The 72,089-nt window shown below is 45.4% G+C and overlaps 1 protein-coding gene across 1 annotated transcript; it reads left to right on the top strand.

Annotated features, from left to right (window-relative positions):
• The first annotated feature begins 30,408 nt into the window (after positions 1-30,408).
• Positions 30,409-69,769, top strand: LOC149449345 (aldo-keto reductase family 1 member C1-like). Its single transcript, XM_089693378.1, has 9 exons — positions 30,409-30,563; positions 38,199-38,366; positions 40,724-40,840; positions 49,089-49,166; positions 51,037-51,159; positions 55,074-55,183; positions 56,146-56,311; positions 67,452-67,534; positions 68,905-69,769. The coding sequence occupies exons 1-9, from the start codon at positions 30,477-30,479 to the stop codon at positions 68,945-68,947; spliced, it is 975 nt and encodes a 324-aa protein (XP_089549504.1). The 5' UTR covers positions 30,409-30,476; the 3' UTR covers positions 68,948-69,769.
• Positions 69,770-72,089: the final 2,320 nt, after the last annotated feature.

The raw sequence follows: 72,089 nt of genomic DNA, 5'->3' as shown, positions 1-72,089 counted from the left end.
GAGTGTGGCGATGGAGACAGCAGCAATGGGAGTGTCAGGGCTCCCAGGTATGACCAGAGGTGTGTGACTGATGCAGGGAAACGCAGACTTCAGATATGTGATAAACAATACAATTTATTAACACTAACCATACAAACATAAACGCAGTGCAATACTAAACATAATACAGTGCAAACAAACCAAACCACCCACAGATAACAGTACATACAAGCAAGCGTCGTCAGGCAGGCCGGGTCAATATCAATAGGGCAGGTAGGTACAGGGGGAGCAAGCAGAGAATGGTCGGGGTCACAGGCCAGGTTCAGCAGGTAGCAAGCAGCGTAGTACAGAGGGTCAAGCAGAGGGATGGTCAGGGTCACAAGCCAGGGATCAGGACAGGTAGCAGAGAATCAGACAGGAACAGAGAGCAGGAACAGGATACAGGGCCCAAGAGAAACACAACACCAAGGCAGAGTCTGTGGGTCTGGCCATCCCTTAAATACCCCAGCATCATCAGTTCCAGGTGTTAGCTGGTTGAAAGGTTGAGTCTCTGATTGCTGGGAGCACCCGCTGGCCAGCCCTGGTACTGCAGATCAAAAGGCAGGTGAGTCCCACCATTGCTGGCCAGTCCATTCCTAACAGTACCCCCCCCCCAAGAAGCGGCCTCAGGACGCTCCAAACAGTCCTAGCTGGGCAAAATGTTCCACCGCCCGGGTCTGGTAACTGGCGGGATATCAAAGACTGGCACACCGGGCAGGACTCCGGGCAGCGGCACACCGGGCTGGACTCCGGGCAGAGGCACACCGGGCTGGACTCCGGGCAGAGGCACATCGAGCAGAGGCACACCGGGCAGAGGCACATCGAGCAGAGGCACACCGGGCAGAGGCACATGGGGCAGAGGCACATCGGGCAGAGGCACATCGGGCAGGACTCCGGGCAGAGGCACATCGGGCAGAGGCACACCGGGCAGAGGCACATCGAGCAGAGGCACACCAGGCAGAGGCACATCAGGCAGAGGCACATCAGGCAGGACTCCGGGCAGAGGCACATCGGGCAGGACTCCGGGCAGAGGCACATCGGTTTACCAGGCGAAGCAGCAGGCAGCGGGCCACCAGGCGGAGCAGCAGGCACCGGGCCCCCGGGCGGAGCAGCGGGCACCGGGCCCCCAGGAGGGGCGACAGGCATCGGGCCCCCAGGCGGGGCGACAGGCATCGGGGCGACAGGCATCGGGGCGACAGGCGGGGCGACAGGCATCGTGCCCCCAGGCGGGGCGACAGGCATCGGGGCGACAGGCATCGTGCCCCCAGGCGGGGCGACAGGCATCGTGCCCCCAGGCGGGGCGACAGGCATCGTGCCCCCAGGCGGGGCGGCGGGCGCCGGACACCCAGGAGGAGCGACAGGTCTCGGGCCCTCAGGCGGAGCGGCGGGCGCCGGACCCCCAGATGGAGCGACAGGTCTCGGGCCCTCAGGCGGAGCGGCGGGCGCCGGACCCCCAGGCGGAGCGACAGGTCTCGGGCCCTCAGGCGGAGCGGCGGGCGCCGGACCCCCAGGAGGAGCGACAGGTCTCGGGCCCTCAGGCGGAGCGGCGGGCGCCGGACCCCCAGGAGGAGCGACAGGTCTCGGGCCCTCAGGCGGAGCGGCGGGCGCCGGACCCCCAGGAGGAGCGACAGGTCTCGGGCCCTCAGGCGGAGCGGCGGGCGCCGGACCCCCAGGCGGAGCGACAGGTCTCGGGCCCTCAGGCGGAGCGGCGGGCGCCGGACCCCCAGGCGGAGCGACAGGTCTCGGGCCCTCAGGCGGAGCGGCGGGCGCCGGACCCCCAGGCGGAGCGACAGGTCTCGGGCCCTCAGGCGGAGCGGCGGGCGCCGGACCCCCAGGCGGAGCGACAGGTCTCGGGCCCTCAGGCGGAGCGGCGGGCGCCGGACCCCCAGGAGGAGCGACAGGTCTCGGGCCCTCAAGCGGAGCGGCGGGCGCCGGACCCCCAGGCGGAGCGACAGGTCTCGGACCCTCAGGCGGAGTGGCGGGTGCCGGACCCCCAGGCGGAACGACAGGTCTCAGGCCCCCAGGCGGGGCGGCGGGCACCGAGTCACCAGGCACAACCGTGGGCTCCGAGTCAACTGGGATGACCGCTGGCACTGGGTCAGACATTGGATCGTCTGGCTGGACAGCGGGCATCGGGTCACCAGGCATCAGGTCATTTGGCTCGACAGCGGGCACCGCGTCATCTGGCAAGGCAGTGGGCTCCGAGTCAACTGGTATGACCGCGGGCACTGGGTCAGACATTGGATCGTCTGGCTGGACAGCGGGCACTGGGTCACCAGGCATCAGGTCATTTGGCTTGACAGCGGGCACCGCGTCATCTGGCAAGGCAGTGGGCTCCGAGTCAACAGGCACGACAGTGAGCACCGGGTCATCAGGTACCGGATTGTCTGGCTCGACAGCGGGCATCGGGTCACCAGGTATGACAGCGGGCACTGGGTCACCAGGCATCAGGTCATTTGGCTCGACAGCGGGCATCGAGTCAACTGGCCTAATAGGATCGTCAGGCTGGATCAGTTCATCATGCTGGGTAGAGGCATCAGGCCGAGTAGAGGCTTCAGGCCGAGTAGAGGCTTCAGGCCGAGTAGAGGCATCAGGCCGAGTAGAGGCATCAGGCCGAGTAGAGGCATCAGGCCGAGTAGAGGCTTCAGGCCGAGTAGAGGCATCAGGCCGAGTAGAGGCTTCAGGCCGAGTAGAGGCATCAGGCCGAGTAGAGGCTTCAGGCCGAGTAGAGGCATCAGGCCGAGTAGAGGCTTCAGGCCGAGTAGAGGCTTCAGGCCGAGTAGAGGCATCAGGCCGAGTAGAGGCATCAGGCCGAGTAGAGGCTTCAGGCCGAGTAGAGGCATCAGGCCGAGTAGAGGCTTCAGGCCGAGTAGAGGCTTCAGGCCGAGTAGAGGCATCAGGCCGAGTAGAGGCTTCAGGCCGAGTAGAGGCTTCAGGCCGAGTAGAGGCATCAGGCCGAGTAGAGGCTTCAGGCCGAGTAGAGGCATCAGGCCGAGTAGAGGCTTCAGGCTGAACCACGGAAGGCAGGCTCACCGGTTTGGATACTGGCAGGATGGTATTGGTTGGAAAGAATTTTCGCTTTTTTCTGGTTTTAACTACTGGAGCACTGCAAGTAAACGCAGGTCTGCAAACGAATGGAGCAGCTGGAGACAGAGAAGAACTGGAGGATGGAACAGGAGAGGGAGCGGTTGCTACAGAGGGCTCTTTTACAGGGTTAAAGGCAGGATAGGTGCAGCGAGTGGGAACAGGGTACTGACATGCGGTAGATAGCAGGGCAGGAGGAGCTGTTGGGAATGCAGGAATAGAGTTTTGAGGAAATAGATTAGAAGCAGGACTGGGTCTTTGTAAGCTGACTGAGGCTGGGTGCAACAAGTCTGTCCATGTCTGCAGTATGGGTTGAACAAAGCTGAGCTTACACAAAGCCTGTCTGGTCAATGACTGTACTGCGTTTATACAATCTCTTAGTGTCTGTGGTGAACATGTGGAATAACGCTCCAGAAAGTAACCCACATCATCCTCTAATAACCACACCAGGGACTCTACCTGGTCTGCACTAAATGGTGGCAAAAATTCATCCCTGCATTCGGGGGAACCAGATGAAACCAACTCAGCACAAACTTCAATCAAAGGCTGCACCTCAGAGAACTCTGTGCCCTGATCTACTAGAACATGAACGAGCCGTATACATTCTAGCAGTTCATCCCGGGTATACTCCTTCAGAGTTTGATAAGCATACTCCCTGTCATCAAACACTAGCAGATATAAATATTCAACCTCATCCAGATCCATCCTTCCCATCAACAAGCCAAGATGGCTTCCCTGTGCAGCCACTTCTGGTCAGGATTGGCCTTGGTGTAATGTCAGGGCTCCCAGGTATGACCAGAGGTGTGTGACTGATGCAGGGAAACGCAGACTTCAGATATGTGATAAACAATACAATTTATTAACACTAACCATACAAACATAAACGCAGTGCAATACTAAACATAATACAGTGCAAACAAACCAAACCAAACCACCCACAGATAACAGTACATACAAGCAAGCGTCGTCAGGCAGGCCGGGTCAATATCAATAGGGCAGGTAGGTACAGGGGGAGCAAGCAGAGAATGGTCGGGGTCACAGGCCAGGTTCAGCAGGTAGCAAGCAGCGTAGTACAGAGGGTCAAGCAGAGGGATGGTCAGGGTCACAAGCCAGGGATCAGGACAGGTAGCAGAGAATCAGACAGGAACAGAGAGCAGGAACAGGATACAGGGCCCAAGAGAAACACAACACCAAGGCAGAGTCTGTGGGTCTGGCCATCCCTTAAATACCCCAGCATCATCAGTTCCAGGTGTTAGCTGGCTGAAAGGTTGAGTCTCTGATTGCTGGGAGCACCCGCTGGCCAGCCCTGGTACTGCAGATCAAAAGGCAGGTGAGTCCCACCATTGCTGGCCAGTCCATTCCTAACAGGGAGGCCGTACAGGGACCCATGAGAGACTCTGGACCTGGCAGCAGCATGAGGAGGCGGTATATAGGGGCCTATGGCAGATTAGGGGCCTGGCAGCAGCTATAGGAGGCCCGTAATCTGCCAGCACCCTATGTCAAAAAATTCTACACACCAGCAGTGTGAGGAGACCTGAAAGTGGAACATGGCAGAGTGTGGCGATGGAGACAGCAGCAATGGGAGGCCGTACAGGGACCCATGAGAGACTCTGGACCTGGCAGCAGCATGAGGAGGCGGTATATAGGGGCCTATGGCAGATTAGGGGCCTGGCAGCAGCTATAGGAGGCCCATAATCTGCCAGCACCCTATGTCAAAAAATTCAACACACCAGCAGTGTGAGGAGACCTGAAAGTGGCACATGGCATGAGACACTGTGGACCTGGCAGCAGCATGAGGAGGCGGTATATAGGGGCCCATGGCAGATTAGGGGCCTGGCAGCAGCTATGGGAGGCCCGTAATCTGCCAGCACCCTATGTCAAAAAATTCAACACACCAGCAGTGTGTGAGGAGACCTGAAAGTGGCACATGGCAGAGTGTGGCGATTGAGACAGCAGCAATGGGAGGCCGTACAGGGACCCATGAGAGACTCTGGACCTGGCAGCAGCATGAGGAGGCGGTATATAGGGGCCTATGGCAGATTAGGGGCCTGGCAGCAGCTATGGGAGGCCCGTAATCTGCCAGCACCCTATGTCAAAAAATTCAACACACCAGCAGTGTGTGAGGAGACCTGAAAGTGGCACATGGCAGAGTGTGGCGATGGAGACAGCAGCAATGGGAGGCCGTACAGGGACCCATGAGAGACTCTGGACCTGGCAGCAGCATGAGGAGGCGGTATATAGGGGCCTATGGCAGATTAGGGGCCTGGCAGCAGCTATGGGAGGCCCGTAATCTGCCAGCACCCTATGTCAAAAAATTCTACACACCAGCAGTGTGAGGAGACCTGAAAGTGGCACATGGCATGAGAGACTGTGGACCTGGCAGCAGCATGAAGAGGCGGTATAGGGGCCCATGGCAGATTAGGGGCCTGGCAGCAGCTATGGGAGGCCCGTAATCTGCCAGCACCCTATGTCAAAAAATTCAACACACCAGCAGTGTGTGAGGAGACCTGAAAGTGGCACATGGCAGAGTGTGGCGATTGAGACAGCAGCAATGGGAGGCCGTACAGGGACCCATGAGAGACTCTGGACCTGGCAGCAGCATGAGGAGGCGGTATATAGGGGCCTATGGCAGATTAGGGGCCTGGCAGCAGCTATGGGAGGCCCGTAATCTGCCAGCACCCTATGTCAAAAAATTCAACACACCAGCAGTGTGTGAGGAGACCTGAAAGTGGCACATGGCAGAGTGTGGCGATGGAGACAGCAGCAATGGGAGGCCGTACAGGGACCCATGAGAGACTCTGGACCTGGCAGCAGCATGAGGAGGCGGTATATAGGGGCCTATGGCAGATTAGGGGCCTGGCAGCAGCTATGGGAGGCCCGTAATCTGCCAGCACCCTATGTCAAAAAATTCTACACACCAGCAGTGTGAGGAGACCTGAAAGTGGCACATGGCATGAGAGACTGTGGACCTGGCAGCAGCATGAAGAGGCGGTATAGGGGCCCATGGCAGATTAGGGGCCTGGCAGCAGCTATGGGAGGCCCGTAATCTGCCAGCACCCTATGTCAAAAAATTGAACACACCAGCAGTGTGAGGAGACCTGAAAGTGGCACATGGCAGAGTGTGGCGATGGAGACAGCAGCAATGGGAGGCCGTACAGGGACCCATGAGAGACTCTGGACCTGGCAGCAGCATGAGGAGGCGGTATATAGGGGCCTATGGCAGATTAGGGGCCTGGCAGCAGCTATAGGAGGCCCGTAATCTGCCAGCACCCTATGTCAAAAAATTCTACACACCAGCAGTGTGAGGAGACCTGAAAGTGGCACATGGCAGAGTGTGGCGATGGAGACAGCAGCAATGGGAGGCCGTACAGGGACCCATGACAGACTCTGGACCTGGCAGCAGCATGAGGAGGCGGTATATAGGGGCCTATGGCAGATTAGGGGCCTGGCAGCAGCTATAGGAGGCCCGTAATCTGCCAGCACCCTATGTCAAAAAATTCTACACACCAGCAGTGTGAGGAGACCTGAAAGTGGCACATGGCAGAGTGTGGCGATGGAGACAGCAGCAATGGGAGGCCGTACAGGGACCCATGACAGACTCTGGACCTGGCAGCAGCATGAGGAGGCGGTATATAGGGGCCTATGGCAGATTAGGGGCCTGGCAGCAGCAATGGGAGGCCCGTAATCTGCCAGCACCCTATGTCAAAAAATTCAACACACCAGCAGTGTGTGAGGAGACCTGAAAGTGGCACATGGCAGAGTGTGGTGATGGAGACAGCAGCAATGGGAGGCCGTACAGGGACCCATGAGAGACTCTGGACCTGGCAGCAGCATGAGGAGGCGGTATATAGGGGCCTATGGCAGATTAGGGGCCTGGCAGCAGCAATGGGAGGCCCGTAATCTGCCAGCACCCTATGTCAAAAAATTCAACACACCAGCAGTGTGTGAGGAGACCTGAAAGTGGCACATGGCAGAGTGTGGCGATGGAGACAGCAGCAATGGGAGGCCGTACAGGGACCCATGACAGACTCTGGACCTGGCAGCAGCATGAGGAGGCGGTATATAGGGGCCTATGGCAGATTAGGGGCCTGGCAGCAGCTATGGGAGGCCCGTAATCTGCCAGCACCCTATGTCAAAAAATTCTACACACCAGCAGTGTGAGGAGACCTGAAAGTGGCACATGGCAGAGTGTGGCGATGGAGACAGCAGCAATGGGAGGCCGTACAGGGACCCATGAGAGACTCTGGACCTGGCAGCAGCATGAGGAGGCGGTATATAGGGGCCTATGGCAGATTAGGGGCCTGGCAGCAGCTATGGGAGGCCCGTAATCTGCCAGCACCCTATGTCAAAAAATTCAACACACCAGCAGTGTGAGGAGACCTGAAAGTGGCACATGGCATGAGAGACTGTGGACCTGGCAGCAGCATGAAGAGGCGGTATAGGGGCCCATGGCAGATTAGGGGCCTGGCAGCAGCTATGGGAGGCCCGTAATCTGCCAGCACCCTATGTCAAAAAATTGAACACACCAGCAGTGTGAGGAGACCTGAAAGTGGCACATGGCAGAGTGTGGCGATGGAGACAGCAGCAATGGGAGGCCGTACAGGGACCCATGAGAGACTCTGGACCTGGCAGCAGCATGAGGAGGCGGTATATAGGGGCCTATGGCAGATTAGGGGCCTGGCAGCAGCTATAGGAGGCCCGTAATCTGCCATCACCCTATGTCAAAAAATTCTACACACCAGCAGTGTGAGGAGACCTGAAAGTGGCACATGGCAGAGTGTGGCGATGGAGACAGCAGCAATGGGAGGCCGTACAGGGACCCATGAGAGACTCTGGACCTGGCAGCAGCATGAGGAGGCGGTATATAGGGGCCTATGGCAGATTAGGGGCCTGGCAGCAGCTATGGGAGGCCCGTAATCTGCCAGCACCCTATGTCAAAAAATTCTACACACCAGCAGTGTGTGAGGAGACCTGAAAGTGGCACATGGCAGAGTGTGGCGATGGAGACAGCAGCAATGGGAGGCCGTACAGGGACCCATGAGAGACTCTGGACCTGTCAGCAGCATGAGGAGGCGGTATATAGGGGCCTATGGCAGATTAGGGGCCTGGCAGCAGCTATAGGAGGCCCGTAATCTGCCAGCACCCTATGTCAAAAAATTCTACACACCAGCAGTGTGAGGAGACCTGAAAGTGGCACATGGCAGAGTGTGGCGATGGAGACAGCAGCAATGGGAGGCCGTACAGGGACCCATGACAGACTCTGGACCTGGCAGCAGCATGAGGAGGCGGTATATAGGGGCCTATGGCAGATTAGGGGCCTGGCAGCAGCTATAGGAGGCCCGTAATCTGCCAGCACCCTATGTCAAAAAATTCTACACACCAGCAGTGTGAGGAGACCTGAAAGTGGCACATGGCAGAGTGTGGCGATGGAGACAGCAGCAATGGGAGGCCGTACAGGGACCCATGAGAGACTCTGGACCTGGCAGCAGCATGAGGAGGCGGTATATAGGGGCCTATGGCAGATTAGGGGCCTGGCAGCAGCTATGGGAGGCCCGTAATCTGCCAGCACCCTATGTCAAAAAATTCTACACACCAGCAGTGTGAGGAGACCTGAAAGTGGCACATGGCAGAGTGTGGCGATGGAGACAGCAGCAATGGGAGGCCGTACAGGGACCCATGAGAGACTCTGGACCTGGCAGCAGCATGAGGAGGCGGTATATAGGGGCCTATGGCAGATTAGGGGCCTGGCAGCAGCTATGGGAGGCCCGTAATCTGCCAGCACCCTATGTCAAAAAATTCAACACACCAGCAGTGTGAGGAGACCTGAAAGTGGCACATGGCATGAGAGACTGTGGACCTGGCAGCAGCATGAAGAGGCGGTATAGGGGCCCATGGCAGATTAGGGGCCTGGCAGCAGCTATGGGAGGCCCGTAATCTGCCAGCACCCTATGTCAAAAAATTGAACACACCAGCAGTGTGAGGAGACCTGAAAGTGGCACATGGCAGAGTGTGGCGATGGAGACAGCAGCAATGGGAGGCCGTACAGGGACCCATGAGAGACTCTGGACCTGGCAGCAGCATGAGGAGGCGGTATATAGGGGCCTATGGCAGATTAGGGGCCTGGCAGCAGCTATAGGAGGCCCGTAATCTGCCAGCACCCTATGTCAAAAAATTCTACACACCAGCAGTGTGAGGAGACCTGAAAGTGGCACATGGCAGAGTGTGGCGATGGAGACAGCAGCAATGGGAGGCCGTACAGGGACCCATGACAGACTCTGGACCTGGCAGCAGCATGAGGAGGCGGTATATAGGGGCCTATGGCAGATTAGGGGCCTGGCAGCAGCTATGGGAGGCCCGTAATCTGCCAGCACCCTATGTGAAAAAATTCTACACACCAGCAGTGTGTGAGGAGACCTGAAAGTGGCACATGGCAGAGTGTGGCGATGGAGACAGCAGCAATGGGAGGCCGTACAGGGACCCATGACAGACTCTGGACCTGGCAGCAGCATGAGGAGGCGGTATATAGGGGCCTATGGCAGATTAGGGGCCTGGCAGCAGCTATAGGAGGCCCGTAATCTGCCAGCACCCTATGTCAAAAAATTCTACACACCAGCAGTGTGAGGAGACCTGAAAGTGGCACATGGCAGAGTGTGGCGATGGAGACAGCAGCAATGGGAGGCCGTACAGGGACCCATGACAGACTCTGGACCTGGCAGCAGCATGAGGAGGCGGTATATAGGGGCCTATGGCAGATTAGGGGCCTGGCAGCAGCAATGGGAGGCCCGTAATCTGCCAGCACCCTATGTCAAAAAATTCAACACACCAGCAGTGTGTGAGGAGACCTGAAAGTGGCACATGGCAGAGTGTGGCGATGGAGACAGCAGCAATGGGAGGCCGTACAGGGACCCATGAGAGACTCTGGACCTGGCAGCAGCATGAGGAGGCGGTATATAGGGGCCTATGGCAGATTAGGGGCCTGGCAGCAGCTATGGGAGGCCCGTAATCTGCCAGCACCCTATGTCAAAAAATTCTACACACCAGCAGTGTGAGGAGACCTGAAAGTGGCACATGGCAGAGTGTGGCGATGGAGACAGCAGCAATGGGAGGCCGTACAGGGACCCATGACAGACTCTGGACCTGGCAGCAGCATGAGGAGGCGGTATATAGGGGCCTATGGCAGATTAGGGGCCTGGCAGCAGCAATGGGAGGCCCGTAATCTGCCAGCACCCTATGTCAAAAAATTCAACACACCAGCAGTGTGTGAGGAGACCTGAAAGTGGCACATGGCAGAGTGTGGCGATGGAGACAGCAGCAATGGGAGGCCGTACAGGGACCCATGAGAGACTCTGGACCTGGCAGCAGCATGAGGAGGCGGTATATAGGGGCCTATGGCAGATTAGGGGCCTGGCAGCAGCTATGGGAGGCCCGTAATCTGCCAGCACCCTATGTCAAAAAATTCTACACACCAGCAGTGTGTGAGGAGACCTGAAAGTGGCACATGTTTGAGGCATGATTCATGGCGGATTTAGTCAGTTGTGTCAGGAACTGGTGGTTTGAAATCCAGAGTAATCCACGCCTGATTCATTTTCACAAACGTGAGTCTCTCCACACTTTGGGTGGACAGTCGTGTCCTCCGCGGAGTTACAATACCTCCTGCCGCACTAAACACGCGCTCCGATGCCACGCTACTGGCCGGGCATGACAGCCTTTCAAGGGCAAATTCAGCTAGTTGGGGCCAAAGGTCAAGTTTCGTTGACCAGTAGTCAAGGGGATTGTCTACCTCGGTTGGCAGGGTGCTGTCCAAGTAGGCCCAAGCCTGTTGTTTGAGGTCCTGCTCCAGGTCCACCTGATGCTGCTGCTGCTGCTGCTGCGGCTGGTTAGTAGTTTCCTCACTGCGCTGGTGAAGAAAGCTACTCATCATCGACTGCAGACTGAGGCAACCGCTGCTGGTGGAGCTGCCACTGCTCCTACCACCCCACCCCTCCCCTGCTGCCATGGCAGCGGAACGCGAGCGCACAGGGCCCACAGTGTCTGAGGATGGACGTTGGCGCACAAAGGCAGAGACCAACTGACTACATAGGTGGTTTTTATAGTACGTTATTTTGGCCTCCCTCTCAGCAGGTGTGAAAAAGGCCACCATTTTGGAACGGTAGCGAGGGTCCAACAAGGTGGACAGCCAAAAGTCATCCCTCTGTCTGATGGTTATTATTCGGCTGTCGCAACGCAAGCAACCGAGCATGCTATGGGCCATTTGTGCCAAGGAATGCGAGGGACTCCCTGCCTCCATCTTCACAGCATACTGCCACGGTGCGTCTGGGTCCTCTGTCTCCTCCTCCTCCTCCTCTACCAGATGCTCCTGCTCCTCCACTCCTGTCCGCTGAGTGGAAAAACCACCCATTTCACTCAATAATTCCTGAGCACAAATGTCCTCCTCTACCTCCTCCTCTTCTTCCTGTCCTGCCCCCACAGGGGTCATGTGGCGTTGAGATCTGTGCGCCACGTCTACCGCACCCTGACCAGCCATTGTTAACAGCATTTGTTCAAGGACGTGCAACAGAGGAATGACGTCGTTCATCCCATAGTCCTGCCGACTCACGAATAGCGTGGCCTCCTCAAAGGGCCTGAGCAAGCGGCAGGTGTCACGCATGAGCTGCCAATGGCTGACATCGAAGTTACACAGGGGAGTACCTTTATCCGCTTGTAACATCAGGAAATCGGTGATGGCCTTTCGCTGCTCGTAAAGGCGGTCTAACATGTGTAGGGTTGAATTCCACCTTGTTGCAACGTCGCAGATCAGGCGATGATGTGGAATTCCGTTCTGCCGCTGCAGCTCAAGGAGGGTGTGCTTTGCGGTGTAGGATTGGCTGAAATGCATGCAAAGTTTACGTGACATTTTAAGGATGTCTTGCAGTGGGATGGTGGATTTTAGGAACCGCTTGACAACCAGATTGAACACGTGAGCCATGCATGGCGCATGGCACAACCTTCCTTGACGCAGAGCAGACACCATGTTCTTTCCGTTGTCGGTCAACATGGTTCCGATGTTCAGTTTGCGCGGAGACAGCCATCTGTCGATTTCTCTGTTCATTACACTCAGAAGTTCCTCCCCTGTGTGACTACGTTCGCCAAGGCATACCAGGTGCAGAACAGCGTGACACCGTTGCGCCCTGCACATGTGATATGCCGGTCGGGTAATGGGACTTGGCACGGGGGTGGCGGCTGAGGACACGGCGGAAGAAGAGGTGGTAGAGGCGGACATCTTTGCCGGACCAAGGACGTGCAAACGTGGAGGCAAAAGCGGCGTGACCTGTCCAAGTTGCTGGTGCGGCTGTGACGGCACCACGTTCACCCAGTGGGCCGTAAATGACATGTACTGTCCCTGACCGTAGTTACAGCTCCACACGTCGGCGCTGCCGTGCACTTTGGCAGAGACCGACATGCTCAAAGACTGGCCCACCATCTCTTCTACATGTGAATGCAGGGCTGGCACTGCCTTTTTGGCGAAGAAATGACGGCTTGGCACTCTCCACCGCGGCGCGGCACAAGCCATCATTTCTCTGAAAGGTGCTGAGTCCACCACTTGGAAAGGGAGGGACTGCAGCACCAGCAACTTGGACAGGAGGACGTTCAGCTTTTGCACCGTCGGGTGCGTGCTCGCAAACTGTTGTCTCTTGGAAACGGATTCCAAGAAAGACTGCTGACGGAATCCGTGAAGAGGAGTAGCAGGAGAAGGAGCATCTGAACGAGCGGAAGATGCCAACGAGTGACAACTCCCCTCAGCAGAGGTGTTGGAGCCTTGACTGGCTGATGGAGGGCGATTGACGTCGGGTGACGGAGCAAGTAACAGAGCGGGTGATGGAGCGGGGGCTGGGGCGGGCAGAACCGCCGTATCTTTATCACGGTTTTCCCAGGCCACCAAATGGCGACGCTGCATATGCTGCCGCAACGCTGTAGTCCCAACATGGGCCCCCTGGCCACGCTTGACTTTCTGGCCACATAGTCGACATACGGCTACGTTTACTTCCTCGGGCGGCTTGACGAAAAATTGCCACACCGCCGAGTAGGAAACTTTGCCCCCGATACTCCTCACTGGCTGACTGCTGCTTCCTCCGTGCACACCGGCACCACTACTGGCCGTGGTGGTAGGCTGCAGTGGAGCTGGTGCTCTACTCCGTGGCCGTTTGGCTCCACTGACACTGCTTCCACTGACACTGCTGCGACCCTGCTGCTGTCTCCTGGGCAACCCACCGACTGTTTCGCTCACTGCCAAGCTGCTACCCTCTTCTCCTGATGATGCGGAAGAAATTGCCTGATGACGACGAGGCTGCCAAGTGCGATCAACCTCCTCATCATCAAGTAGGGTCTCCGCCTCACTACTAGCCCCCTCGGCTGCGTCTGGGTCAGGAGACAGACCTGTCTCTAGACCGGCTACCGGGCCACTCTCCTCGCCACTACTTCTTCGCCTAGCTGCTGAAAAGGCGGATGTCTCCCCCCGTTCCTGACCGCCCTCTGTTAGCTCTTCCTCACTGTACAGTGGGGCTGAGCCCACAGCATGCGAAAAAACGCTTGGTGAGGGAACACCAAAGGACAGGGGCAGGTAGAGGACACGTGATTTCAGTGGGCTTGGTCCCGGGCCATGCCAACTAACGGTTGTGTCTGACGTACCCACCGACCGTTGGCTGTAGGTGTCAGAGGTGACCTGGGAAGAGGAAGACGACCGAGCCAACCAATCGATGACGGCAGGGTTGTCGGTGGAGACACGACCGCTGGATGACACCGGGAGCACTGGCCTCTGGCTGCGAATAGTGCTGCCTCGACCCCTTCCTCTGCTGCCACGTCTGCTCGCTCCTAAAACATTGCCTCCTCTGCCACTCCTCTGCATGTTGTCTGACATAATCTTTAATTAAACGATTATGTGTCCCTGAGTAACAATTCTGTGTCCCTGAGTAACAATTCTGTGTCTGTGCGAGTAACAATTCTGTGGCCCTAAGTAACAGTTCTGTGGCCCTCAGTAACAATTCTGTGTCCCTGATTAACATTTCTGTGGCCCCAAGTAACAGTTCTGTGGCCCTCAGTAACAATTCTGTGTCTGTGCGAGTAACAATTCTGTGTCTGTGCGAGAAACAATTCTGTGGCCCTAAGTAACAGTTCTGTGGCCCTCAGTAACAGTTCTGTTTCCCTGAGTAACAATTCTGTGTCTGTGCGAGTAAGAATTCTGTGTCTGTGCGAGTAACAATTCTGTGGCCCTAAGTAACAGTTCTGTGGCCCTCAGTAACAGTTCTGTGTCCCTGAGTAACAATTCTGTGTCTGTGCGAGTAACAATTCTGTGTCTGTGCGAGTAACAATTCTGTCTGTGCGAGTAACAATTCTGTGGCCCTAAGTAACGGTTCTGTGGCCCTCAGTAACAGTTCTGTGTCCCTGTGTAACAATTCTGTGTCTGTGCGAGTAACAATTCTGTGGCCCTAAGTAACAGTTCTGTGGCCCTCAGTAACAATTCTGTGTCCCTGATTAACATTTCTGTGGCCCCAAGTAACAGTTCTGTGGCCCTCAGTAACAATTCTGTGTCTGTGCGAGTAACAATTCTGTGTCTGTGCGAGTAACAATTCTGTGTCTGTGCGAGTAACAATTCTGTGGCCCTAAGTAACGGTTCTGTGGCCCTCAGTAACAGTTCTGTGTCCCTGTGTAACAATTCTGTGTCTGTGCGAGTAACAATTCTGTGGCCCTAAGTAACAGTTCTGTGGTCCTCAGTAACAATTCTGTGTCTGTGCGAGTAACAATTCTGTGTCTGTGCGAGTAACAATTCTGTGGCCCTAAGTAACAGTTCTGTGGCCCTCAGTAACAATTCTGTGTCTGTCCCTGAGTAACAATTCTGTGGCCCTAACTAAAGTTTCTGTGGCCCTAAGTAACAATTCTCTGGCACTCAGTAACAATTCTGTCTGTCCCTGAGTAACAATTCTGTGGCCCTAATAACGTTTCTGTGGCCCTAAGTAACAATTATCTGGCACTCAGTAACAATTCTGTCTGTCCCTGAGTAACAATTCTCTGGCACTCAGTAACAATTCTGTCTGTCCCTGAGTAAAAATTCTGTGGCCCTAAGTAAAGTTTCTGTGGCCGTGAGTAACAATTCTCTGGCACTCCGTAACAATTCTGTCTGTCCCTGAGTAACAATTCTCTGGCACTCAGTAACAATTCTGTCTGTCCCTGAGTAAAAATTCTGTGGCCCTAAGTAAAGTTTCTGTGGCCCTGAGTAACAATTCTCTGGCACTCCGTAACAATTCTGTCTGTCCCTGAGTAACAATTCTCTGGCACTCAGTAACAATTCTGTCTGTCCCTGAGTAACAATTCTGTGGCCCTAATAACGTTTCTGTGGCCCTAAGTAACAATTATCTGGCACTCAGTAACAATTCTGTCTGTCCCTGAGTAACAATTCTCTGGCACTCAGTAACAATTCTGTCTGTCCCTGAGTAAAAATTCTGTGGCCCTAAGTAAAGTTTCTGTGGCCGTGAGTAACAATTCTCTGGCACTCCGTAACAATTCTGTCTGTCCCTGAGTAACAATTCTCTGGCACTCAGTAACAATTCTGTCTGTCCCTGAGTAAAAATTCTGTGGCCCTAAGTAAAGTTTCTGTGGCCCTGAGTAACAATTCTCTGGCACTCCGTAACAATTCTGTCTGTCCCTGAGTAAAAATTCTCTGGCACTCAGTAACAATTCTGTCTGTCCCTGAGTAACAATTCTGTGGCCCTAATAACGTTTCTGTGGCCCTAAGTAACAATTATCTGGCACTCAGTAACAATTCTGTCTGTCCCTGAGTAACAATTCTCTGGCACTCAGTAACAATTCTGTCTGTCCCTGAGTAAAAATTCTGTGGCCCTAAGTAAAGTTTCTGTGGCCGTGAGTAACAATTCTCTGGCACTCCGTAACAATTCTGTCTGTCCCTGAGTAACAATTCTCTGGCACTCAGTAACAATTCTGTCTGTCCCTGAGTAAAAATTCTGTGGCCCTAAGTAAAGTTTCTGTGGCCCTGAGTAACAATTCTCTGGCACTCCGTAACAATTCTGTCTGTCCCTGAGTAACAATTCTCTGGCACTCAGTAACAATTCTGTCTGTCCCTGAGTAAAAATTCTGTGGCCCTAATTAAAGTTTCTGTGGCCCTAAGTAACAATTCTCTGGCACTCAGTAACAATTCTGTCTGTCCCTGAGTAACAATTCTCTGGCACTCCGTAACAATTCTGTCTGTCCCTGAGTAACAATTCTCTGGCACTCAGTAACAATTCTGTCTGTCCCTGAGTAAAAATTCTGTGGCCCTAAGTAAAGTTTCTGTGGCCCTGAGTAACAATTCTCTGGCACTCAGTAACAATTCTGTCTGTCCCTGAGTAACAATTCTCTGGCACTCAGTAACAATTCTGTCTGTCCCTGAGTAAAAATTCTGTGGCCCTAAGTTTCTGTGGCCCTGAGTAACAATTCTCTGGCACTCCGTAACAATTCTGTCTGTCCCTGAGTATGAATTCTGTGGCCCTAACTAGCGTTTCTTTGTCCCTAAGTAACAGTTCTGTGGCCCTGAGTAACAATTCTGTGTCTGTGCGAGTAACAATTCTGTGGCCCTAAGTAACAGTTCTGTGGCCCTCAGTAACAGTTCTGTGTCTGTGCGAGTAACAATTCTGTGTCTGTGCGAGTAACAATTCTGTGGCCCTAAGTAAAGTTTCTGTGGCCCTCAGTAACAGTTCTGTGTCTGTGCGAGTAACAATTCTGTGTCTGTGCGAGTAACAATTCTGTGGCCCTAAGTAAAGTTTCTGTGGCCCTAAGTAACAATTCTCTGGCACTCAGTAACAATTCTGTCTGTCCCTGAGTAACAATTCTCTGGCACTCAGTAACAATTCTGTCTGTCCCTGAGTAAAAATTCTGTGGCCCTAAGTAAAGTTTCTGTGGCCCTGAGTAACAATTCTCTGGCACTCCGTAACAATTCTGTCTGTCCCTGAGTAACAATTCTCTGGCACTCAGTAACAATTCTGTCTGTCCCTGAGTAAAAATTCTGTGGCCCTAAGTAAAGTTTCTGTGGCCCTGAGTAACAATTCTCTGGCACTCCGTAACAATTCTGTCTGTCCCTGAGTATGAATTCTGTGGCCCTAACTAGCGTTTCTTTGTCCCTAAGTAACAGTTCTGTGGCCCTGAGTAACAATTCTGTGTCTGTGCGAGTAACAATTCTGTGGCCCTAAGTAACAGTTCTGTGGCCCTCAGTAACAGTTCTGTGTCTGTGCAAGTAACAATTCTGTGTCTGTGCGAGTAACAATTCTGTGGCCCTAAGTAACAGTTCTGTGGCCTTCAGTAACAATTCTGTGTCTGTGCGAGTAACAATTCTGTGTCTGTGCGAGTAACAATTCTGTGGCCCTAAGTAAAGTTTCTGTGGCCCTAAGTAACAATTCTCTGGCACTCAGTAACAATTCTGTCTGTCCCTGAGTAACAATTCTCTGGCACTCAGTAACAATTCTGTCTGTCCCTGAGTAAAAATTCTGTGGCCCTAATTAAAGTTTCTGTGGCCCTAAGTAACAATTCTCTGGCACTCAGTAACAATTCTGTCTGTCCCTGAGTAACAATTCTCTGGCACTCCGTAACAATTCTGTCTGTCCCTGAGTAACAATTCTCTGGCACTCAGTAACAATTCTGTCTGTCCCTGAGTAAAAATTCTGTGGCCCTAAGTAAAGTTTCTGTGGCCCTGAGTAACAATTCTCTGGCACTCAGTAACAATTCTGTCTGTCCCTGAGTAACAATTCTCTGGCACTCAGTAACAATTCTGTCTGTCCCTGAGTAAAAATTCTGTGGCCCTAAGTTTCTGTGGCCCTGAGTAACAATTCTCTGGCACTCCGTAACAATTCTGTCTGTCCCTGAGTATGAATTCTGTGGCCCTAACTAGCGTTTCTTTGTCCCTAAGTAACAGTTCTGTGGCCCTGAGTAACAATTCTGTGTCTGTGCCGCCAAATATTTTTTAGACGCCTATAGCACTTTATCTCCCTCACATATTGAATATATTTTAACATTACTGCAGTTCGCAATGCAGAATAATTATTTCTGGTTTGATCGCAAATATTTCTTGCAAACCAAGGGCGTGGCGATGGGGGCGAAGTTTGCCCCCAGCCTAGCAAACCTTTTTATGGCGTATTGGGAGGAGTTTTTAATTTATGCAAGAGAGTGGCCAGAGTTAATATTTTATAAAAGATTTATAGATGACGTGTTCTTATTGTGGAATGGGGAGGAAGAATCTTTACACAATTTTTTCAAAACACTTAATGATAACACACTTAATATTGAGTTTAGTTATACATATAGCAATACAGACATCCATTTCCTGGATCTAACATTATTTAATGATAATGGTATGGTCATTACGGAATCCTTCTTCAAAAAAACCGACAGGAATAGTTTCATCCCGTTAGAAAGTTGTCACCACCCTGCATGGCTTGCAAACATTCCGAAAGGTCAGTTCACAAGAATACGCAGGAATTGTACTAAATTGGATACATACTACATGCAAGCTGACACTTTAAAAATGAAATTCCTGGAAAAAGGATATCCTCAGCAAAAAATCGATGACACCATTCAACAAGTGGCTAATATGGACAGAAGTGTATTACTGGAGGATAAAAGAATGACCAGTAAGACACTGTCTTGCCCTTTTTTGACCACATATTCTATACAGCATAGAGCCATTAAGCACATTATTAATAAAAATTGGAATGTCTTATTGGCGGATCCCATCCTTTCCAAAATTCTGCCGGCTAAACCGGAAGTCATATATAAAAAAGCTACAGCATTAAGACACCGGTTAGCACCTAACGTTATCAACCCCCCAGAGAAGATCTCGTTTGCACCAAACATAACAGGTTTCTTTCCTTGTAACAAGTGCGTTATTTGTACGACGAATAACGTAAGGAAACAGAAACTATTTTCTTTTTCTTCAAATACCACAGGTAGAACGTATAAATTAGATAAATGCATAACCTGCTACAGTAAAAATGTGGTATATCTTCTTGAATGTTCTTGTAAACTCCAGTATGTGGGACGTACTACCAGACGCCTACGTGATAGACTGAGAGAACATATTAACAACATTAAAAAGGGGTATAAAGATCACTCATTGTCTTATCACTTTAAATGTAAACACAAAAATGACCCATCATCTTTACAGTTTGTTGGGATAGACATGGTACAACCCCATTGGAGAGGGGTAAATAAACTGCGTGGAGTCTCACAGCTCGAAACACGCTGGATATATGAGCTGCAGACTTTACACCCTAAAGGCCACAATATAGACATAGATCTAAATTGTTTTATCAATAACAGCTAAACTCTATGGACCCTCTCTTTTTATTGTTTTTTATGTATGGTTTATCGTCATGTCGAGAGAATAGGATATGATGATATTATCATTTTATTGTACTGTTCCTTGGTTCAGTTTTAGGTTTATAGTTCTAGTGTCACTGATTGGCACTGATAACAATTAAAAGGATATAGCTACTTGCATTATGTACAATTTTATGTATATTTTTAGTATGGACTTATGTATGCCCATTGTCTTGTTGCCTATTAGCAGATTTTCTGTTTTATGAATATTACATGCACATGGATTTTTTATGAAGTGGTTTATATGCTAGCGCTACACGTATTGTATTGATTCGTCTTGCCCTTTAATTTGGTCAATTGGAAGGCACTTACCTAACATATATGAAATTGGCAGTTTGATCTAACACCAAAGTGAGACCATTAAGGGGGTGTAATGCTGTTATTAATAATGACAGCTGGCCGGCTTTACGTGCTGCTATTGTAACGGTATGTATAAGCAATGGAACTAATGAAAAATGGCGCCCATATCGATATCCGGGTGTCCTCAGGTCGCACTTCTAGAATATGGCGCCCTTTCTACTGCGCATGCGCTTAGCATATAAATGTACGACGCACGGCTCGATGTTCATTGGCAAATCCCCCCAGACGACGTGCGTGTGCACGAAACGCGTAGGAGGAGCCAGGAACGCCGTGACGTCACGCCGCCGGAGCATCGTGGAGCTCCGGCGGCCATCTTTCTGTGTCTGTGCGAGTAACAATTCTGTGTCTGTGCGAGTAACAATTCTGTGGCCCTAAGTAACAGTTCTGTGGCCTTCAGTAACAATTCTGTGTCTGTGCGAGTAACAATTCTGTGTCTGTGCGAGTAACAATTCTGTGGCCCTAAGTAAAGTTTCTGTGGCCCTAAGTAACAATTCTCTGGCACTCAGTAACAATTCTGTCTGTCCCTGAGTAACAATTCTCTGGCACTCAGTAACAATTCTGTCTGTCCCTGAGTAAAAATTCTGTGGCCCTAAGTAAAGTTTCTGGGGCCCTGAGTAACAATTCTCTGGCACTCAGTAACAATTCTGTCTGTCCCTGAGTAACAATTCTCTGGCACTCAGTAACAATTCTGTCTGTCCCTGAGTAAAAATTCTGTGGCCCTAAGTAAAGTTTCTGTGGCCCTAAGTAACAATTCTCTGGCACTCAGTAACAATTCTGTCTGTCCCTGAGTAACAATTCTCTGGCACTCAGTAACAATTCTGTCTGTCCCTGAGTAAAAATTCTGTGGCCCTAATTAAAGTTTCTGTGGCCCTAAGTAACAATTCTCTGGCACTCAGTAACAATTCTGTCTGTCCCTGAGTAACAATTCTCTGGCACTCAGTAACAATTCTGTCTGTCCCTGAGTAAAAATTCTGTTGCCCTAATAACGTTTCTGTGGCCCTAAGTAACAATTCTCTGGCACTGAGTAACAATTCTGTCTGTCCCTGAGTATGAATTCTGTGGCCCTAACTAGCGTTTCTTTGTCCCTAAATAACGATTCTGTGGCCCTCATTAACAAGTCTGTGTCCCTGAGTAATGGTTCTCTGTCCCTAAGTAACTTTTCTCTGTCCCCAATTATCGTTTCTGTGGCCCTAACTCTGTCCCTGTCCCTAGTACAGAGCGGTCTGCCTCTGTTCAATAACTGCAGGCAAATGAAGAATTCCAAAATGGCCGCTATTTATAGCTCGACCATTACACAGTGCTGGCTGGCTGGCTGGCTGGCTGCTGATTGGCTGATGCGATCACATGTAGTTGAGGAATGCATTATGGGTCAGCGCGCCTTGTCTGCGCGCCTTCCCAGACATCCCCGCTCCGTCGCAGCACATGTCAGCCGCCATTTTCTGAAAAATTTCGATTCGCGCGTCCGAATTAGGCTATTTTTCGGATTCGGCACGAATCGAAATTTTTCCGATATTCGACTCAAATTCCACTTCGGATACTTCGATTCGCTCATCTCTAATCAACAGGGTCTCTTTCATCTATAAGAATCTTTGCAACTATTTGCGTATATCACAGATAGATGGGCCCCAACCACATGTGCCTTTACAAGGTTGTACTGCATGAATCCTTAATTATATTACTGGGGTTTATATCCCCCTTTTTTTCATTAAATTTTTTACCCATATTGCCTTGTATAGGCTTAGGGTTATGCTTCTCTCTGTGGTAACTGTGGTAACTGTTACTCTGTGGTAACTGTATTTGCTTATATGCATAGCATGTGATAATATATACAGTGGAGCAAAAAAGTATTTAGTCAGCCACCAATTGTGCAAGTTCTCCCACTTAAAAAGATGAGAGAGGCCTGTAATTGGCATCATAGGTAGACCTCAACTATGAGAGACAAAATTAGAAAAAAACCAGACAGTCACATTGGCTGATTTGGAAAGAATTTATTTGCAAATTATGGTGTAAAATAAGTATTTGGTCAATATCAAAAGTTCATCTCAATACTTTGTTATATATCCTTTGTTGGCAATGACAGAGGTCAAACGTTTCCTGTAAGTCTTCACAAGGTTGGCACACACTGTTGCTGGTATGTTGGCCCATTCCTCCATGCAGATCTCCTCTAGAGCAGTGATGTTTTGGGGCTGTCGCTGGGCAACACGGACTTTCAACTCCCTCCAAAGGTTTTCTATGGGGTTGAGATCTGGAGACTGGTTAGGCCACTCCAGGACCTTGAAATGCTTCTTACGAAGCCATTCCTTCGTTGCCCGGGCGGTATGTTTGGGATCATTGTCATGTTGGAAGACCCAGCCACGTTTCATCTTCAGTGCCCTTGCTGATGGAAGGAGGTTTGCACTCAAAATCTCATGATACATGGCCCCATTCATTCTGTCCTGTACATGGATCAGTCGTCCTGGTCCCTTTGCAGAGAAACAGCCTCAAAGCATGATGTTGCCACCCCCATGCTTCACAGTAGGTATGGTGTTCTTTGGATGCAACTCAGCATTCTCTCTCCTCCAAACACGACGAGTTGTGTTTCTACCAAACAGTTCTATTTTGGTTTCATCTGACCATATGACATTCTCCCAATCCTCTTCTGGATCATCCAAATGCTCTCTAGCAAACTTCAGACGGGCCCGGACATGTACTGGCTTAAGCAGGGGGACACATCTGGCACTGCAGGATGTGAGCCCCTGGTGGCGTAGTGTGTTACTGATGGTAGCCTTTGTTACGTTGGTCCCAGCTCTCTGCAGGTCATTCACTAGGTCCCTCCGTGTGGTCCTGGGATTTTTGCTCACCGTTCTTGTGATCATTTTGACCCCAGGGGGTGAGATCTTGCGTGGAGCCCCAGATCGAGGGAGATGATCAGTGGTCTTGTATGTCTTCCATTTTCTAATTATTGCTCCCACAGTTGATTTGTTCACACCAAGCTGCTTGCCTATTGCAGATTCAGTCTTCCCAGCCTGGAGCAGGTCTACAATTTTGTTTCTGGTGTCCTTCGACAGCTCTTTGGTCTTCACCATAGTGGAGTTTGGAGTGTGACTGTTTGAGGTTGTGGACAGGTGTCTTTTATACTGATAACAAGTTCAAACAGGTGCCATTGATACAGGTAATGAGTGCAGGACAGAGGAGCCTCTTAAAGAAGAAGGTACAGGTCTGTAAGAGCCAGAAATCTTGCTTGTTTGTAGGTGACCAAATACTTATTTTTCACCATAATTTGCAAATAAATTCTTTCCAAATCAGCCAATGTGATTGTCTGGATTTTTTTTCTCATTTTGCCTTTCATAGTTGAGGTCTACCTATGATGCCAATTACAGGCCTCTCTCATCTTTTTAAGTGGGAGAACTTGCACAATTGGTGGCTGACTAAATACTTTTTTGCCCCACTGTACCTATGGTACAATTTTTGAAAATACTTCCTATAGGGAGTGTAACCAATGTGGTAACTGTATTTGCTTATACAGTATGCATAGCATGTGATATTATATACCTATGGTACAATTTTTGAAAACACCTCCTATAGGGAGTGTAACCAATGTGCGGTGCTGCAAATGCTTTAGACTATGGTTGTCATAGCCTTTGCGGCACATATATATCCAGACCGGTCTTGGTGTGATTTTAATGGTTTTAGGTCTGTGTGTATTGTCTCATACTGAGGTGATGGTAAACCAGGGCGATTGCCCAATTGTCAATTAATAATGTGTAATAAAGCATACTTTTTGGAAATTTTTCTGAGTATTGCATTCTGTCCGTAATGTAATCTCTTTTCACAAATCTCTTTTTTGGTCTGCATATTTTTTGGCTACTGGATGGAAGCCATATATTGGGTGATACAGTAATTTATATTTGAACCTCTAAACTTATCTTTTACTAACGTTATCTACACCCGGCTTACCTGCTTAGGAAAGAGTCCATTGCTGACATCATCTGGGAGGACTGCGAGTCCCAGAAATCCCCCGATATGTGGAAGGCTCCAGCAGTTGGAAACAAGAACAGAAGCACTCTCCCCCATCTTGTCTGTGTCTTCCCTCTCCATGCTCCAGACTGTGTGTTGTGAGACTACATGTTTCAGGAGCCCCAGTCATGTTGGCAGGATCCTCACAACAGGCACCTTCAGCGAGCAGAGAAGGTAGCAAAAGTCCAGCTGAGCCCCTCCAGGCAGATGGTGAGCTAGAGCAGGGTCCTCAAACTACAGCCCGTGAGCCAGATACGGCCTGCCAATGTCATTTATCCGGCCCGCCCATCAGCCGAAACGAGGAGGGGCAGGCACATGACCTGGGTGCCAGCGGACCTGGTGAGGAGGCTGCACGCTGCTGGAGGGTGCGGGGATGGCCGGCTGCTTCTTTTGCAGGTTAGTGCTCTGAAAATGGTGTTAATACGTTGGCGACGGGGGTGGGGGGGGATGCCAAGTGATCGGGTGTGTTGATGGTGGTGGCAGGGGGGTGGGGGGTAATGGGCGCTAGAGTGGCGGTCTTGGTCAGTGATGTTATGGAGCTGGAAGACAGATTGGTGTACCAGGAGGAGAGCAGGTCTTCACTCTCACGGACCTCCATCTACCAGAAGATGGATTGGCTGATTGGCTGCTAAAAGGGGGAGGCAGTGAATTGATTTGTCACTGGTGGTGGCTGTGCTTCAGAGCCTTGAGGCAGCCTGCACAGAGACACCAGCTGGAGCTACTGAGAGAGGACAATGAGCAGCTCATCACCCAGTACAAGCAGAAGAAGGCACTGAGGAAGCATGCCCAGGAGGTACTGATCCATAATACACCTCCCCCACTAAACTGTTAGGTAGTGGGAGAGGTGTATTATAGATCAGTATGTAGTTGGTAAGGGGTGTATTGTAGGTTAGGGATTTAGTCATACCCCTGACCTACAATACACTTCCCCCAACCACAGTATCTCACAGAAGTGAGTCCACCCCTTACATTTTTGTAAATATTTTATTATATCTTTTCATGTGACAACACTGAAGAAATGACACTTTGCTACAATGTAAAGTAGTGAGTGTACAGCTTGTATAACAATGTAAATTTGATGTCTCCTCAAAATAACTCAGCACACAGCCATTAATGTCTAAACTGCTGGCAACAAAAGTGAAAATGTCCAAATGAAACTCAACATAAAGATAAATATGATTGTTTGATCGGACAAGTGAGAAAAGATAAAATATTAAAACTGAAAAATGGATTGACAACTCAGAAAAATACTTTTGTGAAGCAGAAGCAGCTAAAATTTTAATCACTGTGAGCAAGTTTTCAAGTTGCCAAGCTAACAGCGTGCACTGGCAGACCATTCGTAGAGGGAGAAATTGTTAAAGAATGCCTTATTTCTGTTGCCAATGAGATGTGTCCAGAGAAGGCTGATTTATTTAGTACAGTAAGCCTTTCAGGACCTACAATTACACAAAGGATTGAAGAAATGGGGGACAATTTGCATAAGCATTTGCAAAACGTTTCAAAAAAAGTTGCTATTTTTTGTTGGCACTCGACAAAAGCAATGATGTTCGTGATTCTGCACAACTTCTAATTTTCATTCGTGGGACAAATGATTATTTGGAAGTCACAGAGGAGTTTGCTGCACTGAAAAGCATCAAAGGAACAACAACAGGAGAGGATATCTATGAAAAGGTTCGCCAAACTGTGAATGATTTGGAGCTAGACTGGGCTAAACTAGCTAGTGTGACAACTGATGGTGCTCCTAGCATGGTGGGGTTTATGAAAGGAGTAGTTGCACACATTACCCAGAGATGGACAAACACAACCATTCACGTCCAATAGCCATACACTGCCTCATCCACCAACAAGTGCTGTGTTGTAAATCACTGAAGTGGGGCTCTCTCATGAAAATTGTGGTGTCTTGTGTTAACTTCATTAGAGCTCATGCACTAAACCTCAGTTTCAGGAATTTCTGTCTGAGCTAAATGTTGCCTATGAAGATATTCTGTACCACACAGAAGTCCATTGGCTGAGTCGAGGGAGAGTTTTGAAATGGTTTTATGACTTACTTTCACAGGTTTCGGCTTTCAAAAAACAAAGAAGTACCAGAGCTCAAAGATGCAGAATGGAAATGGCACCTTACCTTTCTGATAGATGTAACAGAGCTACTCAACAGTTTCAATAGGCAACTTCAAGGAAAGGGTAAGCGCATCTGTGATATGCATTCACATGTGAAAGCATTTGAAGTAAAATTAGACCTCCTCATGAAGCAAGTCAAGGAGGAAAACTTCTGCCATCTCCCTACAACTCAAAACATGTTGTTGGAAAAACCAGCAGTTGCATTCCCAAACAAAACATGTGTGGATTCACTGGAAATGTTGCAAAAGGAGTTTCAAATTAGATTTAAAGAGCATCATCTCTATGAACAGGTCATACAGCTTTTCCAGAACCCATTTTCTGTTGACATTGAAATTGCTGATCTGATTTACCAAATGGAACTGGCCGAACTACAGAATTGAGGCTCTCTGAAAGATGCATTCAAGTCAAGCAGCCTTACTAATTTCTATGCATCTCTCCCCTTTGAGACATATCTTAATCTCAGGAACCATGCACTCAAAATGGCAACCATCTTTGGCAGCATCTATGTCTGTGAACAGACTTTTTCCTGAATGAAACATCTGAAATCTCCAACCAGATCCAGACTAACTGATGCACATTTGCATCACTTGTTACGACTAGCATTGACAAATATGGAACTGGACATTGACCATCTCCTTAGCCATAAGCAGACCCATACTTCCCATTGAAATGTTAATAAGTTTATGTTGGTTGGACAAGCCAAATGTTTCACAAAGCATTTTGATATTTCTTATGTTTCGTTCTGAAACACCATGCTTTATCTTATGTAACAGTGTTGATTAAAATTGTTTTTCATTTTAAATATTGTATTTTTTTTTTTGCACTACAAATAAGTTATGTGGGTGTGCATAGGAATTCATTCATATTTTTTTCAAACTATAGTCCAGGCCCCAACAGTCTGAGGAACAGTAAACTGGCCCCCTGTTTAAAAAGTTTGAGGACCCGTGAGCTACAGGATCAGATTACATTGTAACAGTCAGCCTCTCTTTCTTCCATGCAGCTGGTCTGGGCAAAACGCCTTCTTGCTTTATCTGTACAGGGAAAGGGGGGCTGGGGCCCAGCAGCAAAGCCCTTAAAAAACAATTATCTGAGAGATATAGTTAACCCCCTCAATCTCAGCCAGGCAGCAGCTGCTAACTAGCATTTCATCCTGCTTACACGTTGGCCTACCTTTCTGAGACCCGACAGCCAGGGTACATCTGTAGAACTATCTCTCACTCTTCAGAGCAGCATTCTAACTGAAACGCACCAAGAGGCTGGATGTGATTAAAGTTCTTGGAAAGCCTCAATTAGTAATATTTATTTGGTATGTCGCAGATCCCCACACAATTCCAACAGCAATATGGACTCTTGGTCCCAGGCCCTGGTGGTGGCTGCTCGTGTTTCTGATGAAAACCACTGAATCCCTGTAGGCCTGTTATTTTTCCTGGGCTGAGGGGAGGAACCAAGGGTTAGACCATTTCCAAAGTCCTCTCCTGAGCCTGCACTGACCCGCTGTAGCTATCTCTCCTTCTCTCTTGGAGCTAAAATGATACAACCCCATGGTACCCTGCCTAAAGGTGAGAGCAGGAGCACAGCAGATATATGTTGCTCCTTCCTCTTCACTGTAGTCTGACCCATCTCCCTCCTAGGTCCTGACTAGACTCCCAGCATTGTCCTAGGGGGAGGAGGCACCTTAAAGGGGAACCTACTCTACAACCTGCCTACAAGCAGGATAAAGGCTCCATGGTATCCCCTGAAAATGCTGCACCATGGAAGGAAGTCTGAATACAGTTAGTCAAATGTAATTGTGGTGCTACTCCGTAGGAGCTGTAGGAGTACAGTCCAGGACCTCCCCAAATACCTTGCCCCGCAGCCAAGCACATAAGCTCATTCACTCGTTTCTCCAATAATCAGTCTAGGGGGTGTTTTTGTTGTTTCTAGGGATGAGTGGCATACTCTAGATTAGCAACTATGTACAATGAGGACTTTGTCTAATCTTCAGAAGAAGTTATATCCAAGTCCATGCTTGAATCAAACAGTGGACTTCATATTTAAGCAGTAGAGACAAGTAGTAGCAGTAACCGCAGTAACTTCTTTAGCCCAGAACAGTGTCCCCTTTAAAGTGTTACTAAACCCACAACACTAAAATCAGTCTGTATATGCAGTAAAGCATGCTTGTTATACTCACTGTTGCCTAAGAGGTTAATCCGCCGCATTGTATACAAAGGCTGTTTGAACCTGTCTTCTCTGATCCTCCCCTTTTTTTACTGTCCCCAATCCATCTGCTGATAGTACAGATCTTTAGGAGTCACTATGCACATTCTCGGTTTAGTGTGCATTGCCAAAGATTTCTTTTGTTTTCTTCGGGAGGGTGCATGTGATCAGCACTGTCCAGACAGAGGGTCAGGGGTCATGCAACCTCATAGGACAGTCAGAGCAGAATGAAATATCATCCAGCAAGCTGTAACCAGTTCTCAGCTGGACACTGATAGAAGTCACAAGACTGCTATATACTGCTGATATGAAAAAGTATTTAGCAGTTTATATTTACTAAAATATTTGAATTTCCGTGTTCTGTGTACTGTGAAAGACTGGATATAGTGAATGCAGGGTTAGTAACACTTTAAGTAGTAGCAGGCAGATGGACAAAGCTCTTTGAAACACCAGCCGGTATTCCCTTTGCTAGACTCACAGCTGACTTCCTAGCACCAGAAGGGGTTAAACAGTACACAGTCTCTAAGATCCTTAGAGATGTTTGTACTCACAAGGCCCAAGAGCAACAGGATGCCTTCCTCTGTGATACCAGATACCAGGTGACAGCCCCTCAGTCAGCATAGCAGAACCCCGGTCTCAGCAATTCAGGCCTTCAGGTAGCCCAGCTGAGGCCTACAGCAGCAACTGCCTGGGAGGGCAACAAGCCCTTTCTTAGGCTTGGGCAAGCCTAGCCAGGAAAGACCCAGAGATCTGTGTGCTCACTGAATCTATACAATTACCCAGCATTCCTTGGGGCCCCTCTCTCTGGGATAGGCTGAGGCTGTATCAATATTCATGCTGTCATCTGCATAACTCCTATCATCCAGAAACATCCACCGTCTCCTGGATACAGTGGAAGCTAGGCAGACTAGCAGCACCTGAGCACACAGAGCAGACCTCACTAAATGATCACAGCTCAGTCAGTACAATTAGCTATGCTTTTCCCTAACAATATTTACAGCCACCGGGACAACTAAATTTGTTGAAAGCATAACTATTCCTAGCTATCTAATCCTAGCACCTACCTAGGAGTAGGGTTGCCACCCTTTAAAACAAAACACATTATTTACGAAGTGAGTTTTATTACCACCTTAATCGGCCACAGAACCTGTGTAATTGTTAGGTGTTCTGGACAGCACAGTGGCTAAATGGTTAGCACTTCCGCCTGGCAGGACTAGGGTCGTTGGTTCGAATCCCAACCATGGCACCACCTGCCTGGAGTTTGCATGTTCTCCCTGTGCCTGCGTGGGTTTCCTCTTGGTACTCCGGTTTCCTCCCACACTCCAAAGACATGATGACAGGTTCATTGGATCCTGTCTAATTTGTCCATAGTATGCGTAAGAATGTGAGTTAGGAACCTTAGATTGTACACCCCTTGAGGGTTAGGGACTGATGTGAGTGTACAATATATATGTAAAGCTCTGACAGCGCTATATAAGTACATGTAATAAATAAATAAACGTGTTCGGTTTTAAAGGGATGAGGTGGCAATTCTACCTAGGAGGCTGCTGAAGTGAATGGAACATGAGATAATTGTGCCACAAAGTTGTGATCGCTGCTAAGTTGCAGTGCCGCCTGAATACAGATTATTCTTGATCGTGGCCTCCATCGTCATAGTTGGGCATTAGCGAGCGAAGTTTCCAGAGCCCCCCCCCTTAAAGTGCCTTAAGCCGTGCCCCACACACTGGCTGCCAGCTTTGTGTTTCTGAGCTTGTACAGATATCAGGCTCTACGTCACTGAAGGGGTTTGGCCGCAACACTGGCCAGGGAGCTCAGTAACTCTGACCTGTGACTTTACCAGGCTCGGCATTACAGAGCTGTACGGAGGATGGAATGCCTGGTATGGACACAGTGCGGCCCCTCAGGAGTGCTGCCTGAGGCGGCCACTTCACATGACCTCAGTCACTCAGTATGCAGCCATTTTAGAGTGAACAAGTACTGCTCATTTCAACTTCATTCTAAAGTTTACTCACATGCACTGACAGGACTAAACCAAATTCAGAGCACAAAGGGGTCTCTAGCAAATCTACATCATAGCATTATATGTGGTAATACAACCCTCGGTTTTGTTATAAGATATCAACAAAAATGATTATTTAGAGTATATAACAGCATTTATATCCTGTTCTTTGAAGATATTTATGAAAAGCATTAGAAAATGAGTTGGCACAGTCCCAAATTACAGGCACGCCCATAGGACTGGTTACAAACAAAATATAGTCAGTTCCAGAAGTAGCAAAGAAGTGATTGTTGAAGATAGAGAGCAGACAATGGCCCTGAAATCAGACTCCTGTGTGGCCCTGAATGATGGGCACAAGATGCCGGTGATGGGGTTCGGTACCTACGCCCCAAAACAGGTGAGGTGCTGTCATTCTAGGGATCAGATTACATAGATGGTTAAATGTCTCTGATACTGACATTTTTTTTTATCCAAGCAAATTTATTAAAAATGAAACAAAGCAGATAACATTGACAGTGGAGCTGTACAGTTTGATCAAGGCCTGGACAAGGAGGGCTGGGGGGTGCTGTGTATACTCTGTGTATATTCTAGTCACAGTTTGCAAAACATTTGTAAAGTAGCAGTGGGGTGTTGGTGTGGGAATGCTCCCTGCACTCCTGACATGGACTGGGGCCCCTGTTCACTGGAAGAGGAAGCTCCAGGATCTTACGAATGATAGTGTAGCCCAGCATTTCTCAAGTAGGGTGCCGAGTTGTGTTTCATGTTTTTGCACAGCACCATGCAAGTCCATGGTGCAAATGGGCCAACTGATGTAAAAGTGGGCATCTGAGGACCCCCCATGTGAAGGGTGAGGATGAGGACTCTGATTTACCCCGGTTCACATCTGTGTGGGTGGTGCTGCTGTGGGACCCGCACAAATACCTGCAGCCACACTACCCGCACAGAGAAATGCAGGACACGCAGTCAATTCTAATGGCATGCCACCCGCACTGGAAATCAAAACTGTATTGGGAACCTAGGTTCCCATGTGGGCTGCAAAGTAGTGCAGGGATTTCTTCCCTGTATGTCCTGGGGCACAGGAGTCCATTCAAATGAATGGGCTCTCACGCCAGCGCAAATCGCAGACAGCACAGATGTCAACCAGAGCTTAAAAGGGAGGCTGATTTGAAGGTAGGGCATTGAGGACTCCTATGTGAAAGGGAGAGACATTGAGGACTCTGATGTTTGAAGGGGGGACTGATGTTAAAGAGGAGCTCCAGTTGTTTTTGTGTGTATTAACCATTTGCCGCCCGCCCTATGGCCGGCAAATGTCATCAGCGTTCCGTGTGGATGCCATATGGCATCCTCCCGCACATGCGCAGATCGCGCTCCTGCAGAGCCGCGCAGTGGCGCAATCTGTCACCGGCCGTGTACCACAGACACGGCCGATGACAGATCTGAGTATCGGCCCCCGTTGCGGTACCATGTGACCTGCTGTGACCAATCACAGCAGGTCACATGACAGTTGTATACAATGGATGGCTTCATTCATGCCATCCATTGTATACTAGTGTCTAGCTGTGAATGGTCACAGCTAATCACATGCACATGTCATGTGATTAGCTGTGGCCAAATCACAGCTAAGCACAAAAAAAAAACCCTGAACGAATCGATGTCATTCAGGTAAATGCTTGCTTATAGCAAAGTAATTCTTTGCTATAAGCAAATTGTGTAAAAAAAATAACATAAATACTGATCACTTCCCCAAAGTAGTACAATATTACTATGGTAACATTGTACTACTTTGGTCATAGTGAAATATGAAAAAAAAATCTTAAAAAAAGAAAAAAAAATTAATAAAAAATAATAATAATTAAAAAAAAATATATATTTTTTTTCATACTGTCACCAGTCAGTGTCCCTGATCACCGCCATGCCAGTTATATGATGACGCTGTACTGCACTGGTGACAATATGTAAAAAAAAAATTGTGAAACTAATTTTTTTAATTGTTTCATTTTCCGAAAAATTATGACAAAAAAATACAACTTCAAAAAACTCGCCATGCCTCTTATGAAGTACGTCGGACTGTCTACTTTGCAAAAAGGAGTCATTTGGGGGATATCTGTACTGTTCTGACATTCTTGGACCTCAAGAAATTAGATTGGCTGTCAGTACTTCAGGAATGATCAATATTCAGATCTATACCATAGTTTGTGAACTCTATAACTTTCCTACAAACTAAATAATACATCCTAATTTGGGTGATTTTCACCAAAGACATGTAGTAGAATACATCTTGGCCTAAATTTATGAAGAACAATTATTTATTTGCAAACTTTTATAACAGAAACAAAGAAAAACGTGTGTTTTTTTTCAACATTTTTGGTCTTTTTTTGTTAATTTAGCAAAAAATAAAAACCCCAGTGGTAATTAAATACCACCAAAAGAAATCTCTAGTTGTGTGAAGAAAATGATAAAATTTTAGTTTGGCTTGAATGTTGTATGACCGCGCAATTGTCATTCAAAGTGTGAGAGCGCTGAAACCTGAAAACTGGCCTGGGCAGTAAGGTGTAAAATTGCCTGGTATTGAATTGGTTAAAAGACAGCACCTACAGTTTTTGTACCTTAGCTGCAGATTCTTAATAAACACACTCACCTGTCCCAGGATCCAGTGATGTGCTTACCCAAACCATCTCTTCTCTCCCTCTCACTGGCATCTCCACTGTGGGCACCTGCACATGTGTGAGTTACGCTGCACCTCTTGACTGGTCCAGCAGTCTTCTGGGACCTGTGAAGTGTCCAAAAAGACTGCAGGAAGGGGAGATGAGAACTTCTGCTCAGATCACCTAGGGAGCAGGTACCTTTCAAAACTAGGTACCCGCTCCCCCTCAAAAATTGCATGCCAAATGTGGCAGGGGAGGAGTACTTAAAACAGAACTTCCCCTTTTGGGTGGAGTGCCGCTTTAAGGTGAGGGCTTAGAATTGTGATGTTAGAGGGGGGCTGAGATCTCTGATGTGAAAGGGAGGTACACTGAAGACTCTGATGTTGAGAGGGGGAGACTAAGGACTCTCATATTGAGGGGGGGGGACTATGGATTCCAATGTGGGGGGTGGACTAAGGATGCTGATGTTGAAGGGTGGACTAAGGACACTGATGTGAAGGGGTAGGGCTGAGAACTCTGTTGTTGCCCTCATTGCACCCTCATTTTTGACTGGGATGCCTTGAGAATTTGAATACTTTTATAGGGTTCTGTGACTTAAAAAATGTTAAGACACACTGGTGTAGCCTGAGGTGCAGAATCTAAAGAGTGCCTGGGTTTTGCTGCAACACCGTTGCCAGGTTGTGGTCCTCAGACACAACCGAGCAGGCTACAGATGATTATAAACCAGTAACAACTAAACACAGAGCGGTATGAGAGTATCTCGCAGCACTGGGGTCCTGGAATCACAAGTGCAGTAGGGACGGTCTCCTGCAGCACAAAGAATACAGAAGCAGCAGAGAGTCTCTTGCAGCACTGGGAGCACAGGAGCAGCCTAGAACCATGTTGATGGCACCTGGAGTATACAAGGCAGCCATGTGTAGTAAGGCTCATTTGGAGGGTCATATACATTTACATCATATGTAGTTAATCACGGTTTTAAATTGCAGCAATATGCTCTAAAAAAGGCCAGCATGCTGCATTTTTTGTATGTAAATGTACCGAAGATGCAACTCATTCCCACAAATGCAGCAAAAAGCATTTGTACCAAACGCCAATGCAGGTAAATACAGAACTGGGACTAGGTTCACTGTCAAACCCCCAGAGTAGTATAGAGTCACTATGGTGATACTGCACTGCTCTGGTGACTGTATGTTAAAGACATTTTACAAATTTTCAAAAAAAAAAAAACATTTATACATTTTTCTTACATACTGTACACCAGTCAGTGTCCCTAATCACCGCTGCACAAGTCATTGTTCCTGACCACAGCCACACCAGTTATGGTGTCCCTGCAGCTCAACCACCCCTGAATACTGCAGCCAGTCACAGTTGGTGTCCCTGATTGTCGTCTGTACTGACCCTGGCCTGTTAATAACCACATTCTGCCAGTTGCCTGACCTGATTGTTTGCCTGTATGACCATGTCTCTGCCTACACCTCAACTGACCCATCTGCATGCCCGACTATGTTCCTGCAAGACACCAGTCCCAGACATCCTCTGCGGTGCACTCCTGGAACCACAAGAACTCCTTTGTTCTTACTTTCTTAACCTCCTGTACTTCCCGACCAGTGAATATGGCATGTCTGGGGGCAGCCATGTACCAGTAGGCTAGGCATGCTTGGCTTATATGAGCTGGGACTGCTTTAAGTGATGCTACACTGAGCTATGTTGCCTGTCCATTACCGTACATTGATTTTGATACTATTTATTACAGGTACTTATATATTGCCATATCAGTCCAAAAAGTGAAAGTCTCACACAGGTGATATCACTGCACATGGGAGAAGTAGCGAGTGTTTTGGTGTGTAATTCTAAGTATGCCCATTCTGTGTGTTAGAAATTTCCTAATAAATTGACAATCATGTGTTAAAAAAAAATAATTTTCACTTTCATTCTGCATTTTCCAAAAACCTGTGGCAAAAAAATGAAGTCTTCATAAGACTCACTATGCCTTTCAGAAAATACCTTGGAGCACAGGTTTCAAACTGGTGGCCCTCCAGCTGTTGCCCCATGATGCATTGCAAGATTGACAGTTACAAGCATGACTCCCAAAGGTAGAGGCATGATGGGACTTGTAGTTTCACAACAGCTGGAGGGCCACCAGTTTGACATCCCTGCCTTGGAGCAACTTTTCATAATCTTTTTAAAATAGAGGAATCCTTGAAATAAATTTTTGGTCTAAGGGAATCCCTGATAGTAATTGTCAGGGCTTTTTTTCAGCAGGGATGCGGGGGAACGCAGTTCCGGCACCTCCATCACTGAATGTGTGTAATGGCAAGGGGTGCTGGGGTGTTTTAGAGGGTCTATTGATGCTGGCTGCTGGGGGATCTATTGTCACTTGAGGAAATCTATTTTTGCATGGTGGTCTATTGTTGCTGGGAGGTCAACTGTTGTAGGAAAAGATCTACTGTTGAGGGAGGGGTCTATTCTTGCTTGCTGATGGGGGATCTGTTGTTGCTGCTGGGGGTCTATAGTTGCTGGGGTGGTCTTTTGTTGTAGGGATCCATTGTTGCTGGGGGGGGGGGCTATTGTTTCTGGCTGAAGGGGATCTATTTTACTGCTTTTCTTGTTATCATAAACAAATTCCATACAAAATGATACTTGGCTTTGTATTCTCTAAAAGGACTGTTCCTGGGAGGTGGGTAGGGGGTTCAAACCAAGGGATGGTGCTCAGAGACAGGTAGGGGGTGAAACCAAGGAACAGTGCTCAGAGGTGGGTAGGGGGCAGAAACTCAGAAGGGTGGAGTTCCTGCATCTATTCTCTGAGGGACAAAAAGCCCTGGTAATTGCTATAGGTATATATTTAGCTCACGGTATATTAGTGTGATGGTCAATGTGGAGTAGGCTTCTTACATTTGGGGTCATTAGGAAGAATCCCCCCTTACAGATAGCTAAAAAGATCATTGGGGTTAGTGGTTACTTATCTGAGAGGCAGAAATTTCTCATTGCTCACGGAACCCCTAGAAACCTTTTCAAGGAACCCTAGTTTAGAATAGCTGCCTTGGAGTGTTTACTTTTCATAAAGTAATTGTATGGGTGTTTCCATTGTGTTGATGCTCTGGGGCCTCCAAAAACGTGGTAGATAGTCAGGACATTAGATGCATAATGTATGTGTAATTTATATGTCTTGAAAGCCCAAAAGCGCTGCTTGGATTTTGGGCACTTCTATGTATCTAGTCTGTGAAAAAGTGTCACAAGTGCTATCCCCATACTCGCGAGGCAGAACAGAATGAGTTTTGTGGTGTAATTATAAGTGTGCATATGCTGTGTGTGAAAAAAGTCTTCTTAAAATGAGAACTTTGTGGAAAAAAACAAATTTTATATAAATACTTTTCCAAAAATGTATGCCAAAAAATTACACCGTCAACCTCACCATGCCTCTTGCTAAATACCCTGGGCTGTCTACTTTCCAGAAAATGGGTAATTTGGGGGGTAATTGTGCTGTCCTGGCATTTTAGAGCCCTAAGAAATGAGATGGGCAGTCAGTACATCAGGAATGATCAATTTGCTAATATACTGTATGTACCATAGTTTCTAGACTCTATAACTTTCACAGACTAAATAATATACACTGATTTGGGTTATTTTCATCAAAGAAATGTAGCAGAATACATTTTGGTTTACATTTTTGAAGAAAGATTTATTATTAAAATTTTATAACGGAAACTAAGAAAACCGTGGGGGGGGGGGGGGTTGTTGGTTGTTTTGTTTTTTTTGTTGTTTTTTTCAGAGTTTTTGGTATTTATTTTTCAATTACATAGCAAAAAATAAAGTGGTGATTAACTTCCACCAAAAGAAAACTCTTATCTGTCTCCATGATGTGATAAAAATGTAATTTGGGTACAATGTGCATGATTGAGTAATTGTCATTCAAAGTATGACAGTGCTGAAAACTGAAAAATGGCCTGGACTGGATGGGGGTGAAAGTATCTGGGCTTGAAGTGGTTCAAGGCATCTCAAAACACCCTATCAGCACAGCTGCATTGTAGCACCTCACAGCACAGGGTAACACAACATTTCAGTGTTAGAAAAAAATAGTGCATGAAACATTTTTAGTGCATTTTGGTTCATTAGCAGGGGCGGGCTGACCATTTGGAAACTCGGGCACTTCCCGAAGGCCCGGGGTCAGTAGGGGGCCCCATGAGATTACCCTGGTACCTTTTTTATAGGCTTATTTGTTTGGGCAAGGACACAGGGGCCCCATGATCCCCTATTGCCCAGGGCCCCATGAGTTGTCAATCCGCCCCTGTTCATTAGGCATCCTATCCAAATAACATGTGTTTGCTAATGCACCACAACAGTGTGAATGCAGGCTAACAGAGACCTTAAATGTTTTCTATCATCACTTATTGCCCACATGACACGGGAAATGTGTTCAAACCTGTCCTTCAAGTGGGATGAACTATAATGGGTGAGGCTGGTTGAAGTGCTGATGGATCCAGCAAGATCTGCCTACATCTTAACTGACTAGTGCTAGAAAGACAAGCAACAAGCACATTGACTTTGGAATGAGCATTTTGAATGCCATTGTTTGAACCTTCTTTTTTTTTTTATATTGCCAGTGGCATCTTTTGCATGTTTTGGTATACTTTGCTTTCAATGTTGCAATTTTACATTTCAAGCTTATATAGGCTGAAGGAAAATTCAAAGAGAAAAGAGCAAAATTTGGCAGCAATTGACAGATTGTGTGACCAGCATAACTATGCACCAAAATCAGTAATTATGTTGTTTGCATATTGTAGAGCATCATATGCCTTATCAGTGCATCATGTACCAGGATAAGTGTGCAAAGTAGAATTTATTGCATAGTGCGTGTATGGTATTTAGATCGCTAATGTGCATTGCATTAAAGTCCAACTCACCTTTTAGTTTAAATCAGTTTAACACATTTCAGGCAGACTAAACCCAAAGTGCAAAGTATGACTTCTTGGAACCAGCGTCAGGTGCAGACCTCCCTCTGCAACTGCACGTTGGACACCCATAAACTTTTATACAGTTCTGTGGATTGGATGGGTAGTAGCACATTTTACCATAAATATTAATGTAATGCTTTATATTACAAAGTAAAGGAAAACTATTTTGTTCTTAAAATTTTATGGGTTTTTTTTCTTTATATAGTATAAAAGAAAAACAATGGTTAATAAATACCAGCAAAAGATTAATGATATCAAATTGATTTGCGTACAGTGTTGCATAATCAATTGACAGTCAAATTATCGCAGCACTGACAACTGACAAATGGCCTGGAGAGAAAGGGTGTGGGGTTACCATGCCAGTCCTGAAGTGGTTAGCCTTAAAGTGGAAACACTATTTCTTCATAATGTATTGCTCCCTTTTTTTTATTGCAGTACACTAAAGAGCAGGCTGAAGAGGCTACAAAGGTGGCCATTGATGTTGGCTATCGTCATATTGACGGTGCTTTTATCTACGGCAATGAGGTACAAGTTGGCCAGGCTATCAACGCAAAGATTGCTGATGGAACAGTGAAGAGAGAGGACATTTTATGTACTGGAAAGGTAACTAGACCTTTTTGTATTAAAAATTGTTGTTAAAATGACACTTTGTGAGGGAAAAAAAATTTAATTAGTTTAAAAAAAACCCCTAAAACTTCAAAAAAACACCATGCCTCTTACTAAATACCTCAGACTGTCTACTTTCCAAAAACGAGTCATTTGGGGATATTTGTACTATCCTAAAATTTTAGGGCCTCGTGAAATTAGATGGGCAGTCATTACATGAGGACTGATCACTTTTCAAATATATATATATATATATATATATATATATATATATAATTATAGTTTGTAGACTCTAACTTCAACACAGACTAAAAAGCTAGTGATGGGCTGCATGTTTGAGTCTAACTTAAGTTCGACTTGAACATGGGTCCTTTGTGTGTTCGTTAAGTATTTATATGCAATTCATAAAATCCACATGAAAGGTAACACCAACATGTCAGGAAAAAACAAAAAAAACAGAAACCACACCACGGCATAGCGCCCTTTGGGTCTGGTATGGATTTTTGGAGGGATCCCCGCACCCTTTATTTTATTTTATTTATTTTTTTCATTTTGGTGTGGGGTGTTCCCCTCAAAATCCATACCAGACCAGACCCGTAGGGCCCTATGCCGTGGTGTGGTTTCTGTTTTTCTGTTTTTTTCCTGACATGTTGGTGTTCCCTTTCATGTGGATTTTATGAATTGCATATAAATACAGCTGGATACAACAAAAACTGTGTTTGTCTCCATTTCAGGCTACAAAGCAACAAAATGTGATTATTTTAAAAGGGGATTCTTTGCTATACTCACTGTACGTACTAATGTAAATGCATGCATTGGGGGCACCTATGCAAGCCAGAGCGAAGGCAACAATTCTAGGTCCATTTTTCATGGTTAACACTAAACTGATGACCTGAAGGGCTTTTAAAGTATTGCCTATGAAAAATATAGGGTACTGAAGTTTGCCAGTTTCACGGCTGCATACAATTTTGAGTTTTGACATGTTGGGTATCTATTTACTTGCCACAATCTCATCTTTTATATTTTACTTACAATAATATGGTAATATATTACATTTTTGTGACCTAAAATTAACTGTATTGTAATTTTTACTGAAAGTTTGAGTTTCATAAACCATTGCACTAATATAGTGTAACTACTTTCACCAAAAACATAATGTTTGGGAGTTTTACATCCACTATAGTTCCACATCATTGTTCTGGACCAGCTTCCTCATACTGACATTGGTTGCGCAATGTATGCTGACATGGTCATTTGTAGCCTCCATCAGGTGTGCATGTGACAGAGTCACAAAGCAGGAGCAAAAGTAGTTTTCTACCAATAAAAAAACAAAAAACAAAAAGTTAGCTGGGTGAGGGTCTTTTCATGTGGTTTAAAGGGCAACATTGAAAATGCAAAATTCTTTAAATAACATGCATGTTGTGATGTGTTAAAGCTGCAAGTGATGCTACAGAAAGGTACAGTTAAAGCAGATTTTCAGTAAAACTGTTAAAACAAAATGTCAGCAGGTACAAAAACACACTCACCTGTCCCTCAATCCCACGGTGTCCTCCCCACAGCCCGTTTCACCTTGTCCTGTGTTATTTATTTATTATTTATTTCAGGTACTTATATAGCGCCGTCAATTTACGCAGCGCTTTACTTATATTTTGTACATTCACATCAGTCCTTAACCCTCAAGGGGCGTACAATCTAACCTGCATGTTCAGTGTGGGCACCTGACTGTGACAGCTTGCGGCTTCACAGCTGGGTGCCCACTGTGCATGCGTGGGTAGCTCTGCACTTTCTGAATGGTCCTGTAGTCTTCCAGGACCTGCCACATATCCCAGAAGACTACGAGGAGGGAGGTGAGGACAACTTCGGTTCCTTGATCGCCTATGCAATTGCAGCGGAAGTGAGAGCGGGTACCTCTCAATTTTGGGTACCGCTCCCTCCCCACCCCAAAGGTGCCAATCCTTAGCGGGGCATGGGGAACCAGTCCTTAAAGTGGAACTTCCTCTTTTGGGTGAAGCTCCGCTTTAAAAAAAAAACAGATGGTTCGAAGGGGAAAAGTTGCCTGGCAAGCTCCCTCCAGCACCTTGCTTCCATGTTAAGGGGACGAGGACCTCATTCCCACTTGACACCATGACAAGGTTCTTTATTTGAAAAAAGTAAGTTCCCCAGTGTAACTACACTGTTAATCATGTCATCCAACAATGTAAGCCCAGAGGTGATCATGATGACCTACTGTCACAAAAACTCGCCACCTAAAGATGTTGCACTGCTACCTGACGAGTTTATCCCTGTCTTTTTGACAGATCCTTATCACTAACCATATCACCTTTTTTGACCAAATTCTTTATTCTTTTTTCAAGCTTTGGTTAACTAATCATGCCCCGGAAAGGGTCCGTCCGGCTCTTGAAAGATCTCTAAAGGATCTTGGGCTAGATTACGTGGATCTGTTCCTAATCCACACCCCTGTGGAGCTTAAGGTATGTTCATACACATATACATCTCTATACAGGCTTGTGTGACAATGATAAAATGATCAGGTAAACCACCATGACCAATTACAACTTGGTTTTCTTCTGACTGCTCTAAAGTTATGGAAACAACATGAATTGTCACCTTGGATTATAGCACATCTTCGCTTCTGTCTCTTAATTCCTAATTAAGGCTTTATTAAACAGACCGTATAGTTTATTTTTTCAGTCAGAAAAGTGTAAATATGAAATAATAATATTCAATACTTCTTAGTCATCAATTGTAGCTACTGAAGCTCTAGGCTTATTTTTATGATCAGCCTAATTCTTATTGATCTTTTGGAGAAGGGGGGAACAAAACACACACATTATATACACACAGTATCTCACAGAAGTGAGTCCATCCCTCACATTTTCGTACATATTTTATTCTATCTTTTCATGTGACAACACTGAAGAAATGACACTTTGCTACAATGTGACGTAGTGAGTGTACAGCTTGTATAACAGTGTAAATTTTCTGTCCCCTCAAAATAACTCAACACACAGCCATTAATGTCTAAACCTCTGGCAACAAAAGTGAGTACACCCCTAAGTGAAAATGTCCAAATTGGGCCAAATTCGCCATTTTCCCTCCCTGATGCCATGTAACTCGTTAGTGTTACAAGGTCTCAGGTGTGAATGGGGAGCAGATGTGTTAAATTTGGTGTTATCACTCTCACTCTCTCATACTGGTCACTGGGAGTTCAACATGGCACCTCATGGCAAAAAATTCTCTGAGGATCTGAATAAAAAGAATTGTTGCTCTACATGAAGATGGCCTAGGCTATAAGAAGATTGCCAAGACCCTGAAACTGAGCTGCAGCACGGTGGCCAAGACCATACAGAGTTTAACAGGACAAGTTCCACTCGCCATGGTCGACCAAAGAAGTTGAGTGCATGTGCTCAGTGTCATAGCCAGAGGTTGTCTTTGGGAAATAGACGTATGAGTGCTGCAGAGGTTGAAGGAGAGGGGGTCAACCTGTCAGTGCTCAGACCATAAGACCTACACTGCATAAAATTGGTTTGCATGGCTGTTGTCCCAGAGGGAAGCCTCTTCTAAAGATGATGCACAAGAAAGCACGCAAACAGTTTGCTGAAGACAAGCAGACTAAGGACATGTTATAAATATATAGTGCCGCGCTCCTATTTACTTGTATATATAACCTAATTCTTGGGGTACATGAATTAATATCTGAAACAATTCATAAATCGCCTTGACTAGTGAATAAAAATAATCAATAATAAATAATAAATGATAATGAGTCAACTGTGAATCACTATAACTGGTGAATCAAAAAATATAGATATAAATAAATCAACAACCTTCATACATGTGACTGATATCAGTCAATCCTTAATTAAATGTGACTGTAAAAAAATTCAAATAAATACAATCCTAAATTTGTGCCCCTCTGATCTGCTGTGATCACTCCATCTATATTGTGCAAAAGCATACATAAATGTGCAAGTGCAAATTCATATAATAAAAAACAATGAATTAAAAGTCTTTCAAATAAGTGCAATGTGCAGGTGGATTCCTTATTCCCTCTCGCCGAGTGCTTAGTGGTCTCCCTATGCGCTCACCTTAATATTTGCCTGAATAAATTCAGGCAAATACGCTTTTAATCCTTCCAGGATTGATGGGATGATACTCTTATATAAGCTGTTCCAGAAGGTAGGTGTGGATCTATAGGGATTCTCCTGTGCTCTCCTCTTTCCCCTTGTGCAGCTGCTCATAAATGGATATTCTGACCAGCTCTCTAGGAATCTCCTACTTCCCCTCCTGGGGTCACCACCTTCTCAAGTCCTCCTTTCACCAGTATGAGGAATGTGGGTCAATTGAAAAAGAGAGGAAAAAAAGACCATGGTGCCTTATCCTTATGTATAATGGAAATTTATTGCTGCCAGTTGCAGTATTGCACAGCGGTATATGGCTCTGATGTGATCCAGGACAGCATAGATGATAACATTCAGTAATACTCTGCCTCTGCCTCTGTAATGCTGTCTGCCTCCGTCTGCACTGGAATCACCGAGCCTCTCCGATGCAACGTCGTGACGTCAGAGCCCCTCCCCTACGCGTTGCGTCACAGGGTCACGTGACTTCATCAGGGAAAAATGATTGGATGCCACGACTATGCCCATTCACCTATATATCTCTCGGCCGCCATTTTACCGAAGCCCACATGGGCGCGGCCATTTTCCCAGTGATTTCCTTTAGCTATATTGAAACTCAGTGTTTGTTCCTATGTGTCCACTCGAGTGCTAGATAATATCTGTCCGTCAGACGTTGCTAGTCGGGTCAGCTGTGTTCCATCTCTTATATTGCAGTTTATACAACATGGCAAATGCCTATACCTTACATTGCTGAGTATATACCTTTAGGCAGGCTACCTAAAAACCATAAAACACTCTTTATTAATATAAAATTAAGTATTAAAATATGCAGATTAAAAATGAGAATTAAAAGTGAATATTTACTATTGCATATAGAAAATATTAATTATGGACACCATACATATCGTTTTTTTATCTGGCCTAATATTATCAATATTATAACGTAATTAATATCTCACATCATCTTATGTAAATCCTATTTGTACCCTTATTATTAAAGGGATATTTGATTAGATTAAATTTATTTTATTATTTGAAATATGTAAGCTCTATACATTTATGTGTATTATTATGCTCACATTTTTTTAAAACCAGCTAAAAATAAAAGTAGTTCAGAATAGAAATAATAATAAAATAAAAAAAATTATAAAATATAATAGAATAAATTAAAAATATATAGATACTATAAAACCATCCTATGAATAATTAATGGACTCAGAGTATGATTACATGCTATCTCCGTCTACATACTTATTTATTACTGATAAAACATGCAAGGTCAAACTCCTTGTTCAACCCATTGGGAGCTAGACAACCCATTTCATAGATCCACTTTGATTCCTTCTTGCTGATTTCCCTTACTAGGTTGTCACCCCTCCAGTGTTGTACATGTTTTTCTATGCCCCAAAACTCTAATTTTCTTGCATCTTTATTATGATATTTCTTAAAGTGCTGTGATAAGTGATGATATTTGTATCCCCTATTTATATTGTATACATGCTCTTTTATTCGTTCTCTTAGCATCCTTTTAGTGCGACCAATGTATATCAGGTTGCATGGGCATTTCAGAGCATAGATAACCCCTCTTGTGTCACATGATATGAATTGCTGGATAGTATATTCTTTTCCACTTATGGGATTCTGAAATGTGAATCTTCTCCTGGGGTTATTTACCAATCTGATGCAACTGTAGCATCTACCACAAGTATAGAACCCCTTTCCCTGAAAGAAACTTATTTGATGATTTTTAATAGGTGGTGCTATTATGCTTTTGACAACATTATCCCTAATGTTGGGAGCTTTTTTGTATATAAACCTTGGTATTTCTGGGATATTATTTTTCAAGTGCTTATCTAATGTTAGAATCTTCCAGTGTTTCTTTATTATATTTTGTACTGATTTGTACTGGGTATTATATTGTAACACTACTGATAGTTCCTCCTTTTCAGTATTCTCTTTTTGTTTATCTGCTATCAGTTCATTATGATCCATAGAGCCTACTTGCTCCCTTTCCTTTTGTATTATTTCTTTTTTATACCCTTTGTTTATAAATCTTTCTGATATTATTCCACTTTGTTCTACATAGTCCTTCATGTTTGTACAGTTCCTTTTCAGCCTAATAAATTGGCCTCTGGGGATATTTGTTAACCACGCTTTGTGATGGCAGCTGTCTATGGGGATGTATGCATTTCTATCAACTGATTTAAAATGGTTTTTAGTGTATAATTGTAGTCCCTCTTTAAAAATTTGAATATCTAGAAAATTTATAGAGGTTTCATGTATATCATAGCTCAATTTTATATTAGCTTCGTTCCTATTTAGATCGTCATAGAATTTAATGAGTTCTACTTTTTCACCATTCCATATCACCAGTAGGTCATCAATGTACCTCTTGTATGTTACTATTTCTGTTTTCTTATTCTGAAACACTGATTCATCTTCCCATTTCGCCATATAAAGATTAGCAATGCTAGGGGTGAATTTAGCGCCCATAGCTACTCCTTTTCTTTGGGAATAGTGTGTGTTACCATACCAGAAATAGTTGTGAGTGAGACAAAATTTTAAACATTTTATGATGAATTTTTTATGTCTATTGGTGATGTTTCCATATTTGTTCAGCGCCCATTTGGCTGCTTCTATAGCCCCCTGATGATCTATGTTAGTGTACAGTGCTGCTACATCTGCTGTACTCAAAAGCGTGTTTTTATCTATTTGTATGTCCTTCATTTCCTGTATTACATGTTTTGTATCCCTTAAGTATGCTCTAGTTTTAATTACTAATGGCTGCAAATAATTGTCTACATATTCACCCAGTCTCGCTGTGAGTGAATCTATCCCATTAATAATGGGTCTGCCTGGCGGATTGGTACTATTTTTGTGAATTTTAGGAACTGAATACATGATGGGTAGTCTACATACTGATGGTATTAGATATTCATGTTCTTTCTCATTTATCACTCCCTTCTTTTTCCCATATGTAACTAGTTTTATTAGCTTTTTCTTATATTCCTTAGTAGGGTTATTGATTAGCACTTCATATGTGTCTTTATCATTAAGCATTTCTGTCATAATTGATTCATAATAGGTCCTTGATTGTATCACTATGCCCCCTCCCTTGTCAGCTGGGCGTATTACAATATCATTCCTCTTTTTCAATGTATCTAGGCCTCTCTTAAGATTGGTCGCCATTTTAGGTTTTCAGAATCCCATAAGTGGAAAAGAATATACTATCCAGCAATTCATATCATGTGACACAAGAGGGGTTATCTATGCTCTGAAATGCCCATGCAACCTGATATACATTGGTCGCACTAAAAGGATGCTAAGAGAACGAATAAAAGAACATGTATACAATATAAATAGGGGATACAAATATCATCACTTATCACAGCACTTTAAGAAATATCATAATAAAGATGCAAGAAAATTAGAGTTTTGGGGCATAGAAAAACATGTACAACACTGGAGGGGTGACAACCTAGTAGGGGAAATCAGCAAGAAGGAATCGAAGTGGATCTATGAAATGGGTTGTCTAGCTCCCAATGGGTTGAACAAGGAGTTTGACCTTGCATGTTTTATCAGTAATAAATAAGTATGTAGACGGAGATAGCATGTAATCATACTCTGAGTCCATTAATTATTCATAGGATGGTTTTATAGTATCTATATATTTTTAATTTATTCTATTATATTTTATAATTTTTTTTATTTTTTTATTTTATTATTATTTCTATTCTGAACTACTTTTATTTTTAGCTGGTTTTAAAAAAATGTGAGCATAATAATACACATAAATGTATAGAGCTTACATATTTCAAATAATAAAATAAATTTAATCTAATCAAATATCCCTTTAATAATAAGGGTACAAATAGGATTTACATAAGATGATGTGAGATATTAATTACATTATAATATTGATAATATTAGGCCAGATAAAAAAACGATATGTATGGTGTCCATAATTAATATTTTCTATATGCAATAGTAAATATTCACTTTTAATTCTCATTTTTAATCTGCATATTTTAATACTTAATTTTATATTAATAAAGAGTGTTTTATGGTTTTTAGGTAGCCTGCCTAAAGGTATATACTCAGCAATGTAAGGTATAGGCATTTGCCATGTTGTATAAACTGCAATATAAGAGATGGAACACAGCTGACCCGACTAGCAACGTCTGACGGACAGATATTATCTAGCACTCGAGTGGACACATAGGAACAAACACTGAGTTTCAATATAGCTAAAGGAAATCACTGGGAAAATGGCCGCGCCCATGTGGGCTTCGGTAAAATGGCGGCCGAGAGATATATATATAGGTGAATGGGCATAGTCGTGGCATCCAATCATTTCCCCCTGATGAAGTCACGTGACCCTGTGACGCAACGCGTAGGGGAGGGGCTCTGACGTCACGACGTTGCATCGGAGAGGCTCGGTGATTCCAGTGCAGACGGAGGCAGACAGCATTACAGAGGCAGAGGCAGAGTATTACTAAATGTTATCATCTATGCTGTCCTGGATCACATCAGAGCCATATACCGCTGTGCAATACCGCAACTGGCAGCAATAAATTTCCTTTATACATAAGGATAAGGCACCATGGTCTTTTTTTCCTCTCTTTTTCAATTGACCCACATTCCTCATGCTGGTGAAAGGAGGACTTGAGAAGGTGGTGACCCCAGGAGGGGAAGTAGGAGATTCCTAGAGAGCTGGTCAGAATATCCATTTATGAGCAGCTGCACAAGGGGAAAGAGGAGAGCACAGGAGAATCCCTATAGATCCACACCTACCTTCTGGAACAGCTTATATAAGAGTATCATCCCATCAATCCTGGAAGGATTAAAAGCGTATTTGCCTGAATTTATTCAGGCAAATATTAAGGTGAGCGCATAGGGAGACCACTAAGCACTCGGCGAGAGGGAATAAGGAATCCACCTGCACATTGCACTTATTTGAAAGACTTTTAATTCATTGTTTTTTATTATATGACTTTGCACTTGCACATTTATGTATGCTTTTGCACAATATAGATGGAGTGATCACAGCAGATCAGAGGGGCACAAATTTAGGATTGTATTTATTTGAATTTTTTTACAGTCACATTTAATTAAGGATTGATTGATATCAGTCACATGTATGAAGGTTGTTGATTTATTTATATCTATATTTTTTGATTCACCAGTTATAGTGATTCACAGTTGACTCATTATCATTTATTATTGATTATTTTTATTCACTAGTCACAGCGATTTATGAATTGTTTCAGATATTAATTCATGTACCCCAAGAATTAGGTTATATATACAAGTAAATAGGAGCGCGGCACTATATATTTATAACATTGTATATACACTAGCAAGTGAGTCTGTGCAAGTGCCAGCGCACCAAGCACATTAAATTAGCAGATAACTTTATATTACCCACTGAATGCCTCATTTATAATAGCTCACAAGTATTCACCATTTAGACTAAGGACATGGATTACTGGAACCATGTCCTGTGGTCTGATGAAACCAAGATAAACCTATTTGGTTCAAATGCTGTCAAGCGTGTGTGGCAGCAACCAGGCGAGGAGTACAAAGACAAGTGTGTCTTGCCTAAAGTAAAATATGGTGGGGGGAGTGTCATGGTCTGGGGCTGCATGAGTGCTGCCGACACTGGGAAGCTACAGTTCAATGAGTAAATTGGGTGTCCACATACTTTTAGCCATAAAGTAGGTGTGGTGATCTGATGTCCACAAACTTTTGGCCACTTGGTGTAAATCTAGGGGGAATCGGTGAGATCTCTTTTGAGTATCTGGGTCTGCAATTCTGCTCTGCTCCTGCAATCCCTGCTGGATTTTTATTCAATCTTGTATTTATGTAGGGACCTGTGCTAAGCAAGTGTGTCCCTACCTTGAATTGCTGCACTGTAGCCAGCCTGAACATGGATTGTTCGAATTCTGCTTTCGTCAAGGTTTTTGTAAGCTCTGTTTTAGGGTTGGTTCACACCAGAACCCACATTCCATGCTAGTTTCCCTCACAGCATTTAAAACTCCCTGTGATTTAATTGTGAGGTATGAATAATTGTCTCTCTGGCCAACTCTTAGGAGATATATTTACAATGGTGCATGCTAGAAGAGATTATAAAACTTTGGGTTTATCTTCTAAAAGCTCTCTGACTTTGACAGGTGGAGCTGGAACGCACAAGTTAATGGGAACAACAAAACTCCCAGAACAGAGCTGTTGGAATGATATCTCCCTGCCATACTCCTTGTCCCAAGTATACTGGTGTGCATTTACTGTTAGAATCTAGAGAATGTGTGTTGTTTTTTGTTTTTTTTTTAATATTCAGAAATACAAAGGTTAATGTGTGAGTGTTCGCTAAAGTTGAACTTTGGTAACATTTTTATTTTTGCATTTTTTTTTTAAAGCAGGATTTTTCTACATAATCATAATTTAAATTCAGTATTGTGATGGAGCAAAGACAAGATAGTAAAGATTGGCATATGGTATGGCTACATTACTGCTTTTAAGTGCCCCCTCTTACTAGTGTGGTATCTCTGAAGATTGATGCCCACTGCAAACCAGAATGTGAACCATGTTTCTTCCTCCCCAGCCTGGAGATGATCCATTTCCCAAAGATGAAAATGGAAAATTGATTTTTCACAACACCGATATCCGGGATACCTGGAAGGTAAGAACGGAGATTTGGTCATTCATTCTGGGCTCAGCCATGTTTGTTGGGGAGGGCTTAAAAAATGTTAAATCACTACAATCTCGTATAAGCTGTAGGTTTTATAAAGTCTTGTGTTTGTTAATTTAAAAAGTTTACCTGCTCTGTGCAGTGGTTTTGCACAGAGAAGCCTGGATCCTCCTCTTCTCGGATCCTCCACCAGTGATCCAGGCCCCTCCCTCCTGTCCCCAGTTTGCTCTGGGGGCACCCAAGCAGGATCGCTCCCATTCACACACAGAGCTGCAGCTTGGCCCCACTCCTCCTTCCCCTTATTGGCTCACTGGCTGTGATTGACAGCAATGGGAGCCAATGGCTCCCGCTGCTGCCTCAGTCAATCAGGAGTGAAAGTCCCTGGAGAGCTGAAGTTCTCATGGACATCACTGGATCAAGAGGGGGCTCAAGTGCTGCACACAGGAGGTTGTTTACCTTCATGCATAGAATCAGGGCCGTGGATAAGGGGTTACTACCAGTCCTCCTCCTGTACGGGGCCCAGGCCAGCAGGGGGCCCAGTCAGCCGGGTGAAACAAATATGGGCAGGGAGGGTGATCGGCATGGTGGGGGGCAATTACTGGAACTGCTCCCCTGAATGGCTCATTCTGCAGCAGATGAAAGCTGGTTTCTTCTCTCCTGCTGGCATTTAGCTGCGGCAGATAACCCAACAAGGGATCCTTGTAATCCCCCCCCCCCTGCTGCCTGTGCACTATACATTTTCCCCTGCTACCTAGGCCCCCCTTGCATGCATGCCCCCCATCCTAGCAGTGCTGCCAGCTTCCCTCCTCTCCTCCCCACTGGCAGCTGCAAGCACACATTAGAATCCTTCAGGATGGAGAGTGGGGGAGGGGTCCAGTAAACATGTCACATTTGCCAGCCCCTTCCTTTCCTATGTTCATTTCATAACTGGCTGTATGGGGACCCGTGGTTTCTAACAGCAGCCCTGCATAGAATGCATGAAGGTAAAAAAAAACCTTCAGCCTTTAAAACTATTAAAGCCACTTTCACATTGATCTGATTTTTGCGTTTAAAAAAGCGGAAGAAAAATGCATGACCATGAAATCCTATGGAACTCTTCACACTGATCAGTTACAGGTTCACTGCATTTTGTAAAATCCTGCTTGCTGCATGTTTAGCACGTGTTTTCTGCTGTGAAAAAAGAATCGCACCAAAAAAGCACCTCCCTAATGAAATGAATGGAAAACGCATCTGTGGTTGCGTTTTTGGTGCATTCTTTGAGTCACATGTCCTTTTTTCACAGGTGCAAAAATTGGTCTGCGTTTTTGCAGTGGAGCACGGTGAAAGTAGCCTTACTTTTTAATGATCTGACATAGCGGCTTGTTTCAAAAATGGTCTGGTTTTCTATTTAAATACACAAAAATAAATTGCTTCTAACAGTTGTTAGCAATGATGTCATGGTATGTTGTTTCAGGGAGTATTTGGGCTCGTTCACACCATACGTGCATGAAAACTGATGGAAACTGACGTGCAAATTTCACTAACAGAGACATCCGTTTACATCAGTTTTCATGCGCACTCCAATGAGTTTTTATACACGTTGCAGATTCCTGCACAGAAAAAATTAGCATGTGATACTAGTGTGAACAGGGCACATAGAGAACAATTCACTTTATTGTACCCTTGCAGAACACGTGCAGAAAAATTGACGTCTCTGCGCCATGGTGTGAATGAGCCCTTAGAGATCAGGAAGGATTTTTTCACATCAACTGAAAGTTTAGAGTTCTGAAGATGTAAGGTGTTTATGTGTTTCTTGTTTAACCCATCGGGTGTGTGTCTCTTGTTTTCCAAGCTGACTAACTATGTGACTGGTGATTTCCAGGCTTTGGAGGCTTGTAAAGATGCCGGACTGGTCAGATCAATTGGTGTGTCCAACTTTAACCGCAAACAACTGGAACTGATCCTAAATGCGCCGGGACTGAAGTATAAACCTGTCTGTAACCAGGTAACTACAGTGATTAAATGGGAAGAGACTTAAGGAAACCTAGCATTTATATAGAAAAAAAGGTCAATTGTATTACCTTACATAGCCTGCTAGCCTCCACTCCCCTGCTGCTGCTTGCCAGACAATGCAGCCACACGTTTGGCTCTTCTTTCTTGCCTCTCATTGGCTGCAGAGTCCTGCATCCTGTCAACGCCTGCAGCCTACTAGCCTTCCATTGCTCTTGTATCTTTTTGTTTGCACCAGGTTCAAAATTCACAAACCCACCTGGGACTTTTGATAGCTTACCCATGAACTGACCCTTGCCCGTTATTGACCACATCTTCTGTGGTCAAAATTAAAGAGCCAAAAACTAAATTTAGCCAACCTAGACCAGGGGCACTAGATTAATTTTCTCCATCCTCTGAAGATACATGAATCTCCCAAGTACCACATGTACCTTTTTATTTTTGCTTTGCTCAGCTTTGTGTGCTGCTTGGCCTGAGACTATAGTATTATGTAAGTGCAGAGCCTTAAGGAAACTGGCACTGCTATAGGCAAAGGTACACTAGCTAGTTATATTCTTTAGCTTCATGTACAGGAGTGAGCATTACAGGTAGGTGTTTATATTGTAGTGCCCCAGAAGGCTACTAGTGGTTACATTTCGTTTTTGGCCTCTCTCAGGCCCGGGAGAGCATTAATTGTTTGGGTGCTCTGGGTTCTGTTGGTGCAGGCTCAATTTCTTTCCCATGTATCCCAGGGATTATTGGGACATGGAGGGTGGAACAATATAGACCCTGCATATTAATGTCTCTTCCGCCAATCCCTGGTCAGTGGAGTGAGTGACCAGCAGGGGACTGGAAAGGGTATTTTTTTTCTTCTGTATGTAATAACAGTATACATGTAAATTATTTGTGTGTATTGTATTTTGTCATACATTTGATGTCATCAGGGGCTCCCCTGACTACGTCAAACCTATGATGAAATGTGTTGGGTGGAGCTTAACGTGATGTCACCATGCTGAACGACCACCAGCCAAAACGTCTATGTATTGCATTGGAATTGCTGTAGCCCCATGATTCTTTGTTTTTAAACCAATTGTAAGTGCAATATTTTTCTTTAATAAACTTTTATTCAAGAATATACTGCATGATTAGCCTTTATATCCTACTGGGAGGGGTGGATTTTTTCGCCTTTTCCTTTGACTGGATTCACTTTCTTTTATGGAGTTTTATTTGAGCACATACTTTAGTTGTGTTTTACTTTTCAAAATAATAATTTTGATTAATATTTTAGCTCTGCACTTTTTGCACTATATCATTTTGAGGTTTTGTATATTTTACCTGTGCTAGGTGCTTTCACCATATGATTATTTAATCTGATCACAGAAATGCATTTGGATTGAAATTTTATCAGAGAATGGAACCTGGGACCAAACGGCTAGACCAGTCCCAGCTCTGTGCTACATTATATTGGCTGTAGAAGTACTTCTCAAATGTCAGTAAAGTTTCTCTATTATCTATATTACAGTATATCAAGTAGTAGTGGGTTCGATCCAGCAAAATCCAGCTACTTTGCAGAATTAATCAGTTCAGGACAAGGTGGTACTAAGGCCTCACTTTCTGTAGTGAACAGCATATTTAAGCCACCAGACTGGTTTGTGCCTTATCTCTGTACTACCTTTTTGTAATTATTTAATGACATTTTTCAACACCAAAGTTGAAGATTCACAGACAACTGACTCTGAACCCCTGCCACTGTCTGTTTTCTCTCTGCCCCTCTTGTTTGCTCTTTAAACTGAAACGTCCTTCTGTCGTAGAAATAACTAACCTTTTCAGAAAGCCGAGCCCTCTACCTGTCAGATCCTCTCCCTACTGTCCTGGTTAAAGCCTGTCAATCCATTGTCCTCAATAACTGATATAATCCTCTCTTACCTCTGGTATTGTTCAATCATCTTTCAAAAAACAGCTGTAACCACACCCATACTTAAGAAACCTGCTGCAGACCCTAGTGACTTCAGTAACCTTTAGCCCATCTCCAACCTTCCTTTTCTATCTAAAATCCTTGTAAAACGGTTTCTTCTCAGGTTTATGCTTACCAATCTGACCTGTTCGATCAATTTCAATCTGGTTTCTGTCCCCTACATAGCACTGAACTGCCTTGGTAAAATCAAATTAACTCCTCATGGCAGCTGACTCTGGTCTCATAACTATCCTCATCAACTTTGATCTGAGTGTGGCCTTTGATACTATTTCACATAACATCCTTCTTGATAGATTAGCCTCTATTGGATTTACTGATACACCAATGAACTGGTTAAAATCTTATCTCTCTGGCTGTACTCCTTTCATCTAACTCAAATCCTTCAAGTATCAACCATCTCCACTTTCTACTGGTGTGCCTCAGGGTTCTTTCCTGGGGCCCCTTCTGTTCATAATCTATCTTCTTCCTGTTGGTCTATTTCGTAAATGTAATATCCACTACCATTGCTATGCATATGACTCCCAGCTCTACCTTTCCCTTCTCTCAGGTAAAGAGTTTGGGTGTCATCCTCGACAGCACACTGTCTTTCCAAGCCCACATCAATAATGGCATTCCGTCAGCATATTCCCATTTACGTAGGATTAATTGCCTCCATCTGTTTCTCACACCCAACAGCACTGCTGTTCTCCTCCACAATCTGGTCACTTCCCACACAGATTACTGCAACTCCCTTCTTTTTGGTCTGTTTCAAGTCCCTCCATAAATTGCAACTGGTTCAGAATTCTGCAGCTCACATCAGCAGAACCCCCTTTTTTAATCACATCACTCCTGTCCTTCAGCACCGTCACTGGTTTCCGGTCAAATATTGTATTTATGTCAAGATTTTGTTCGTTGCCTTTTTAAGGTCATGCACAACCTCGCTCCTCCATACCTCTCTGAACTCCTGCATACCAATAGACCCTCTTGTATTCTTGGCAAGGTTTGGCAAGGGGTTGAGACTCCCTTAAAAGTGTAAGGGGGGGGGAGAGTCTGAGGAGTCAGGTGCAAGGAATAGGAAGATGTGAGGCTGGAGGAGGATGGCTGCCAGGAGGCCTAGTGGGAAATCTCATGATTCACTGGCTCCCTGAGTGAGGACAACCTGTATAGCGGGTTGGGAGCAGCCCAGCTGATAGGCCTGGAAGCAGCAGCCAACCCACAAACAGTACAGGAGAAGATCTGAGGGAGTACATCTGCACCCCCTGGGTGGATAGGGGAAAGAGCTAGTCTACTAGTGACTGTTCACCTCATGTAAAGGAACAGGAGCCAGATCCCCTGCTCAGTTAAAGTCTCCAGATTGCCGGGTGAAGATGAGTTATTCTAGGGTCTAGGGTGGTACAACTAGGAGATGCTGGCTAACACTCCAACAGAGACTGCATCAGAAAAGAAATGCTTGTGAATAGTTCAGGAAGTTGTCGTCAGATATTCGTTCCCTTGGGCATCCTATACCCCCCCCCCCCAACCTATCCAAGTTCTAACCCCTCAATAAAATAACAAAACCAACGCTCAAGGTTTGTTTTCTATCTCCAAATGCAAGTTTTTTGTGGAAAATGCTGAATGACTAGCTGTGCAGCACTATAGGGGGACCCAATTCATCAGCAATACCTAAGGGGGTAGTGCTACATGTGCAATGTGTTCTTTTGTAGCTACTTTTTTGTTGCTATCTTTGTAAGGTAAATTTGGGTGTCTAAATAAAAGGTGTCTATAAATTAAATGTATTATTATGCCTTCTGGCAAAGCTGGGTGCTCAAAATACTGTGAGAAAGCACTCCTGCTAATTGCAGAGAAGTTTGAGGGGAGCTCAAGCTAAAAGTCAACACATACACACATTTATTTTCATTTTTTATTTTTTGCTTGCATACTGAAATAAGTTTTTAGCATGGAGTTCTAATTAACCAGTACAATGCTTCTCCCTGCAGGTGGAGTGCCATGTATACCTCAATCAGGGTAAAATGTTGGAATTCTGCAAATCCAAAGACATTGTACTGGTAGGGTACAGTGTCCTGGGATCCAGCAGAGCTGAGGGCTGGTAAGTGCAAATGTAACTAGTGTTACTAAAAGCCGATTTTTTTTAAAAAAAATTTTTAATTCAAATTGAAATTATACTCACCTGCTATGTATAGTGGTATTGCACAGAATGGCCCTGATCCTCCTTCTTGTGTCCCTTGCTGACTATCCTGGCTCTTCCTCTTTTTTTTTTTCGTGTCCCCATAAGCAACCCATTTAGGGGACACACACTGCGTGTTTGCTCCTGACCTGTGCATCTACGGAGTCGTGCTCCAGATACACACACAGCAGGACTTAGCCCTGCCCCCCACTTCCTCTTCACATTTGATTGACAGCAGCAAGAACCAATGGCTCCTGCTGCTGTTCGAGTCCCTGCATGAAGAGGAAGCGAGGGAAGAAGAGATGCACCCGAGCACAGCGCTGATCTCTTCTCCCCTCTCTTCTCCTCCACACAGGAAAACAAAATTTTTTTTTACCTTATTCATGAAGGTAAAAAACCGCTGTGCAGCCCCCCCCCCCAGGTAATGCTTATCTGAGCCCCGCCCCCCGCTCTTCAGGGACTCTCCCTCTTAATTGGTTGAGACAGCTTTCAATCACAGCCAGTGAGCCAATGAGAGGGGGCGGGGCCAAGCCACAGCTGTGTGACTGGACACACAGAGCAACGGCTCAGGAGTGGGCCTGCTTGGGTGCCCCTGCAGCAAGGAGCTTACTCTTGGGGGCAAGGGACACTCACTAGGAGTGGCAGACATGAGAAGAGGATCAGGGGCAGCTCTGTGCAAAACCATTACACAGAGCAGGTAAATGTAACCTATGTGTGTGTGTGTGCGCGTGTGTGTGTTTTTTGCCTTTTTAGTTACACTTTTAAATACTGCCAATTGTTTGTGAGAACAGAGTTCTTTAGCAATGATACAGTTAGGGTTTGGATTTGCTTCAATACTGATAATAAAAAGGAAAAAAATCAGCCTCTTGTCTTTTCTCTTAAAGGGTAAACCAAAATTCTCCCAAAATGCTGGAAGATCCTGTTCTCAATGAAATTGCAAAGCATGTTGGGCGGACAGCGGCACAAGTGGCAATGCGTTTTCTGTTGCAGAGAGGGATTGTCATCATTGCAAAGAGCTTCACCCCGGAGAGAATCAAACAGAACTTCCAGGTGACTCAGATGTCAACTGTCCAGAAATGTAATACACTAACACGTACAAATGGGGTACTTCCTAAACAAATACCCATACTACAAAAATGTAATAAAATAGGCAAACTCTTTATAATGTATAATAGACATCGTGCAAATGCACACAATCCCACAAAAGACCTCCTACTCTCTAGTTCCCATGCCCGTATCCAGGACTTCTCCAGGGCTTCCTCCATCCTCTGGAACTCACTACCCCAATCCATCAGACTGTCACCTACCCTCCTCACCTTTAGGTGCACCCTGAAAACCCATCTCTTCAGAGAAGCCTACCCCGCCCTCACCTAATTGCTGATCTCCTCCGCTCTTCCCACTACTCCATCCCCCACAGCTATTTCCTCCTGTACCACTCTCCCCTCCCTCCTAGATTGTATGCTCCAAGGAGCAGGGCCCTCGAACCTCTCGTGTATTGTATTGCTACTGTGCTGTCTCGTGTACTGTCTCCCATTATAATGTACAGCGCTGAGCAAACTGTTGGCGCTATATAAATACTGTATAATAATAATAATAATAATAAAATGTAACCCACAGCATAAACTCAGAAAATGGTAAATACCATGCTGCTAGCCCCTTTTTATAAATTGTATCAACTAGCAGGCAACTCAAATTGGGTCCGGACAGACCTGAGTCAGTAGACACTGTATAGTTATAGTTATATACAGTGAGGAACAGAAGTATTTGAACACCCTGCGATTTTGCAAGTTCTCCCACTTAGAAATCATGGAGGGGTCTGAAATTCACATTGTAGGTGCATTCCCACTCTGAGAGACAGAATTTTAAAAAAAAATTCAGGAAATCACATTGTATGATTTTTAAAGAATGTATTTGTCTTGCACTGCTGAACATAAGTATTTGAACACCTGAGAAAATCAGTGTTAATATTTGGTACAGAAGCCTTTGTTTGCAATTACAGAGGTCAAACGTTTCCTGTAGTTCTTGACCAGGTTTGCACACACTGCAACAGGAATTTTGGCCCACTCCTCCACACAGATCTCCTCTAGATCTGTCAGGTTTCGGGGCTGTCGCTGAGCAACACGGAGTTTCAGCTCCTTCCAAAGATGTTCTATTGGATTTAGGTCTGGAGACTGGCTAGGCCACTCCAGAAGCTTGATATGCTTCTTACGGAGCCACTCCTTGGTTATCCTGGCTGTGTGCTTCGGGTCGTTGTCATGTTGGAAGACCCAGCCACGACCCATCTTCAATGCTCTGACTGAGGGAAGGAGGTTGTTGCTCAAAATCTCACAATAAATGGCCCCATTCATCCTCTCCTTAATACAGTGCAGTCGTCCTGTCCCCTTCACAGAAAAGCGCTCCCAAAGCATGATGTTTCCACCCCCATGCTTCACAGTAGGGTTGCTGTTCTTGGGATGCAACTCATCCTTCTTTTTCCTCCAAACACGACGAGTGAAGTTTAGACCAAAAAGTTCTAATTTGGTCTCATCTGACCACATGAATTTCTCCCATGCCTCCTCTGGATCATCCAGATGGTCATTGATGAACTTCAGACGGACCTGGACATGTGATGACTTGAGCAGAGGAACCTTCCGTGCAATGCATGATTTGAAACCATGACGGCGTAGTGTTCTACCGACAGTGACCTTTGAAACTGTGGTCTCAGCTCTCTTCATGTCATTCACCAGCTCCTCCCTTGTAGTTCTGGGCTGATTCCTCACCTTTCTTATCATCAGTGATACCCCACGAGGTGAGATCTTGCATGGAGCCCCAGTCCGAGGGAGACTGACAGTCGTCTTTAGCCTCTTCCATTTTCTAACAATTGCTCCAACAGTTGATTTATTTTCACCAAGCTGCTTGGCAATTGCCCCGTAGACCTTTCCAGCCTTGTGGAGGTCCACAATTTTGTCTCTGGTGTCTTTTGACAGCTCTTTGGTCTTGCGCATGGTAGTAGTTGGCGTCTGACTGACTGTGGGGTGGACAGGTGTCTTTAAAGAGCTCAGACAGGTGCTACTAAGTTAGATTAATGAGTGGAGTAGAGGTGGACTTTTTAAAGGCACAGTAACAGGTCTTTGAGAGCCAGAATTCTTGCTGTTTCTTAGGTGTTCAAATACTTATGTTCAGCAGTGCAAGACAAATGTATTTTTTAAAAATCATACAATGTGATTTCCTGAATTTTTTTTTTAAATTCTGTCTCTCAGAGTGGGAATGCACCTACAATGTGAATTTCAGACCCCTCCATGATTTCTAAGTGGGAGAACTTGCAAAATCGCAGGGTGTTCAAATACTTCTGTTCCTCACTGTACCTTATGTATGAAACAAAATAATAAGGAACATACAATAAATGAGATGTAGGTACAAAGGTGACCATGCTAAATCCTACTAATGAAAAAAATTAAATGAATCAGAAAAACAAATACAATAAAGCTAAAGCTGTTGGAACAGACGATGCAGTGTATCCCAGATCATTTCATAACCACTAGCCTACAGGGCACTTATACCCCCTTCCTGCCCAGGCCAATTTCCAGCTTTCAGCGCTGTCACACTTTGAATGACAATTGCACGGTCATGCCGATTACCAGCTCTCCTCTCGAGCTGTCAGCGTGACAGCTCGTGAGGAGAGAAATGCCGATAACTGGCATTTCCCTGTTTACATGTGATCAGCTGTGATTGGACACAGCTGATCACACGACCGAGCCGACATCTTCGGCTCTTCCCGTGGATCGGTGATCCGCTGTGTTCAAGGGACACAGCGCATCGCCGATCGCTGCGCTGCGCGCTCCCAGAGCCGCGCATGCACGGTGAGAATGGGAGGACATCATATGACATCCTCCCAGAACAATAGAACCGCCTTGCGCCCGTCATTGGACTATATGGCGGGCTGGAGGCGGATAATTACAGGAGATCAAATAGAGACTGGTGCCTAAACGCTCTACACTACACATTGGGGCATATGCATAGTATTTGGGTTTTGTTTGGTGTGTTACACTGTTGGTTACATATGTGGGTACTTTATGTTTGTTGTTCTAATGAAGGATTGTTCTATTTATATTCATTTTATGATTTGTGTATTTGTTTAGGGGTACCCTAATTTTATCTATCTAGTGTCTTGTTGCCACCCTGTCTGCACACTTGATTATGCTGGTTTGTACTGTTTTGGAAGATCTGACATTTCTGCCAGTACTCTGCATGGCCGCAGAAGTACACATCAGTCTCAGTTTGGTGCCAAACGGCTTTTATAAGGAGGCTCATCACTTCCTTAAGTTGCTGGATGATCTCTAGCTCCCCGTACCCTATTCCTGTTTCCTGTTTCCAGTGATTCTAACCTGTGATTTCCTGTTACCGACTCGGCTTGCTCCTGGACCTGTCTACTCTTGTAAGGGAATTCCCGTGAGACGGCTGGCGAATAGACGTGCGCATGCGCACAGAAATGCATGATCACGCACACGCACGGCGAAGATTGGCACCAGATGGACTATTTAAAAGGTGCCTCTGCCTGTGCTGAGTGCTGACTGGTCTTCAGCTGTTCCCTGTTTCCTGCTCGTTCCTGTGTGATTTCCTTGTTGCTGACTCGGCTTGTTCCTGAACTGAATTTGATTACTCTCCTGCTTGATACTTGTTCCTGACTTCGGCTCTGCTCCTGACTTTGGCTTGCTTCTGATTTTTTACCTCGCTGTCCGCCCGTTGATGACCCTGGCTATTCCTTTGACACTGCTCCTGTCTCCAATCCCTGCTTCCTGCCTTGCTCTGGTGCACACCTGGCAATCTACCATACCAGCTCTGCATATTATTACAGTGCCTGAATCGGAGGTTCATCAGTCTTTCAAAGTCTCCAACTGCAAGAGCTGCAAACAACATTTGCTGGCGCTCTTGTTCCCCTGGTCCCTAGACACCCTCTGTTCCACTTCCAGTAGGGTCAGGGCTAGCGACACAAGTGAGGCCGACCTCGTCATTTCAGACTCCAATCAGGTACTTGACAACTCTGCTTTACCCCTGATCTGACCTCGGCTTGGCTTACGGATACTCTCTCTCTCGCTCCTCTGTGTATGACCTCAGCTATCCCATCTGACTACGTTTGCTTTGATTCCCACCTGGTACCTGACCTTGGCTTGGACCGACTACCCAGTAAACATCTAAATCCCAGAAGGGTTTACATACCACGCACAGGCGTTTCCTGTCTGCAGACCTATCTTCATGCACCAGCTGTGCTTCTGAGTGGACCACCAACCAGCACTCCTACAGGTGACCTGTGCAACTTTGGGCCAGACTCCCGCTGTCCCACTCTCAGGGGAGTCCGGAACTTAGCTGCAAGGGAAGCCCTCTCTCCATTGGCCTCCATCACCAGGTACGTCATAGTATCATCCAGCCAGTATGCCCGAGGCTGAGAGAGGTGCTTCCGCACTAGAGGCCCTGTGCCAACAGATGATGGCACTTACCCAAGCAGTGAAGGATCTACAGCAAGGACACTTCCAGCTAGAAGGGCGTCTTCACTCCCTCTCTATTTCCGTGGACCAGGATCCCTCCATCAGTTCCAATCCAGTAGCTGCACCTGCCAGTCAGTCTCCTGCCACTACTCCTGCTATAGTGTTACCACCTCCGGAACCCAGAGTTCCTACTCCTGAACGTTTTCTCAGGGATCGACATAAATTCTGAGCTTTCAAGAATACTTGTGAATTATATTTTGCTCTGCAACCCAGGACCTTTTCTCTGGAAGCGGTCAAGGTCGGGTTCATCATCTCCCTCTTGTCTGAAGAACCTCAGTCTTGGGCATATGGTCTTCTGGAACAAAAGAGCCCAGCACTTAATTCATTGAGTGAATTCTTTGAAGCCATGGCTGCCCTCTACGATAATCCCCAGAGGACCTCCACTGCTGAGTCCGCCCTCCATGCTCTACTACAGGGTCGGCGGCCTGTGGAGGACTACATAGTGGAGTTCCGTAAATGGTCTGCAGACACCGATTGGCACGATGCAGCATTAAAGTATCAGTTCCGCCTAGGCCTGTTCGAGTCCCTCAAGGATGAGTTAGCTAGGGTGGAAGCTCCCTCCTCCTTGGAGAACCTTATCCTGCTCGCTACTCAGTTGGATCGGCGTCTACGGGAAAGACGCGCGGAGCGTACTCAGACCTTTCGGCCCACTTGGGTTCTGCCAAAAGTTCAAGGACCAACGGGTCCTGCCCCTACTCCACAACCCATCAACACTTTGGAGGTAGAACCTATGCAAATGGTCCTTCTCTGACCTGCCCTAACTCCGGAAGAAAGGCTACGCAGACAGCAAGGCAACCTCTGTCATTACTGTGGGGCCACGGGCCACTTTCTGCTTAGCTGCCCAGTATGACCAAGTAAGTCCAGCCAGCCCCATCCTTCGTACCTTCAGCTATCCGGGACTTTAACCACCCATGTATTTCTCCCCATGTCATTGCAGGTGGCTGGAAGGGACGTGAAGTTGCGGGCAGTCATTGACTCAGGAGCTTGTAGCTGTTTTTTAAACATCCAATTGGCCAAGGACTTACACATCCCTCTTCTGCCTAAGAAACAGAGACTTGACTTCTTACTTGCGGATGGTACTACTCCGAGTTCCAGACCAGTTACCCAGGAAATAATTCCTATTCTTGCAACCACTGACTCTGGCCATCCAGAGTTTATTCGTTTTGATGTGATCAGATCCCCCATGTTTCCAGCCATCCTTGGAATACCCTGGTTGCAAGCCCACAACCCACAGATCAATTGGCCCAAGAAGGAAATCATCTTTTCTTCAGAATATTGTCTACAACACTGTGGTGCCCCTGCTCTCACCAATTCTTCTGTATGTCTCTCAGTCCAACCTCCACCAGAGGCCAGTCAATCAGTTCTTTCTCCCTACCATGACTTCCTTGATGTGTTTGATAAAAAGAAGGCCAACACATTGCCTTCTCATCGGTCTTACGATTGCCCAATCGAGTTACTCCCAGGGGCAGAAATACCATTTGGGCAAATTTTCCCATTGTCTGAACTTGAACTGGAAGCCCTCCAGCACTATCTAGATGAGAATCTCGCTAAAGGATTCATCCACCCCTCTTCCTCTCCTGCTGGGGCTGGTATTTTCTTTGTAGAAAAAAAGGATCGGTCTCTTAGACCTTGCATTAACTACAGGGAACTTAATAAAATTACCATTAAAACCGATATGCTCTTCCTCTGGTGCCTGAGTTGTTTCAGAGATTTCGAACAGCCCAAGTGTTCACTAAATTGGACGTACGGGGGGCCTACAATTTAGTCCGCATAAGAGAGGGCAATTGAGTGGAAGACCGCCTTCAGAACACGCTTAGTACAGTACCTAGTGATGCCATTTGGGCTATGTAATACCCCTGCTACGTTTCAACATTTTGTGAACGACATCTTTAGAGAGTACCTTGACCTTTTTGTAATTGTCTACCTGGACGATATCCTAATTTTCTCTACGTCACTGGAACGCCATCGTGATCACGTTAGGAAAGTGCTAAACACTCTAAGGATGCATGGCTTGTACGCCAAGGCAGAGAAGTGTGAGTTTGAGAAGCAGTCCATCCAGTTCCTGGGGCTCATAATTTCCACTGAGGGAATCTCCATGGACCCTCAGATAGTATCTGCTATCCTGGATTGGCCTGCACCTTCAGACAGGAAAGGGGTCCAAAGATTTGTGAGTTTTTCCAACTTTTATCAGAAATTTACTAAGGGCTTTTCCACAGTCATTGCCCCTATTACTCATCTCACCTACCAGCATACACGATTTTGCTGCAGCCAGGAAGCTCAAAAAGCGTTTGAGCAATTAAAAGATCAATTCACCTCCGCTCCTGTGTTATAGCATCCAGAGCCAACACTGCCTTTCATTCTGGAGGTGGACGCATCTGCAGTTGCTACAGGAGCTGTATTCTCCCAGCACTAGGGCCCAAAGGCTCTGCTTCACCCAAGAGCCATTTGTTCTAGAAAACTGAGCCAAGCCGAAAGGAACTACAATGTGGGTGATAGGGAACTTTTAGCGATTAAGATAGCCTTCGAAGAATGGAGATATCTCTTGGAAGGAGCCAGCCACCCAATTATGATTTCACAGATCATAAAAATCTGGAGTATCTAAGGTCCGCCAAGAGCCTAAGACCTCAACAGGCTAGATGGGCTTTATATTTCCCCAGGTTTAACTTCCACATAACCTACCGCCCAGGATCCAAGAACGGGAAGGCAGATGCCCTTTCCCGCATGTTCCCGGACCCAGAGGAGCCTTCTCCCCCCCCCCAACACCATTTTGTCGGGCCAAAATTTTTTGTTGATCTAACCCAGCCTAAATTCTTCGATCAAGCAAGCCTATGCACTATGTCCTGAACCCGAACAAGATTCACTTAGAAGGTAGGATGGTCTTCTGTGGCACAAGGATAAAATCTTTGTACCCCAAGAAGTGAGATCTCAAGTTTTCAGGGCTTTCCATAACCATCAACTGGATGGACACTTTGGAGTCCGTAAGACAATGGAAATAATCCAACAATCCTTCTGGTGGCCCAACTGGAATCATGACTGTAAAGCTTATGTGAAGTCATGCACAGTGTGTCTGCAGAACAAGGGAGACAAAGCCAAGGCCTGGGGGTTGCTGAAGCCCCTGCCCATTCCTGATCGTCCCTGGGAGATGGTCGCAGTGAACTTCATTGTGGATTTGCCGCCCTCGGAGGGGTTTACTACCATCCTGGTAGTAGTGGATCGGCTATCCAAGATGGCCCACTTTTTACCAATGGTGGGTACTCCATCCGCACCAGAGACTGCACTAACCTTCATCAAAGAGATTGTCAGGTTACATGGTCTGCCCAGTAATATCGTCTCAGACCGAGGGGTGCAGTTATCATCAAGGTTCTGGAGAGCCCTCTGTAAGGCCCTGAAGGTGGAACTCTGCTTATCGTTCGCCTACCATCCCCAGAGTAACGGGCAAACGGAGCGAACGAACCAGACTTTGGAGCAATATTTACAGTGCCTCTCTGCTTTTTCTCAGGATTATTGGGCATCCCTACTCCCATTGGCAGAATTTGCCTACAAGAATTCAGTCCATTCTGCTACAAACCAGACGCCATTTTGGGCCAATTATGGATTCCACCCTTCCTCCATACCTGACACCATTCCTAAAGCTTCGGTACCCGCAGTACAGGACAGACTCTCTATGCTACAGAACAAATGTAAAGTCCTCCGAGAGTCTATACTGAAATCCCAGGCTGATTATAAGAAACACTACGACAGGAAATGGAGAGGAAACCCTCTTCTGAAGTTTGGTTATCAACTGCCAATCTAAAACTCCCGTGCCCGTCATGTAAGTTGGGTCCAAGGTACATTGGCCCTTTCCGGATCAAGGGGAAATCAATCCAGTGGCGTTTGAGCTGTTCCTTCCGGAATCATACAAGATCCACCCAGTTTTCCACATCTCCCTACTCAAGCCAGCTGTTCCTGATCCTTTTCCAGGGAGAGTAGAACCACCTCCTCCGCTGATAACAGTTGGGGTGGAGACGGAATACGAGGTTGAAGCAAATCTGGACTGCAGAAGGTTGGGAAGACAAATCCAGTACCTGGTCAGATGGAAGGTGTACTCACCTGAAGAAAGTTCCTGGGAACCAAAATGCAATGTACATGCCCACAGGCTTCTCCAAGAATTTTGTTCCAAGTATCCTGAAAATATGGCCCAGGTGGGCATCCGGAGGCTGCCCTTTAGGGGGGGGGGGGCACTGCGAGGGTCCTGTTCACGGCAGAAGTTCTGGAAGATCTGGCATTTCTGCCAGTATTCTGCATGGCCACAGAAGTACACATCAGCCTCAGTTTGGTGACAGACGGCCTTTATAAGGAGGGTCATCACTTCCCCAAGTTGCTGGATGATCTCTAGCTCCCCATGCCCTGTTCCTGTTTCCTGTTTCCAGTGATTCTGGCCTTTGATGACCTGGACCTGTCTACTCTGCTTTACCCCTGATCTGACCTCGGCTTGGCTTACGGATACTCTCTCTCTTGCTCCTCTGTGTATGACCTCGGCTATCCCATTTTACTACGTCTGCTCTGATTCCCACCTGGTACCTGACCTTGGCTTGAACCGAATACCCAGTAAACATCTAAATCCCGGAAGGGCTTACATACCACGCACAGGCATCTCCTGTCTGCAGACCTATCTCCATGCACCAGCTGTGTTTCTGAGTGGAGCACCAAAACAGTACTCCTACAGGCGACCTGTGCAACTTTTGGGCCAGACTCCGGCTGTCCCACTTTCAGGGAAGTCCGGAACTTAGTTGCATGGGAAGCCCTCTCTCCATTGGCCTCCATCACCAGGTACGTGATAGCTGTCTGGAAGGCCAGTAGCGCTGACAAATGTGCTTGTTTTGTTTTTGCATTGAAAATCCTCAGTCATGGGGAGAGCAAACTCCATGTAGACAGTAACACACACACCTCTGCTCAAGACTGGCCTCTCATCGTCTCCACTCCTTATTGGAAATGGGAAAAAATCTGCCGCATTCCGATGAGCTCTTCTTGCAATATTTTTTAATAACAAACAATGTTTCCAAACGAAAATCAACCTTCCTTGACACATTTCACCACTCTTGGTGTGGTCACAAGAATTTCCTCCTGCCTCATGCGCAAGAAAGGCTTGTTTTGGGTCGTAAAGATCACTGTATGCAATCAACACACTGATTATTAAAAATGAATACTGCAAGAAGAGCTCATTTGAGTGCAGCAGATTTTTTCCCCTTATTTTCCATGTAGACTGTGTTATTGGTGAGAACCCAGATCGATAACACCGCTAAACATACACATCACACAGCTGCCAGACCATCTTGGTGTGTATGCTGTGTGGCTCCCACATAAGTAACTTTGTTTTCTCTGAAGAAAACAGAAGGACCCTAAACACCCGTGAGATGTTGATAGTGCTTGATATTGCGTACAGTGCTCTTTCTCCTTTAAAGTGGAATTGATGGCTCTTTGCCAATATATTGTGACTCCTGCGTGCATACATGGCCATTGAAGTGGCTGAAGAGATGCAGCCCAGAAAGAAGAGAAGGGTGAAGATGGAAGCACTCGGAACCAGCTGGAACATTGATAGAGTAGCGCTGGAGGGTGCTGTTTGACAGGTAAGTCTGCCATTATGTGCTGGTATGCAATACATGCTAGCACATTATGGCATAAACCTGTCAGGTGCCTGGGGAAGAAAAAAATTCTCTGGGACTTTTCACACTAGATTGCAGTGCGGGAAAGCTGTGTTCCTGTATGGCTGCTGTGGGTGTCAGTGCAAAGTTAATGACACCCTAAATGCAGGTCGCAAATGCAATGCATTTTGTCTACCCAGGCCCACACCTGATCACATGGTGTGGGCACAATCCGGTTGCCAGGCATTTCAAAAAGTAGTGCACACACTACATTTGGTGTCGTGATTTCAGCCCATTCAGAATGAATGGGGGTGGAATCGCACTACCCAGAATTGCATGTGAATTGCACAGGAACTGCATAGTATTTCTGTGTGTTTCACATGCAGTTCCTAGTGGGAAAGGGCCCTCATACTTTAAAGCGGAACCAAACTCTCTCAATCAATGTCAACTATTTTTAATCCTTATGCTATTTAGCCTTTCTAAATAAATAGGAAGGTATATTATATTGTGTTATACTTTTTTATGGCGCTCTGTAAAGTTCCTCTTTAAGCTGAGCTCCAAGCAAATATAAAATGCACAAATGACTACAGTTCTTCAATCATTAATACACTTAAGGCCTGGTTCACACCTATGTGTTCTTAGCCATTGTGTTTTTGAAAAGGGTCAGGGACTTTTTCCCCAGAGCAGATTACAATATGCATTGGTGTGAATCAGGCCTTAATGAATTTTTAATGCAAGCAAAGTACCTTCTTCTTGTAGTATCAGTAGAACATGAGCACTGCAGCACAACTGACTGGTTCCTTGCACTGCTTCCTCTGACAAGGAACATGCTGATAGATGGAAAGACCAGAATGACAGATATAAGCTCATCAGTTTTTCTCTTTTCATTGTCCAGCCAGTTGGAGTAGGAGTCAGGAGCTGTAAGTGTTACTGAACTGCAACATAAAAATATCAGGTTAAGCTTAGTGAAAATAAAATTTTATCTGGTTCTGAGACTTTCCTCTCTAAATTCCCTTTTGTAGTTATATTTGTTTTGTTTTCTTGCAGCTCTATGACTTCGAGCTGAGTTGCGAAAATATGAAAAAATTGGAAGGCCTTAACAAAAACTTGCGATACCTCAGCCTTGATGGGTATGTAAGAACCTTGTCTGTCCGTAATTTTGTGGAACTTTTTATATAATTCTTGGATAGGATTTACCCGTCTGTTGTTCAGTTTACATTCACACTACATTCACACCTGTGTGTAGAGTTTTTGTGCATTTTTGTTTTTTTATGCGTCTGTGCCTGATTTGTTTAGGCGTTTTCAGGCTTTTTGAGTTCTGGTGTTTTTTGTATTCACCAATAGAGAAAAAGTTAATCTGTGACATCAATTGTTGCCATGTTTTGCCATGCCAATTTGCACGTTTCCATGTTTTCCTAATGGAATGAACACGCCAAAAACTCATCAATCTGCCTGAATGGAGCTACAAAAGTAGCTCCAAAACTTTTGAGCTTCAGGTGTTCTGCTTCAGATGACTTGGAGTGGAGATGTGAACCATCTCCATAGAGTAATATTGATTTAATTTTGTTTTTTTTTGTACTCCCAGAGCATTTTGGATCTGCGCTATAAAATGCTCAGGTGTAAATGGGGCCTAAAAGTATTTCTAAACTTAAGACACAAACTACAAAGATTTATTCAGATCTATATGTAAGAGCCGATTTGATTCAGGTGTAAACAGTTAATATTTTATGTAACTTTTGCAGTGCCATCCATTGATCAATGAACCAAACGTGTGAGACGCTCACTAGATTGTGAATCCATACAAAACTTAATTGATGAAGAGTCGAAGCACAGCCCATTTGGGCTCCTTCCATTCACATGTTTTACTGGACTAAGCTCTGTTAGCGAGTAAAACTCATCAGAAGGAGAAGCTCGAATTGGTTGTGCATTGACTCTCAATCAATACAGTTTTTTTTGCAGCATTGTAAAGTGGTGTGCACTGCAGCCTGTAAGTTTCTTCATGCAAAGTTTAGAAGGAGGGAACAGCTGAGTGGGTATACTATACATTGTCTTGGTGAATGCATGGATTGTTTAATGTTCAAGATTGAGATCTCCCTACCATAATTGAACTCTTTTCCTGTACACCTGGGAGTTTTCGCTGTTCCCATCAAACTATTTGTGGTGTAGCTCCACATGTTGCATTCATAATTGGCACAGCAGGTGTACAGATTCAGGAACTCAGTGCAGGGTCCAATAGAATCCCCAAAAGACATGAAACTGCCTGAAGACCTAATTCTGCCACATCTATCAAACAGAATATTAGTTTTGGATGGTCTAACTTTTACATGTTAAAAGGTACAAGAAGTTGATGTGTAACAAGAATCCACCCAGAATTATCCCTTTAAGGTGGGGTTGCTGTGTATGTAATATATATTTATATAATTTTTTTTTTCCGAGATCTGATAATCCTCTGTAGATAAGAACATCACTGATTAATGTGTATCTTTTTCTTTTCATTTAGTTGGAAGGAATCTCCTAAATACCCATATCATGATGAGTATTAAGACATCGGGTCTCCCAGTCTCCCATCATGACACCACAATGCCCAGAGCTCTTATTAGATCTTGATAGTGTGTCGGTCCTTCCAGTGCAAGATGATGAAACAAAGGGCTGTGATGTCACACTCAGAATCATGGGAAAGATTGAAGCCTAACTGGCTTGATTTTGTTCCAGGAATGAGATGGTCCCCATACTTCTGCGGAAATGCAGCATTGTTTACTGTATGTAGCTGATGCTACATACAGTTTGTACAGCACTGACAGAGGCCATATGTACTAGTAATATAAATAGTCTGTTTGGGCCAGCTTGGCCCACGCAAACTATTTAAAGTGTAATAAAACCTGGAGTTATGTTTTAAACAATAAGTACAGTCTAATGCTAAGCTTAAATCTGCTCCCACCCCCATTCTAAGCCCAATTCTAACTACCCTGTATAGGAAAGATACCTATACTTGCCTATTTTGAAGGTGATCTGTGCAATCACATGACCTCCCCAGAAGCTGGCTTTAGTAAAGAAATTGCTGACAATTGCTGTAATGCCTATATATTGATGTCGCCCATAGGCCTACTATGGGGCATCTGATGCCCCTACACTGAATCCAGCGATGGGAGCCCATCATGTGACTGGACTACAGAGCCCTTATAATAGACAAGTATAAACCTCTTTCCTTTACAGGGTAGTTAGAATGGGGGTGATAGCAGGTTTAATCTTAGATGGCATATGACTGGATTTCTACTTTAACAAAGTTGAATTGACTGTGTCATAAATTTGACCTTTTTAAGTGAATGGTGTTGGAGTTTTAACATTGAAATAAATCTTATGACTTAGTTCTGCCTATCTGTGTTTATTACTAAAGCGTCATAATATTCTCATTCTGTGGCTCTTTGTCTCACAAAACTATCAACTTGTGGAGAAGAAGTGGTTCAATATGTTGTCTGTACACCGCTGCCAAAATCAAGCAAAGATTGTGGGTCACTATTGATGTTCCCTTTTATACGAGTATTAGTCATGCAGATGGAGTGAATGCGGTTAAATGGGCTTTGGGAACATTTACAGATCTACATAGGAAACAGAGGAAATTTATTTTGCAATTGTTGGAGTTTGGCATGCAGAGGAATTATATTTGGTATGGAGGTGAATTCTTTATTCAGAAGAAAGGAGTTGCAATGGGAGCAAAGTTCGTTCCTAGCTTGATGAACATTTTCTAAGTGGGAACTGGAGGTTATCTTCAGTCGCAAATGGGAAGGGTTGAAGGTTTGGAGGAGATTCATTGATGACATTTTGGTTGTATGGGAGGGGAATATGGATTCAATATTAGAAGTCATCACCCTCCTAGACAATAATGTATATGGTCTTGAGTTTTCTAAGAAGATGGATACCCATTCTGTTGATTTCTTGGATCTACATATCTTGTCATAAAGGAGTGTTACACACCAAAACCCACTTTAAGGCCATGGATTGCAATGGATTCATTCCTAGGTCAAGTTGCCATCATCCTGTGTGGCTTAAGGGAATTCCGAGAGGACAGTTTAGTAGGATCATGAGAAATTGTTCGGAGTTGAAAGATTACATTGTACAATCGGGAATTATCAAGTCATCATGTGATTTAAGTCAAAACTATATGGGTGGTGTTAGAAAGAAAAAACAGTTGAGTAAAAGAAAGGATAATGGGTTTGAATTTGCATTTATTTCGGACTTCAATTGTCAATATAAAGAAGTTGAACAGATTATTGGCAAATACTGGCCCATTATAAGAAATGACAAGGTTTTGGCACCTATGGTACCTAGAAGACATAAATTCGTGTATAGAAAATCTTCTAATTTACAGCAGAAACTAGTAAAAATTTAATTTCTCCCCCAAGACCTTTAAGTGACACCATTTTTGATTTGAAAGGCTTTTATCCTTGTGGAAAGGTTACAATATGTAAGATCACAAATGTTAGAAGTAGGAAAATTGACACCATTTATGTGTAATGTTACACATAAGACATATACCATCAAAAAATGTAATTCATGCCACTCCACCTTTGTTACCTACCTGCTGCAATGCCCTTGTGGGTTCCAATATGTAGGACGGACTACAAGGGTGGTTAAGGGAACATGTCACCAATGTAAAGAAGGGTCGGAAGGAGCATAGCCTGTCCAAACACTTTAAAGAGGTACATAAATGCAACCCCTCATTGTTAAAGTTTTGTGCTGTTGATAAAGTAGGGGTACATTGGAGAGGGAATAATCACATTAGGGAAGCTTAAAAAAAATTAAATTTTCTGGATTTATGAGCTAGACAGGATTAAACATAGAACTAGATTTAAATTGTTTCATTTCCGATTTCTAGGGCGTAGGTTTTAGTCTGCAATTGAGTCATCAATTTTAGGCAGATAGGGAGCACATGTATTTATCATTTTTATTTATTTTATGTATATGGTTCAATTTAATTTAATTTAGGGATGGATAATATGTCTTGATTTACATGTATTTTATGTATATTGCATAATGGAATATATTTTATGTGCAGGGGAGGGAGATTAAAGATAAATTATATCTGGTTACTGGATTTTGTCTATGAACACTAGGGGGCAGGTGATCCTATGATTATTCATGTTCACTGTGGGTGCAGTATATTGGCACACACCTAGAGGGCGTTCATTGACTCTGGTGGAACATTCAGATTGTGCCCTATGATTGGATATTGAGCAGGGGTAGACTGACAACTCATGGGGCCCCTGGGCAATAGGGGATCATGGGGCCCCTGTGTCCTTGCCCACACTCAAAAAAGCCTATGAAAAAGGTACCAGGGGCATCTCATGGGGCCCCCTACTGACCCCGGGCCCTCGGGCAGTGCCCGAGTTTCCAAATAGTCAGTCCGCCCTTGATATTGAGCATCGGTGTGGGTTCTCTAGCACACAAAGTTATGTCTTACAGAGGAGGAACGTTATGTGGATACTGACAGTTAGTGTTGTAATAGCGAAAGTTGTCCAGTAAACAAGATAACGAATGGGGCTTCAAGATTAGGGCGGGAGCTCTTTATAAAGCATAATCCAGAGGCATCTGATGTCTACTGCCTATGAGGAAGTCAATTTGATGACAAAACACGTCAGTCGTATGTGATGTCAGACAGAATCGGAAGTGCCGCGGCAGCCATTTCTG

Source organism: Staurois parvus, unplaced genomic scaffold (genome assembly GCF_062004578.1).
Source record: "Staurois parvus isolate SC_StPar_1 unplaced genomic scaffold, SC_StPar_1.0 ptg000629l, whole genome shotgun sequence".
NCBI classification, from domain to species: Eukaryota; Metazoa; Chordata; class Amphibia; order Anura; family Ranidae; genus Staurois; species Staurois parvus.
This window is presented reverse-complemented; position numbering and strand designations above follow the sequence as displayed.

Coding starts and splice junctions, on each gene's coding strand:
- LOC149449345 (XM_089693378.1), top strand. CDS start 30,477: ATGGCCCTGAAATCAGACTCCTGTGTGGCCCTGAATGATGGGCACAAG. Junction 51,160..55,073: donor ATAAACCTGTCTGTAACCAG/GTAACTACAGTG, acceptor TTCTCCCTGCAG/GTGGAGTGCCATGTATACCT. Junction 56,312..67,451: donor GAATCAAACAGAACTTCCAG/GTGACTCAGATG, acceptor GTTTTCTTGCAG/CTCTATGACTTCGAGCTGAG.